Source organism: Chenopodium album, chromosome 25, assembly GCF_948465745.1.
Source record: "Chenopodium album chromosome 25, dcCheAlbu1.1, whole genome shotgun sequence".
Lineage (NCBI taxonomy): Eukaryota > Viridiplantae > Streptophyta > Magnoliopsida > Caryophyllales > Amaranthaceae > Chenopodium > Chenopodium album.
The window spans coordinates 14,229,436-14,301,524 of NC_137858.1; the positions used below are offsets into that span (position 1 = coordinate 14,229,436).

The 72,089-nt window shown below is 35.9% G+C and overlaps 4 protein-coding genes and 4 pseudogenes across 4 annotated transcripts; 3 read left to right on the forward strand and 5 right to left on the reverse strand.

Annotated features, from left to right (window-relative positions):
- Positions 1-4,030: 4,030 nt before the first annotated feature.
- LOC145613743 (putative serine/threonine-protein kinase WNK5) lies at positions 4,031-5,464 on the reverse strand. Its single transcript, XM_081668810.1, has one exon. The coding sequence runs from the start codon at positions 5,462-5,464 to the stop codon at positions 4,031-4,033; it is 1,434 nt and encodes a 477-aa protein (XP_081524936.1).
- A 1,035-nt stretch (positions 5,465-6,499) lies between these two features.
- LOC145613745 (serine/threonine-protein kinase WNK8 pseudogene) lies at positions 6,500-7,430 on the forward strand (annotated as a pseudogene).
- Positions 7,431-13,039: 5,609 nt separating this feature from the next.
- On the forward strand, positions 13,040-14,371 carry LOC145613746 (putative serine/threonine-protein kinase WNK11). The gene has a single exon (XM_081668811.1). It carries the CDS (start codon positions 13,040-13,042, stop codon positions 14,369-14,371), a length of 1,332 nt encoding a protein of 443 aa, XP_081524937.1.
- Positions 14,372-16,176: 1,805 nt separating this feature from the next.
- LOC145613747 (serine/threonine-protein kinase WNK8 pseudogene) lies at positions 16,177-16,884 on the reverse strand (annotated as a pseudogene).
- Positions 16,885-28,092: 11,208 nt separating this feature from the next.
- Positions 28,093-28,719, reverse strand: LOC145613748 (putative serine/threonine-protein kinase WNK4 pseudogene; annotated as a pseudogene).
- An 11,862-nt stretch (positions 28,720-40,581) lies between these two features.
- On the forward strand, positions 40,582-41,516 carry LOC145613749 (serine/threonine-protein kinase WNK8 pseudogene; annotated as a pseudogene).
- A 14,348-nt stretch (positions 41,517-55,864) lies between these two features.
- Positions 55,865-56,747, reverse strand: LOC145613137 (uncharacterized). The gene is made up of 4 exons (XM_081668200.1): positions 56,665-56,747; positions 56,481-56,582; positions 56,024-56,390; positions 55,865-55,932 (listed from the first exon to the last, which is right to left on the reverse strand). The coding sequence occupies exons 1-3, from the start codon at positions 56,716-56,718 to the stop codon at positions 56,031-56,033; spliced, it is 516 nt and encodes a 171-aa protein (XP_081524326.1). The 5' UTR covers positions 56,719-56,747; the 3' UTR covers positions 55,865-55,932; positions 56,024-56,030.
- Positions 56,748-66,724: 9,977 nt separating this feature from the next.
- Positions 66,725-72,013, reverse strand: LOC145613750 (uncharacterized). Its single transcript, XM_081668814.1, has 5 exons — positions 71,705-72,013; positions 69,564-71,296; positions 68,558-68,852; positions 67,360-68,281; positions 66,725-67,302 (listed from the first exon to the last, which is right to left on the reverse strand). The coding sequence occupies exons 1-5, from the start codon at positions 72,011-72,013 to the stop codon at positions 66,725-66,727; spliced, it is 3,837 nt and encodes a 1,278-aa protein (XP_081524940.1).
- Between the last annotated feature and the right edge of the window lie 76 nt (positions 72,014-72,089).

Below are 72,089 nucleotides of genomic sequence, written 5' to 3' on the forward strand. Positions count from 1 at the left end.
AGAACTGTTATCTAACTCAACCGTTCTCTATTGTAATGCAATATAGAACGGTTAAGTGGCCTAAACCGTTCTATATTCCTTCCTTAATGTACGATTTTAAGAAGGGAAAAGAGAACGGTTGTGACTAACAACCGTTCTCTATTTGTTAATATATAAAACGCCTAAACGACCCGTTCTATATACTTTATACATCGCTTAGCAGAAGAACGCCCCTAAGGCGATCTATAAAGCATATTATAACAGTTCTCTAAGGCCTTTTTTGTAGTAGTGAATTCCACTATTTTTATTTACTCCCTAGTGAGTTTTATTTGTGAGAGTTATATATTGTAATATTTCTCACCCTAATAAACTAGGATCTTTGTACTCTCATTTTAATATTGTAGATTTATTTTCATTGAGCTCGTTGGGTGTTATTTTCAATAGCTTTTTCTTGCCGTTTATACTTTGTCAATTTATCGATTAATTACGTTTTAGCTAGCGCTCCTACCCTTACATTGAGCTCGTTGGGTGTTATTTTCAATAGCTTTTTCTTACCATTTATACTTTGTCAATTTATCGATTAATTACGTTTTAGCTAGCACTCCTACCCTTACGCTCCTAGCCTTACAAGTACTATTGAATGACCCGTACCGTTTGATCGTTTGTTGCACCGAGTTTTCCGAGCATCCTAACAGCAAGATTTCTGAGTTTTGTATAGAGGGTATGTTCTTGCATATTCTGAAAAGTGCTCATATGACCATATGTTAACCTTGTGATTTGCTACTCGATTACCTGATATTAGTCAGTTCCTATATTTTTTCTTTCTAGATATTTAGTGAGTCTATTTTAGAGATCAAAGTATAGATCGATGCATTTCATGCATATAGTAGATTTTTTTACTTTTGAGTCAGAAATTCAGTATTGACAAATTTGGCTCTTTTTCTAATTCAGTTCACTATTGCATTGTAATAGCTAGGATTATAGGATGTGTATCATCAAATGGACTTGGTTTGTAATCAAACTTGTTGCAGTTTTTTTAATAGATATAAATGTGAATAGTAGTATTATAATAATTCTGTTTTAGTTTTTTTGGATTTAATCACACCCCCTAAGAACTTAACTAATAAGCTAACAATAACGTAAAACTATTCTATGGCCGCAATTAAAGCAAAATTAACTTATTCTAATATTGTTGTAACTCGAGGCATATAAATATTGTTGTTCTTTTATTTTGTAATTATGTTTGTAAAGTCAAATATATATTCTCATAAATACAGAGCTATGGCCCTTACAGCTTGTGAGGTCACATGGATCAAATCTTTGCTGAAGGATCTCACTCTTAACCACCTAGCTCCTGTTGTTCTAAAATGTGACAATCAAGCAGCTTTGGCAATTGCAGTAAACCCTGTGCTACATGAAAGAACAAAACATATCGAAATTGATTGTCACTATGTTAGGGACATGCTCAAGAGTGGTGACATACAAACTGAACATGTTTCTTCCTCAAGTCAAGTAGCAGATGTCCTAAGACTCCTAACCAAGATTCTGTCTGTCAAGCAGCACTCTGATCTTCTTCTCAATCAAAAACACTTCAATTCACTCCTCCAAATCAAAATTGACGAACAATTATTGGTGGTTTGGGGGAAAAAAACTGAAAGGGGAGATGAGAATCCAAATAGGAATGAGAATTGTGAGGGAAATAGGGAGGAAATGGAAAGAATGAGCCCAAAATGACGTCATGTGGTAGTTGGGGGGCAAGAAGGTGGTAACTTTTGATGTTTTTGAAAATAGAAGGTGGTAATTTTTAAAAAAAAAATAGAAGGTGGTAATTGCTAAAATGGACATAATAGAAGGTGGTAATTGTCAAAATTTCCTATATTTAAATTTACAGTTTGAGATAACTCTTATAATAGTGTTTTGAAAATTATATACCCTCAAAAATATTTTGTACTTACTCAACTCTTAAGAATAATATGTTCTCCAAAAAAAAAAAAAAATCTTAAGAATAATATGCGGATATTTATACTTCTAGAAAAATAATTGCTTACATTTCACACCAAAAAAAAAATAAAAAAAAATAAAAACTCCAAATGTGACATAAGGCCAAATCGAAAAACTTTCTAGATTTGACAAGCTATACACGTGCATCGTATGTGTTAACCGCCCTACTTAAACAATAAGTGGGAATGGTGAAACCCTGAAACTCAATTTTTCTTAAGAAAGGGCCATACCGAATATTAGAGTTTGGTTGGTTAATTATGTTAATATTGTATGTTTGGAATGTTTATATTGTTTAGGAGTTTTAGGCAAGTTAGGTACTCCCTCCGTGTTTTTTAAAGTGTTACACTTTGGCACTTCCCATTTCGGCCGGCCGTGTTTTTTTTAAGTGTTACACTTCCTTTTTTGGCAAAAAGTTACATTAAAATATTATATCTTGCTCCTCTCATGGTCCCTACCCAAATCCACTACTACTTTTTTTATTATATCTTTCTCTCACATTCAATTTTTTAATTCTCCAACTACCCCACTTGCCTATTATTTTATTTAAGTCAATTAAATTGCCTAAAAATATGTGTCGGTCAAACTGTAACACTTAAAAAAAAACACAGAGGGAGTATTATATTGTATTGAGTATATATATGTGTCAAATATCAATACAAAGGCTAAGACGTTTTCTTCAATATTTCTTGAGTTTAACATGGTATCACATCCTTTCTAATTTCTAGAGATTTTTCGATCCTTGGTTTGTTTTCTAATTAATTCCGCAAATTAGATTGTTTGTGAGATTAGGCTTCAATTTTTTTTTCCAATTGAAATTAATTTCAAAGTTTTGATTTTTTTAATTTAATTGGACGAAATTAGGGTTTCAATAATCCCTAATTTTGTTTAATTATTTCATTGATTGTGGTTTGGGTGCTACGTTTTTTTTGTGGTGCTCGGTATGGGTGTGGTGCGCTGTTTGCGTGCTGTGCATGTGTTTGGTTTGGGTGCTACGTTATTGTGCGTAAGTTTAACACCGAAAAACGAAAATTTAATAAACAATCACTTTAAAAAGGCAAAATATGGACTTATTTCATTAACCAATGACAAAAACAAAGATTGAATCATTTTGTTTTTGTGAAAGTAAGGATTCAAGTCAAGGTGGAGATATAATGATTAATTGTGGAGTTATGTTTTGTTCGTGGTCGTCTAAAGGCCAAAGTTTTCCCTGCTAACAAGGCGAACAAAGGGAGCTTAGTAATATAAGATTTCAAACTACTTGTTTGCGCTCCTGCAAGGCGGGTTCGCCTGGCCAGATGGGATATCTTATAAAGTCATTAAGATTAAAGACTCATACTCCGTATGATTTTGTCTTTCTTTTTCCATTAGTATAGTGAAAAAGCTCTCGATTCCCTCCTCCATCCACGAATGTAATTCTAATTTGACCGAACCACATAAATCCTTGTTTTTTTTTAAGTGAATAAATCCTTGTGTTGTTTATTCATATTTAATATTGCTTTCTCATATTTTTCATTGACTTGTACCACATTAATCAAACACAATTACAATATCAATTGCTACTATTAAGTTAGCATTAACTCAAGATCATATGATCACATTGTGTTTCTAAATTTCTGTATTTAGTAGTTTGCTTATTGAAGTTTGACTTGTCCTGCTCTCTTTTTTAACTTGGATATTTAGGGTAAATCTAATGATTTGGATTTAGTCATGTAGTTATATATACTACAATAATTAAATAGAGATAAGAAAATCGTAGAGGATAGCTTTTGTTACATTAAAGATGCTTCTAAGGAATTAAAAGCGAATTTTATAGTACTTAACAACAATCTTACTAATATAATGTTCCTTTTTTCAAATCAAACACTTACAACTCACAATTAATCGACATAACGCAAGTAAAATCTAGGTAGACTACTTAAACTCAAGCAAACATATATACTTAACTAAGACTCAAAGTGTCTCTAAGTCACATTTAGTACACTAACATAAAAGAGTATCATCGAATAGTCTATTTTTATACTAAACTACTAAAGATAGATTTAAATTGATCTTAAAATTTGGCGCACCAAGAGCATGATGGCAGCTTCCAGTTGCCTCTTCTTCGATTATCCTCAGACCTTCCACGCCGCGCCTGCTGTTGCTCTGCATCTTGGTTGTGTCGGCTTCTGTTTGAGGGAGTCCTTGCCTGATCTTGACCATCATTCGGTCTCTCATGTGAACTTGGAGGAGCATTTGATATCTCATTACTAGACGTTTCCTCGGAAAATAAATCCTGCAGACACCAATCTTCCACAGCAATTGAGGATGTGCTACTGTCATGAGGTTCATGCTCGAATTCTGTTATGAGTTGTTCCATATTCTCAGAAACCAACGCGATTACTTTAGCAGACGAGTCAATTTCTCCTTGAATATTCTCCATGATATCAGGAATTGTATCAACTCCGAGTAAGAAATCAAAATTAATCGTTCTAATCATATCAAGGCCATCAATAATAATCCTCAAAGTAATAGATATCGATACTTCCTCTGACATTATCCCCTGTAACCTGAATTTCTTATATCCACTGTCAAATTCCCTCAGTACTTCTGTAGGCTGCAGTAGTAATCCAGCCACCTGATCTTGCACACTTTCCCTCAGATTCAGATTACTAGGAGCACTACTAGTACTAGCAGTCGATGTTTCAGTAACATCGACTGCAAGTAATGGGTCATTCAGAAGTTTTATTGCTGTCGGTTTATCAGGTGCAAAGTCTATACACTTTTCAATCAACTGCTTCATCTGAGGGTCAGTCACTCTGAGTAGCCCAACAGGCTTGAAACCGAAATCAACCAGATCAAAGTCGCTGCTGAGTTCGGTGATTTGTTCTTCCTTATTCACCATCTGTGTTAAGCTATACCCAAACGAAGATATATCTGTCCGATACGGTGGTGTACTACCTGATTCAAAAATCTTTGCCATTCCCAAGTCTCCTAGTTTAATCGTGCTCGTGTTACCCTTAACAAATATGTTACAACACTTAACATCACGGTGAGTAATAGGCGGATTGTGAGTATGAAGATAATGTAACGCGCTTAAGATCTGTCTACACCAATTCTTGATTGCAGTATTACCCTCAAGATCAGGTACATGTTCCCTGCAGTAATCTGTCAAATTTCCTGAAGAACAGTACTCAGTAATCATGTTGACGACTTTCTTGTCATCATCAATCCAATAATGGTAACATTTCGTAATGTTTTCATGGTCTAACGACTTGAGTAGTCTAGCTTCTGCACATAATTCCACAAGATTTTCATAAGACTTTTCTTTTCTTGGTAGTAATTCTATCTTACTCCAAGCAATTTCAGTACCATAACGCCTATCAAGCCCCCTGTAAACTTTTTTTGACGAGCCTTGTCCGATAAATATTTCGTACCTTGCGAATCGCCGTGTTGGGTCTGTCTCCATAACCGTGTAATCGTTGGCTTGTGAACTTGAAGCCGCCATTACTAATGGAGTAGCCAAGTAGTAATTAGAAACGAACAACAGAGCAGTACACAGAACAAAGGAAAGATTATTTTTGATAATTTTATGGATAAAAATGAAGGAATAATTTTGTTTTGACACAAATGAAGGGATAATTTTGAAGAAGAAACAAAGTAATAAAAAATGGGTTGATGAAATATTTATAACCAAAGAGTTGTGGGAGTTAGTTACATGTAAGCCGGGAATATAGGGAAGTTAGTTAAGTCGGCCGTTAAGATCAAGAAACATAAAATGGGTTTTCTTGAATTTTTTTTTATTTTTATTTTTGTTAAATACTTAGAAAATTAATATAGATGTAGTAAAATGTAACCAGATAGCTCTGAACTTTATAACAATATAAAGAATCTACATAAATTTAGTAGCAATAAGCCAATAATAACGTGGTACATTCCCAATTTCCCATGATGTAATAATATAAGTATTTTATGATTAAAAACAATATAGTAATATGGATTACTACGGCTAGCGTTTTAAGACATCAACTGTACACCAAACTTTAGTAATATATAGATGAGTGACTAATTAATCAATTTTATACTTTAGTCCATAATTAAGTATTATTACTAAGTATATATTCGAACTTTGCAAATTAGTCCAAAATTATTTATCATCAAGTATAAATTTTTACACTTATACTAAGTACATGAAGAACTATGCAAGTTAGTCCAAATCAACACTTTAGCCCAAAATTACGTATTACTCCTTTTTGTAAAAACTAAACACTTAATTTCTTTTTCAAAGAATAATTTTAATGTGAAAATCAAGAAATGCTATTTTTGTTTCTTGATTACCGACTTCATCCCAATTGTTATAAATAGATATAAAACCATAATTCTCATTTATATTGTCACATTCCACCATAATTTCTTCAATAAACTTAAACTCTTACGTTACTCACTTAGATTTCTTCAATAAAATTAAACTCTTACGTTAATCATCCTTGTTCACTTTCAATTTCTTTTTCTTCTAGCTCTATCTCAACAGATTTCGTCACACATGGCTTCAACTTCACAGGGAGGTAACAACAATGATGACATCGAGACATCTTCGAGTGGGCGATACGAAAGGTACAATGAGATCATTGGAACAGGCAAAACGAAAACAGTTTACAAGGGCTACGATAAAGAATCTGGTAAAGAAATCGCTTGGTCTAAAACACATATAACAAAGGATCTAGAAAAGAATGAGGACTTTCTCAAGCTTTTATTGGTAGAAGGTGATCTAATGAAGTCTTTAGATCATGAAAACATAGTTAAATGCTATGAATCTTGGGTTGAAGTCGATGACAACGAAGAGAGAACCATTCACATGATTACTGAGTATTTTCCTTCAGGAAATTTAGAGCAGTATCTCAAAAAACACGTCTGAAGATAATATTGCAGAAACCAAGAACTGGTGTCGACAGATTCTGAATGCGATTGCTTATCTACACAGTCAATCTCCGCCGATTGTTCACCGTGACATTAAGCCCGAAAACATCTTTATCGATGAGGAGACAGGAAGTGTTAAACTCGCAGACTTTGGTTTCGCGCTGAGTCTTGAACAGGGGACCTGTGACAGGAAATATGGTACGCCGCGTTACGTGGCAACAGAGATTCATAAAGGAAAGGATTATAATCAGTTGGTTGATATATACTCTTTCGGAATGTGCGTACTAGAGATGGTCACTGGCGAACAGCCTTACAGCGAATGCAGTTCAAAAGCTGACTTTTTTTTCATGGTTGAGGCCGGTATTAAGCCTCCAGAACTGGGAAAAGTGAAAGATGATGATGCTTGGGGATTCATTTATAACTGTCTGGCTCCTGCATCTGAAAGACCCTCTGCAATTGCACTCTTGAATGATCCGTTTCTTGCATCGAGTTTTTCGAGCATCCTATCAGCAAGATTTCTGAGTCTGATGCAGAGGATATGTTCTTGCACTTTCTGAAAACTGCTCCATATGATCAATTCACCTGGTGATTTGCTACTCGATTACCTATTATTAGTCAGTTCTTTTATTTTTCTTTCTAGATATTCAGTCTATTATAGAGTATAGATACATTTCAAGTCAAAATTTGACTTTCGAGTCAAATTTCTGTATTGACAGTAAACTTTGGTTCCTCTTCTAATTCTGTTCACTATTGCATTGTAATAGGGTGTCAGTTGTGTTAGTAAATAAACTTTTAGTTTGTAATCAAAATTGCAATTTGTCAATAAATATTATAAATGCCATTAGTAGTACTCCGTGTTATAATAATTCTGTTTTTGTTTTTATTGGATTTAATCCCACCTCCCTAATAAATAATTAACCAAATGATGATAAGCAAGCCATAAGGCCCATAGTGTAAAACATGCTTTAGTGTTTAGTCCGTAATTAAAGCAATAATAACTCGAGGCAATTAGATTTTGCAAGGAAGCAAGAAAATGTGCAAAGCAAGAACATAATTAAAAACATTTTATCGAAACCAATTGTTGCTTAATCAAGTTTATTACTCTCATCTCATTTTATAGTGAATAAGTCAATATTCTCAAACTAATTTTTAATTGAGGTTATTTAATGTGTAAAATTATGTATGGAAAAGTCAAATAGATGTTCTCTCTTTTTTTTTTTTTTTTTTTTGACCGAGAAATAGATGTTCTCATAAGTGCACACATAGAATTATCTAGGTTTATATTATGTACGTATATTTTTTGAATGAGAATGCTCTTATTGTGTAGAGTAGAACTACACAATAAAAATTAGGCCTGGTATCAAATGTAGAATATAACAATAAACTGTAGTTTTAAAAAGTGTGTCGATCTTGGCATGTTACACAATAAAATTCTCTTAGACAATTATAATTAATGGACGTATGTGACCCTCTTAATTTAATGCATTGCTTACTAGTTTAGGAAAAAAAGATGATAATGAAGTACTACGTATAAAAGAGGGATAGTTAAACAATGAAATATACACCATTGCTTGTAATAATATAAATCAGTACCGTTAATTCAATTGACCAATATGAATTTTTATCTTATATTTTTAAATAAAGGGTTGAGTTTCAATATTGTTATAATGACCATAATTTTTTTAATGCCATTGAATACAAAGTAGTTAGATTTTGTTATATACACCCGGGTGTATCGTAAACATGGGTAATTTGCTTATTAATTTTTATGTTCGTTTATTAATTGAGCGAAAATTAATGAGCAAATTACCCAAGTGTAAGGTACACCCAGCCACCCGAGTTTACGCTACAGATTCTCTTAAACAGTCTTTCGATAATAAAAAGATGATTTTGTAGACTAAGCGCATGTTCTCTTACGTTGAAATTCAGTTCAGCTCAGTTCAGTTTAGTTCAGTTCAGTTCAGTTCAGCTCCTAATTTCCTTCTCTTATAAAATATTCATTTCAGTTCAGTTCAGCTCAGTTCAGCTCAGTTTAGCTGAGCTCAGTTAATAAGAACAGGCCCTAAAACAAAGGATTCATGGATTTAAATGACTTGGGGCAGAGATTTTTGTTACTTCCATAAGTTCCATTACTTAAGTTTTTTTTTTTTTTTTTTTTTTTTTTTTTTTTTTTTTTTTTTTTTTTTTTGAATAGCAATTACTTTTTTTTTTTTTTTTTTGAAAGCAATTACTTAAGTTAGCTTATCAAGATCAAAAAATATAAAATGCCATTTCTTGGCTATAAAAAGTAAAGGACTTTTTTTGAAAAACTACCTTATATACCTAAAATTTTGTGCAAAATTACCTTATAAAAAATTTGTTGTAAGAAATTATCTTTTAAAATTAAATGTTGTAATTTACTACCATGTGCTTAATTTAACAATGAAAGTGAAAGGGAGATTAGGGGTTATATGGGGGCTATGTAGAAATTGGGTGCAAAGAAGAGAAAAAATGATTGAAAATGGGTTATTAAGCATCTCTTATTCAATGCAATAATTCGGCAAAAGGTAGCTTTTACAATATTAATTAATTTAAAATGTAGTTTCTTACAACATTTTTTTTATAGGGTAGTCTTTCTTTTTTTTTTTTCTTTTCAAAGTGACTAGTTAATACTTCCTCCGTGTAGTTTTAGGAGATGATTAGTGAGGGTAATCGAACGATTTTATCAATATAATTTTTACACGAAGATTAGAATAGGGTTAAGTATCATTTGTAAAAATTATAATGAATAATTTATCCGTTTATATTACATAAACCCGACCTCAAAACACGTGCCACAAGGCTGTGTTGCAAGTAAAAAGAAACGGAGAAAGTACAAAATATGTAATTGAGTTGCCCATGACCTAATGTAACAAATATTTCTAATGTTTAGTCTTAATTATACTTGAACATATGAAGATCTTAAGCCGACCTTATGAATATTGTAAATGGGCAAGATTATCCTTCTAAAGCGTATATGCATGGATTCTATTTTAGATTTTTCGTATTGAATCGAAAAACCCCTCTAATCTATAATCTATAATTATTATTTAAAAACTATAACTAATAAACTAAGAAAGACACATGTCCCCATCTATTCTATTACACTTCTCTAATCATAGTGTCACATGTCATCTTACACTATTAATTTTTATTATACCATGTTTTTTTAATTCTTTCATTAAACTTATACTTCATCTTTCATGTACACTTCATCTCTTGATCTTCATCTCTCCCCGTTAATTCAACCTTTTTCTAATCTCTCTTTAAGTTTAGCCCTTCCACCTTCTATTTAAGCCTCTTTTTCGATTAAAGTTCTAAAATTTTAATTTTTTTAATCATGTTTCCGATTACATATTATACCCTATAATGAGTTACTGATATTTCCTCACTTATCTCTCAATACAATTTTATATAAATAATACACGGGTCAGAGGGGTAGTTAATTGATAATTAACCTTAATGTAAAAAGCAAAGTCACAATTATAAGTCATACACTTTATTGAAAAATACCTGGCTCCTATTTCTGACAGGCCTGCAACAATTGATCTCCTTAATGACCCCTTTCTACAACATAAACCGCGTTAGTGATTAACTTTCTGAACACATGGTCTCTGGTCAGATTGAACATATGGGTTAGTGATTAACTTTGAAGGACTGATAATTAACGATTAAGGTTGTATAGTTGGCTTTTTTTTTTTTTTTTTTTTTTTTTTTTTTTTTTTGACACAATAGTTGCTATTATTAAGTTAGCAGTAATTACTTAAGATATATCAATTGCCTCATTGTGTTTCTAGATTGCCTTATTAAGCAGTTTGTTTATTTAAATTTGACTTGCCTTGCCATCTAATGATTTGGATTTAATCATGTGCTTATAAAATCAGGGGTTACCTGGTGGCATTATAGGGATTGTCCGACTAGTGTTATAGGAGTTAATTTGTTTCTTAACAAACGGTCACATGATGTGCCTAGCCGTACACAACACTTATTCTACGTAGTATATTAATTGTACATACCAAGATATGTCATTATATATTACCTCCGTTTTATATTATTTGCAACAATTTGACCTAAGTAGAAAGGAAAAATGTCTAATCATTACAAATAATATGAAACGGAGGTAGTAATAGATTTTTCAATTGAATTTAAAGAGAAAGAGGGTGAAAAAGTATATATAGTGTAATCGTGTAACGGCAAAAGGGGTGAAATAGTTAGTGTACTGGTCTTAACGGGGTTAAAACAAAGGTAAGCTGTATGTTTTTAATTTACCTCTAATTTCTTTACTAAATATACTTGTACAATACTCGCTCCCTTATTGATAGCCTTTTTTGACCTATTTTAAGTTCCAAAATGATAGTCTCATTTGCATTTTTCAAGTACCATTAATATTAATTTACCCGTATTACTTTTCAATTTGGACATTTTGTGAAAAACTACCTTATAAAGCACTTTTTTTGCGAGAAACTACCTAATAAAAAAAATGTTGTAAGAAACTACCTTATAAAAGAGTAAATGTTGTAAGAGACTACCATTGGTCGGAAAGTCACTGACTTTCATTTTCCGGCGTTGACCACATCACGTGCCGATCACGTGACTTTTAATTCACCCTTTCCCTCCTTTTTTCTTAATTGGCACGTCACGTGATCAAAGCCGGAAAATAAAAGTCAACGATGACTTTTTGACCATGGGTAGTCTATTACAACATTTACCCTTTTATAAGGTAGTTTCTTACAACATTTTTTTATTAGGTAGTTTCTCACAAAAAAAAATGTTTTATAAAGTAGTTTTTCACAAAATGTCCTTCCAATTTTTTTTGTTCATAAAAATCACTTGGTTGAATATACCTAATTGAGTCTATGAACTTTTATCAAGCTAAGATTAGTTTAACTCCTATGGTCTATGATAACTCTCATTTAGCTCATTTGGATCTGTCACTGTGACTCCATCAGGGGAAAGTGTTATAGTGGGATGAGCCAAAACTATGTAACTCACTCGTTATTTTATGGTATAATCTTATTTAGTGAGAGCCTCATTAAAATAGTAAATCTCAATATCACATTTAATTACTAGATAATTAGGATTTATAGTGAGAGAGTTTTCAATTAGGAGCATTCCTGAATTGTTTGGTTCCTTCAATTCCCTAAATGTTTCATTTAATAATGGAAATTTTGACAATAACCACCTTCTGTTATGTCCATTTTAGCAATTACCACCTTTTATTTTTTTATTTATTTTTTTTTTTTTGAAAATTACCACGTGCTACTTTCAAAAACATCAAAAGTTACCACCTTCTTGCCCCCAACTACCACGTGACGTCATTTTGGGCTAATTATATTATATATTGTTAAAAATAAAAAACAAATCTTGATAACCGACTTAACTAATTTTCCTACAAAATTAATAACTTAATAACTAAGTACAACTATAAATATCTCATCAATCCATTTCTATTATTTTGTTTCTACTTCAAAATTATCCCTTCAAAAATATTCTTTATTTCAGTTGTTCTGTATTTTATTTCAGTTGTTCTGTGTACTGTTCTGTTGCTTCTAATTAATTACAACTCGATTACTTTTGGACTAGCTAAAGTATTAATTTGATTAATTTGTCACTCATCTATTACTAAAGTTTGGTGTACAGTTCATGTCTTATAGTGATAGCCGTAGAAATCCATGGGAATGTACCATGTTATTATTGGCTTATTGCTACTAAATTTGTGTAGATATTTCACACTGTATAAACTTATAAAGTTGAGAAATGGTTACTTTTTACAGTACTATATTAATTTTCTTAAGTACTTAATAAAAAAGGCAAATTAAAGAAATCTATATTATTTTTTAAAAATAAAAAAAATAAAAAAAAAATCAAGAAAACCCATTTTATGTTTCTTGATCTTAACTGCCGACTTAACTAATTTCCCTATATTCCCGGGTTACATGTTACTAACTCCCACAACTCTTTAGTTATAAATATTTCATCAATCCATTTTTTATCACTTTGTTTCTTCTTCAAAATTATCCCTTCATTTGTGTCCAAATATAATTATTCCTTCATTTTTATCCATAAAATTATCAAAAATAATCTCTCCTTTGTTCTGTGTACTGCTCTGTTGTTCGTTTCTAATTATTACTCGGTTACTCCATTAATAATGGCGGCTTCGAGTTCACAAGCCAACGATTACACGATTATGGAGACAGACCCGACAAGGCGATTCGCAAGGTACGGAATTTTCATCGGAGCAGGCTCGTCGAAAAAAGTTTACAGGGGGTTTGATAGGCGTTATGGTACTGAAATTGCTTGGAGTAAGATAGAAGTACTACTAGGAAAAGAAGAGTCTAGGGAAAATATTGAGGAATTATGTGCAGAAGCTAGATTACTGAAGTCGTTAGACCATGAAAACATTACGAAATGCTACCATTATTGGATTGATGATAAACAGAAAGTCGTCAACATGATTACTGAGTATTGTTCTTCTGGAAATCTGACAGACTACAGCAGAGAACATTTGAATAATCTTGTAGGAAATACGGCGTTCAAGAATTGGTGTAGACAGATTTTAAGCGCGTTACATTATCTTCATACTCATAATCCGCCTATTACACACCGTGATGTTAAGGGTACTAATGTATTTGTAAAAGGCAACACGAGCATGGTTAAACTAGGAGACTTGGGAATGGCAAAGATTTTTGAATCAGGGAGTACACCACCGTATAGCACTGATATATTTTCATTTGGGAGTAGTTTATTGAAGATGGTGAATAAAGAAGTACAGATCACCGAGCTCGGCAGCTACAACGATCTGCTTAATATCGGTTTCAAGCCTGCTGGGTTACTCGGTGTGACTGACCCTCAGCTGAAGCAGTTGATTGATATGTGTGTTGTCGGTGTTGACTTTGCACCTGGTGGACCGACAGCATTGGACCTTCTGAATGACCCATTACTTGTAGTCGATGTTGCTGACACATCGACTGCAAGTACTAGTGCTGGTAATCTGTCTCTGAAAGAATCTGTGCAAGATCAGGTGGCTGGACTACTACTGCAGCCTACAGAAGTACTGAGGGAATTTGACAGTGGATATAAGAAATTCAGGTTACAGGGGAAAATGTCAGAGGAAGTATCGATATCTATTACTTTGAGGATTATTATTGATGGCCTTGATATGATTAGAACGATTAATTTTGATTTCTTACTCGGAGTTGATACAATTCCTGATATCATGGAGAACATTCAAGGAGAAATTGACTCGTCTGCTGAAGTAATCGCGCTGGTTTCTGAGAATATGGAACAACTCATCACAGAATCCGAGCATGAATTTCATGAGAAATCAAATGATGCTCCTCCTAATGATGGTCAAGGTCAGGCTAGCACTTCCTCGAACAGAAGCCAACACAACCAAGATGCAGAGTGTGGAAGGTCTGAGACTAATCGAAGAGGAGGCAACTGGAAATTCCCATTATGGTCTTGGTGCCGCAAATTCTAAGATCAATTTAACTCTATCTTTATTAGTTTAGTATAAAAATAGACTATTCGATGATACTCTTTTATGTTAGTGTACTTAATGTGACTTAGAGACACTTTGATTCTTAGTTAAGTATGTATGTTTTCTTGAGTTTAGGTAGTCTGCCTAGATTTTATTTTCGTTATGTCAATTAACTGTTAGTTGTAATTGTTTGATTTGGAAAAAGAAACATTATATTAGTAAGATTGTTGTTGAGTACTACAAAATTCGATTTTAATTCTTCATAAGCATCTTATATGTATGTAACACAAAAGCTTTCCTCTACGGTTTTCTTATGTTATATAATAATTGTAGTTTAAGCACATGATTAAATCCAAATCATTAGAGTTACCCTAAATAACGACTTAATGTAAATAGCAGGATATGAATAAGCAAATTATTTAATGAATTGATCAAGAAACAAGATGTGATCATATATCATATAATCTTTATTTATCTACAATTTGTAATTTTGTGGATAAATGACAATTGTATTAGCACTCTGTTAAGTACTTTTTTTTTGGATTTTTTTTTTTTTTTTTTTTTTTTTTTTTTTTTTTTTTTTTTTTTGTGAAAAGCTATCTTATTAAGTATAAGATGCTGTAATTGAATACCTTCTACCGGAATGACACATTTGACTTTCCTTATGTTGATATATTGTTCCGTTGAACTGTTGAAGGTGTTTAGTTTGGAAAAAGGAACATTACATTAGTAAGATTGTTGTTGATAACTACATAAATGGATTTTAATTCTTCATATGACACAAAGCTTTCCTCTACAGTTTTCGTATGTTATATAACAATTGGAGTATAAGCACATGATTAGAGTTACCCTGAATAACGACTTAACACAAAGTGCAGGACAAGTCAAATTTAAATAAGCAAACTATTTAAAGAAGCGATAAAGAACAAGATGTGACCAGAGATATGCTAATTTATGCTAATCAAGTAATAACTAAGACTAGTATAACATTGAGTCAGTCATACAATTGACATTTCTAAGTTGTAAATATGTAAACTTGCTTATAGCTTACAACAGATTTCGGCTTTGAACAAGACTCTCACCCAAAACCGCATCCTACCATCACTGATGCAGCTGTTGCTATCAAGATATATAAGGTCTTGTTCGGCACCTTTTCTCGTCAATCATTGTACTGCTTGTCTCTCGTGCTTCCACGACCAAGGAAGCACGGGATATTTTAGCCCATGCCTTTGCTCGTCAATCTTGTTATTATGAGTTGGTTAATTTATTAGGGGGGTGGGATTGAATCCAAAAAGAAATATAACAGAATTAGTATAATACTAATATTGGCATTTATTTTATTGAAAAATTGCAAGTTTGATTACACATCCTAGTACAATGCAATAGTGAACAGAATTAGACGAATAGTGACATTATACTGTCAATTAAGAATTTGACTCGAAACTATAAACGCCTCATATGCATTTATCTATACTCTAATTGACTAAAACTGAATAAAAAATTATAAGAATTGACTAATAAAAAGTAATAGAGTAGCAAATCACACGGTAGTAACGTGGTATGGAGCACTTTCAGAATAAGCAAGAACAAACCCTGTGTACAAAGCGTACAAGACTCAGAAATCTTGCTGTTAGAATGCTTCGAAAAGTCGGTGCAAGAAACGGGTCATTCAAGAGCTCAATTGCTGAGGGTCTTTCAGATGCAGGAGCCAGACACTTACTAATGAACTGGAAAGCATCATCACCTTTCACTTTGCATAGTTCTGGGGGCTCAACACCGGCCTCAACCAACGCTAAAAACCCGCTTCATGTACTGCAGTCGCTGTAAGGAGGTTCGCCAGTGAACATCTCTAGTACGCTCATTCCGAAAGAGTATATGTCAGCCAACTGATTATAACCATTTCCTTCATGAATTTCTGGTGCCATGTAACGCGGTGTGCCATATTTCTGACAACATGTCCCCTGTTCAAGACTCAGCGCGAAACCAAAATCTGCAAGTTTAACACAGCCTGTCTTTCCATTGATAAAAATGTTTTCGGCCTTAATGTCACGGTAAACAATCGGTGGAGTTTGACTGTGTAGATAAGCTATCGCATTCAGAATCTGTTTACACCAATTCTTGATTGCAGTATTACCTTCAAGATTATGATGATGATTTCTGAGATACTGCATCAAATTTCCTGAAGGAAAATACTCAGTAATCATGTGAATGGTTTTCGCTTCTTCATCAACCCAAGAATCATAGCATTTAACTATATTTTCATGATCTAATAACTTCATTAGACCACCTTCTGCCAATAAAAGCTCAAGAATTTCCAGGTTATTGAACATATCCTCTGTTAATTCTGTTTTACACCAAGCAATTTCCATACCAAGTACCCTATCGAAGCCCTTGTAAGCTGTTTTTGTAATACCTTTTCCTATGATTTCGGTGTACCTTACGTATCGCCCACTCGAAGATGTCTCGAAATCGATGTGATCATTGTTGTTACCTCCCTGTGAACTTGAAGCCATGACTGATGAACTAAACAAGGATGATTGTTATTCAAGTGAGTAAAGTTAGAGTTAGTTTTTTATTGAAGAAAGTATGATGGAATGTGACAATAAAAATGAGAAGTATGGTTTTATATCTATTTATAACAATTGGGATGAAGTCGGTAATCAAGAAACGAAAATACCATTTCACCTGGACTATAATTCTTTCATTTATTAATTGAAGAACATTAGTTAGCTATAAGATTGTCATAAAAGTTAGTATTGTAAATTGTTCTGTCTTCTTTTTAAGCATTTTACTCGTAATAAAATAATGCGATTTCTTCTATTCACTTTTCTTAAACAAATTCATAATCTCATTAATAAAATTAAATCTTTCTTTGGCATATTAAAAGATTTTTATTTTTATTTTTATTTTTATTTTTATTTTTTTTTATTTTTTATTTTTAAGATAGAGATCAAGAAAGGCCATTCTATGTTTCTTGATCTTGATAACCAACTTAACTACCTACCATAACGACCAATGAAGTTATAAGTAACGACCAAACAGAAATCATTATCCCAATAATCCTAGACCTATAAATAGCAATATACCAATACCTTTATAAACCATTTCCAAATATTCTGATTTTTTACATCAAAAATCATCATCCCCTCATCACAGAAATCAACCAGAGTAATCCCAATTTTTTCCTTAGTTTCTTTCTATTGTGACAGACCCACTGCTTAAGGATTTCATTAACAGGTGTCTGGATTCTTCTCCAAGAAGTAGATCCGACCGTGACCCGTTTCTTGCACCGACTGTTGCTAGAACATTAGCAGCAGGAAGTTGCAGTAATCCGACTGTGCCTATTACATTGACAGCAGCAAGTTTGAGCAGTCCGAATCAGAAAGTTTCCGATGGATTCGCGAAGTCAGGTGCCAAGATTACTACAGCCGGTTGCTGACGTGACTGCAGAGGACAGGAAATCGAAGTTACTGGTGAAGGAATTGAGCAATGGTAATAAGAAATTTACGTTCCAGGGGAAAATGCAGGACAATGATTCGATATCCATGACCTTGTCGATTAATGTTACAGATGATCCTAAAATTCAGAACAAGGATTTTCAGTTGTCAATCAAAACTGATGCAGTTTCTTCAATAGTAGGGGATCTTGCTACAGAATTTGGATTGTCAGACGAAGATACAACACAGGTTGCTAAGATTTTGGAAGAGATGATAGCTGAATTTAATACTGATGAAAAGAACAAATCATTCTCTGAGGATTGTGGTTTAGCTCCTTGGTTTAAATTTGTCGAGAAAAGTTCTGCTGATACTCAAAGTACACATAAGACATCGCGTGAGGAAGGTGAAGAAGGTCCGTCACAGCCCAAGGTCAGAAGACGTTACAATGAAGACGCGAAGAACAGCAGCAGTAATAGTGAGGAAGAGGAGATGACGAAAAAAGATTCAAGCTCTGAGGAAGAACAGTTTCGTATGAGTATGAGTGATGATAATAAATGACCTTCCAATGCCATTCCATTTATCGAGTCAGAAAGATCAGGCAAGTATGTTGAGACGCGAAAGAGCAACAATTAGTGTTCTGCCATTCCATTGTTGTTACAAACTCTATCTATGTTTTTGTTTCTTTAGCACAAAATTAGATTTTTCCTTAGCATTTTTGTGTGTCAGAGTACAAATTTAGTAATTAATTTTAGCGTGTGTATTAGTATGGTTATTCAATTGTAGTGGGTAATTTACCTGGACTATTATAATTCTTTCTTTTGTTAATTGATGAACATTAGTGAGCTATAAAATTGTCATAAAAGTTAGTACTATTTAGATTTAATTTGTTCGAACTGTCTTCTTTAAAAGATCATGTTAGTGTGACAATTAAAATTAGTCGTGTCATGTCATCTTGAAATGTAGACAATTCAAGTAGACTGCCTTTTTTTTTTTTTTTTTGGAAACCAATTTCACTGCTCTTTTGAACTTAATTCTATGTATCTTTTTATTAAAATACTTGCAGATAGAGTTGCAGTGGCATAAAAAGACTTCTTTAAAAAAAGCTTTTTAACTCGATTTTCCCCATTGTTAATTAAACGAGTAAGTACGAGTAATTAATAAAGACGAGTAACACAGTTTAATTATAAATTCTAATTTTGATATCATGGGAATGTACCACGTTACTATTGCTACTAAATTTGTGTAGTTTCATTAAACATTCGAATATTACTCCACCATCCCTAAAAGAATGACCCTTTTGGGTATTTTTCATAGGTATTAACAAACTTAAGTGGGAGTGCAAAGTGTATGGAAAAGCTAATAAAACTACATTATCAAGACAAATTTACATTGGATTTGTAAAAAAGTAGAGATAGATTTACCCGTAATAAATGTATATGGAAAAGACAAAATTTACATGGAAAAACTTATTTTGCACAAATATTAATGGAGGGTTTTTTTTTTTTTTTTTTTTTTTTGATGCAAAGATGAACATTTTTGGGACTAAAATTAGATCAAAAGGATCGTTTTTTTAGGACAGAGGGAGTTTATATTGTTATAAAGTTGAGAGCTAGTTTTCCTTCAAAAAAAAAAAAAAAAAGAAAAAAAAAAGTTCAGAGCTAGTTTTACTGTATTAAATTTTCAAAGAATTTATCAATAAAAGTTAAATTATCCTTTAATATAACGGAAAATTAAAGAAACCTATTTTATTCCTGTAAAAAAAAAAAAAAAAAAAAAAAAAAAAAAAAAAAAAAAAAATCTATTTTATTAAAATTAAAAAATTAAAAAACCTTTTTTTTTTTTTTAGGACAATAAACCCATTTTATGTTTCTTGATCTTGATAACCGACTTAACTGATTTCCCCTACAAAACTGACTACCCCTATAAATGTTTCATCAATCTTTTTCTATTACTTTGTTTCTTTTTCAAAATAATCCCTTCATTTTGAGGATAATGCCTCCATGAGAAACAGGCACTTTCCTCAACATTTTTCATCCATAAAATTTATCAAAAATATTCTTTCGCTTGTCTTGTGTACTGTTCTGTTTTTCTCATTACTACTTGATTATTGATGGTGGCTTCGAATTCACAAGCCAACAATGGTACAATTATAGAGACAGATCAGACAAGGCAAGGTACGAGTTATTCATGGGAGAAGGCCATTATGGTATTGAAAAGAAGCTGATCTATTGAAGTCGTTAGACCACGAAAACGTAACAATTATGTTTTCGTGGTCTAACGACTTCAATTGTTCAGCTTCTGCACATAATTCCTCAAGATCAGGCAAGGACTCTCTCAAACAGAAGCCAACACAACCAAGATGCAGAGCAACAGCAGACGCGGCATGGAATATCTGAGGATAATCGAAGAAGAGGCAACAGGAAGCTGTCATTATGCTCTTGGTGCGCCAAATTCTAAGATCAATTTAAATCTATCTTTAGTAGTTTAGTATAATAATAGACTGTTCCATGATACTCTTTTATGTTAGTGTAGAAAATGTGACTTAGAGACACTTTAAATCAAGGTTAAGTATATATGTTTGTTTGAGTTTAGGTAGTCTACCCAGATTTTACTTTCCTTATGTCGACTAATTGTTAGTTGAAAGTGTTTGATTTGGAAAAAGAAACATTATATTATAATAGTAAGATTCTTGTTGAGTAATACATAATTTAATTTTTAATTCTTTAAGCATCTTTTATGTAACAAAAGCTTTCTTCGTTTACGACTTTCTTATCTCTGTATAATAATTGTAATATAAGCACATGATTAAATCCAAATAATTAGAACAAAATGTGATCGTAGATCATATAATCTTTATGTTAGAATTTGTTGCGAGTGACAATTTGAAGCAAGCAAATCCCAGGCCCCAGGGCTTTAGGGAGGTCCTAGTCAATTTTTCGGTGTATTTGAGAGTTAGTTCATCAATGAGAAAGATTAGAGAGTGAGCAAAGGTTAAGGTTCTTGTTAATGTGGTATTACTGGTATCCCAAACCCCCTGTGTTTTTAGGGCTGCATAAGTTGTCCCAAGAAATCCAAGAGATTTTCATTTTTTTTCTCCCAAAAATAGTTAGAGCAAATCGAGTCTAATTTTGAGGTAATGGTATTAGGGAAGTGTATAGCTTGCATGAAATATCTCGGAATAGCTTGAAGCGTGGTTGCGTGGGTTGTATAAGAATATGTTTTCTAGCCTTAGTGAGGAACCTTGCTTTCCAGGAGCTCAGCCTATTATTCATTTTATCCATAATGAAATTTAATTTAGATTTAGTAGGTTGTATTCAGGATGTTTCGAAAAAGATAGGCGTTTCAGCCTAGGGTATTCTAAAAAATTAGGCGTTTCAACCTAGGGTATTCTAAAAAACTAGGCGTTTCCTGGGTTTCGAATTTTTTTTAAAAAAATTATCGCGACGTACCGATTTCATACTGTTCGACGAGCCTTCTATGAGCGTCTAAGGTGGTGTTTCTTGTACTTCATCATTGTCCATAAGATCTAACAAAATTGATTTTGCAAAATTTAAAAAATTCGTTTGATTTTGAAACTCACGATGGTTGGGGTGGTTGTTCGATGGGCGTTGGTGGCCGTTGATCACTAGAGAGAACGGTTTAAAATTTTGTGTACAGTAAAAGTGTGAATTGAGGTAAAATTATTGTTTTTATAATCGTTATTATGAGGATAAATACATAATTTTATTTTATTTTGTGGGCGTTAGTTAGATATTTGAGGGCGATATTTAACAACCCCTATTCTGGGTACAAGGTTTTTTTTATTTGTTTAGTATTATTTTTTTATTAAAACTTAAATTCATAATAAAATATATCATTAAAATCATACGTGGCATACTTTACACAAGAGACCTAATACAATTACGATTGGGATTCTACATAACATACGGATTGCCTTCAATTTAACATAAAACTGCTCATTAAAAAAATCTATAGCTTGCCACAATTCCACAAAGCAGCAATTTAGCGTACAATACTACAATGGCAGAACGAAGCAGCTGCACGACGATAACCTCCGACGACAAATTGCCGGATTTACCACCGGAATTATGGTTGGAGATCATAGCCGGGTTGCCGGCGAAAACTCTAATGAAATTCAGGTGTGTTTGTAAAACATGGTGTTCTTTAATCGACTCCTCTGATTTCATTCATATGCATCGCAAAATATACAACAATCGTAATAAATATTTGTTAGTCTCGGATTGGGAAGAATCCACCATTCATAGTATTGACACATTCAGTAAAATTGATGTATTGTTCAAAGAACCTTAGAATTGCAGGATAATAGGTAGATGTTATGGATTGGTTTTGATTCGTTGTTATGTTCCTAGGATAAAGGATTATATTATTTTGCATAATCCTTGTATTCGAAAATCCTTGGTGATTTCCCCTAGTCTTTTTACTACCATGGGATATAGTTCCCCATCTTATTGCTTTGGTTTCGCTCCGTCTAGTAATGATTATAAGTTGTTTGCCTTCAAATACGTTGAAAAACCCGAGTTTTTGATTATGGTTTATTCATTAAATGATCATATTTGGAGGGTTAAAGATGGCTCGGATGCTCTCTTTCGAAAGTTTTTGAGTTACGCTTGGAGGACAGATAAGGAGATATACTTTAAGGGTGCTATTTATTGGATAGGATTTGACGAGGACAAAATTGGATCAACTCCTCTTACGTCTGACTTACAGACTCGTCTTATATCATTTGATTTTGATTCCGAGGAATTCGATTTTGTAGATTTGCCTGAAGCTGCACTACAAAATAGCTATAAAAACAAATTTGTCTTAGGTGAGTCAATTGCAGTTTTCGGTATGTCATCTGAGCGTGTCTACATATGGGTTTTGGTGAATGACGGTGTAGAGAAATCGTGGCGGATATGGTACACTGGAGATTCAAATTTTCAAGCTTTTTATTTTCTTGAATATAAATTTTCGTATACAATGATTTTCAATGTTGAGAAAAATACATTTTTCGTCCAGTCTGGTGATGGATTGTATTCTTAGGATTATATTAGTCATAAGATGCAACGTTTGTATCGTTACAACGAAGGGTATAAATGTTTTTTTGAGACATATGTGGAGAGCTTAGTATTTCACAAACGAAACCAAGGAAAGATTTTGACATCCTTCCCGCATTGGTGATTAATTTATACTTCGTATGAGATACGTTTATTTCAGTCGATTTATAGGCATATAGATTTCACTTATTTCAGACATTTTAATTCTTCAGATAGTTTACAGTTTTACACATAATTTTTGCTAGATACTCTGTCTCAGTTTTCCACCTTTTTCTGTTTTATCATGTGTAAATTGTTTTGTTTAGTACGAAATACAATAATGCTGTTACTTTGTTACTTTGCACCAGGTAGAGATAATAATAATTCATGGATTCTGTTATTTAAAAGCTTTTACATTTAGTTGTTTTTGTATCTTTGTTTTGATTAGCCACGGCTTACAGTGTTATCTTAGCGCAATCAAGTTATAAAATACAGTCCTTGATGTTCTCTTTATAGTTTATATTAGATGTTCTTCATGTTAGACGATCCTAACAAGATCACACGTGAATATTTTATCAATTATACATTAACAATGCTAAATTAAAGTTAACTTTCTTCAACATATTTCTCGTGTGCGACACTTGTTAATAATAAAGGAATTTATAAGATATTTATCAAAAGTATTTATACAAAATATTGGAAACTTATTAAAAATAAAATTATAAACCAACAATTTTATCCAAATTTATTGAAAATATTTCTCTAAGTTAAATATTTATATCCTTATAAATTATTCAATTATATCAACTTTTTTTAAGTTTTAAAAATCTACCCAAATAAATCATACATGTTAGACTAAATAATTAGTACGAGTTGTTACCTTGTAACATTTGATGAAAAGTTTGAATGGCAATTGTTGATGTCTCATGCCCTAGCAAACCATACGGCTTGAGTTTTGATGTATAGACTAAGGGTCTGTTCTCATTGACTGAACTCAGCTGAACTGATCTGAACTGAACTTATTAATTAGTGATTTTTAACTACAGATTAGTGATTATTTATTATTTATTGGTTATCTATTATTATTATTATTATTATTTATTATTATTATTTATTGAACTTATTATTTATAAATTATTATTATTGTTATTATTATTATTATTATTATTATTATTATTATAATTATTATTATTTATTGATTATTATTATTTATTGATTATTATTATTATTATTATTATTATTATTATTATTTATTGATTATTATTATTATTATTTATTGATTATTATTACTATTTATTGATTATTATTATTATTATTGATTGATTATTATTATTATTATTTATTGATTATTATTATTATTTATTGATTATTATTATTATTATTATTATTATTATTATTATTATTATTATTATTATTGTCGTTGTAATAAGAGCTTAAAAGAATGAAATTTGGCTTTATATCATTAGCAATATCATTAGACATAAACTAAACTAAACTGAATTTCAACGTATGAGAACAAGCCCTAAGGCTTTGTTCTTTTCATCTTAAAAAAATAATATTATGTAAAAATAATTTCAATTCAGTAAAAGCAAGTTCAGTTCTGTAAAAATAAGTTCAGTTCAATAAAATTCAGTTTATTATAGAAGAATTATAATATAAAATCAGTAAAAATAATTTCAGTTCAGCAAAAATAATTTATGTTCAGTAAAATTAATTTAAGTTCAGTAAAAAATAGTTTAAGTTCAGCAAAAATAATTTCATTCAGCAAAATTAATGTGAAGAGAATGGGGCTTTATTGTACACCTTCATATATTTAACAATAAATGAAATATTTTTTAAGTAACTCGTTAAATTATATCATGAATACATTTATTTTGAAGTAATCTTTAACATGTATATTTTGATATAAAATAATAAATTATAATTCAAAGTTATAATTTTTGAAATAAAGTCAAAATTTAATTTATAAGATATATATTTGTATTTTATCAAAAATAAATAAAACTATCCCTAAAAAAGGATATCAAAAAAAAACTTTGAACCAATAATTATCTTATAAATCTATCGGTTTCGAAAAAGTAATGTTAAAATCTATCCAAATTGAAAATAAATTTCTTAACTAACCTATTCAATCCTAATAAAAATCATTCAACTTTTTATTTTACAAAAAAAAAAGTCAAATAAATAATACGCGTCATAATCCTATATATAAAGTGAAAGGGGGCTTTGGGTGGTAAATTTCGCTTTCTCAAAATACCCCTCTCAACTTTTGTCTTTTTTTTAAAAAAAAAGCTACAATTCTTTAAAAAATAATAATAATAATAAAAATAAAACAAAAAACATCTAAACAAACAAAATTACCACCTAAAAAAAATTACCATCCGAAAAAGAAAAAAAAAATTAAAAAATCGAGCCTGATATATTCACACGCACGAAATTTCGTGTGTTGCTTAGCTTGAGATAGTTAATTGAAATCTTTTTGGTGCGACACTTGACAGAAATATAGAATTCTAATAAGTGTTGCTATTTGTTTTTATAGATTTTTTTTTTCTGGTGTTTCACTCGCTTCACTCTTTGGGCCTCAATTGTTGTTGCGAGGGAATTGAACACAAATCCTTCCTACTAACTGTAGTCCCAATCACCACTACACCAACATATTGGTAAAATTTTGAAATTAGATAGGTTTTTAGGCTGGATGTCAAAAGAGATAAGGTTTTGATATGATATGATTTTTCTATCTCTAAAACTTAACTTACTCCGTAGCATGTAAATTCATCATACCTTAACATATTTGCAATATATAACATTAACGGGAGTCATAAAGAACACTAATTACTACGAAAATTAATACAACTTTTATCTACTTTAATTTGTGTGGCTGAACGAGCTGAATAGTCATAGCCCTCATGGGTTCGATCGAGCTTGACGATATCAACCGTTTCGAAAGAGATCGAGCAGAGCAATACACAATCCACGACCAGATCATAAACAGCCTTAACAAGAGTTTTGATACATCATGGTCGGGGAGTTCCGAAGAGTGTTTTGATGATCTCGACAAGGAGGCAATCAAGGCTGAGGCTCTAAAGATTTGTAAAGAATTAGAAGATCAAAAAGATCAACGACAACATTCCCCGATAACATTACGAAATCGAATGTGTAACATTACAAAGACCCTGTACAAATTTTTCTTAAAATGTTTTATTAGCTAGCTTTTTATTTCATTCTTCTTGTTTACAAGATGATATGAACAATAAAAGAAAATCTAGTCACTTGCTTATTAATCAATAATTTTTATTAATTTTTTTTTTTTGGTGTTTAGAGAGCCACAAGGGGTGGGGGTGAGAATCGATCCCAAGATCTCCTGGAAGCGGGAGGGAAGCTCTAACCACTTGAGCTATCTCTCACTCTCAATAATTTTTATTAATGAAATACAACATCAAGAACTCCAGCTTTAATTTTGGTGTCCGTGTCAATTTTTTTTTTTTTTTTATTTTAGCACTAGCCCTATTTTTTTTTGTTCATTATGGAGTATTTTAATGGTGATTTTTGGAATGACAATTTTTTTATTAGGTATCTATTTACAGGGTTTTTTTTTGTTTGTCAGATAATACCCAATGGCCAGATTTCAACCATTGACCTAATTTGTTCAACATTGATTGACCCACCACCACCTCTTTAATTACCCGAAAACCACCCACTCATAGCCCAAACCAATTCTTAAAAAATTTGGGATTATATATATATATTTGCCCAAAGCTTATCCTTATTTTCCAACAAAGTAAGTTACGGCTAAATGGAAATAGAAATTGTTTCCAAAAAAAAAAAAATGGAAATAGAATCAGGGGTGGATCTATTCACGTGCATGGTGAGTCACGTGACTCACCAGCAAAAAAAATATTTTTTTTTATAAAAAAATATTTTTTTTTATAAAAAAATATCAAAGAGATCGCCTATTATATAGAGGCGGTCTCTTTTCTGTACCACCTGACAGGGGCGGATCTATTCATGTGCATGGTTAGTCAAGCAAAAAAATTATTTTTTTTTATAAAAAAAATATCAAAGAGACCGCCTATTATATAGAGGCGGTCTCTTTTCTTTACCACCTGAGTTAGCATTGTGTCAGAGTTTTATTTAGATATCAAAGAGACTTGTTATTTAGATAGCTGGTCTCTTTTCTGCTTACACTGAAATCTTTGCTGCGTTGGCTCTCGTTTTTTCATTAAAGAGACCTATTATATTAAATAACAGGTCTCTTCAGTTATTCATTATTATTTTTTTTGGGTACTCGTATAATTTTTTAATAATTCTTGTTTCTATTTATACTATAATTATGCAACCAATTTTAATATTTTCCCACAAAGCTTATCAATTAAGTAAAAAATCATAAACAAATTTTGCATTATTATAGAATAGTCAAATTCGATCAAGAATATGAGAATTTCCATTATTATCTAATATGAACTGAGAGGCCAATTTATCGGTTACATTAGCAAAGACAAAATAAGTTGAAAAATAAAACTAGTCCACTATGATTAACAAATAACAAGTAAAATGCACCTTATTTCGAGCAATTATACTAATTGAGACTCAAAATATATAAAATCCCTAGAATTATACTCAAAATTATCACTCTAAAACATACATGAATGACGAACATTGTAGAAAAGTCTTTTAATACCAAAGAATTGTATTGACCTTATACTTCCATCTGTTGTAACATAATGATGAATTGATGATGACAGCATCCCAATATTCTCAAACCATTAAAGAATCAACTAGTCATCAGTCGATGTCTCGTGTGTCCTAAATGGCGAAACAGTCTCAGACGTTCCCCTATGTGACCCAAAGGCCTCACCCCTATGCTCAATTTCACTTTCTCCTTCCAGAGGTGGTGTAGAAGGCGGAACATTGTGTGTCGTGTTGTCAAACTCTTCCTTGTCCGGTTCTGTACGTAGTAATCTAGCCACCTGATCACGCACGGACTCTCTCAGACTCTGAATACTTGCAATACTACCTGCTTTTGATGTTTCAGGAACATCGTCTGCAAGAAAAGGGTCATTCAGAAGGTCAATTGCTGCAGGCCTCTCTGATTTTGGGCGCAGACACTTATCAATGAACTGCCTGATCTCGAAGTCTTCCACATTGTTTAACGCGGCAGGCATTTTACCCTTCTTAATCATTCGATAAATCTGATTCTTGTTGTAGCATTCGCTATACAACTTTTTCTTAGTCACTATCTGTACTAGAGTCATCCCAAACGAGAATATATATCAATCTTCTCATTATAATCTGCTTCAAAAACATCCGGTGCCATAGTTTCTGGTGTACCAACAGGAGCTAGCCTTCTGTCTGGCACAAATTTACACGCGATACCAAAATCTCCTAGCTTAACCGAGCCCATGTTACCATCAATAAAGATGTTCGAAATCTTCACATCACGATGAATTATCGGTACACTACGACTGTGAAGATAATGCAACGCACTTAGAATCTGTCTAGACCAATTCTTGATCGCGGTGTTGCCTACAAGATTATGTTTGTTGGTGTACTTTCTCAAATCCTCGGAAGTAAAAAGCTCTGTAATCATGTGAAGAATTCCAGCGAAAGGATCAATCCAATAATCATAGCATTTTAGTATATTCTCATGGTCTAACGACTGCAACAGAGAAGCTTCATTGAACTTATTCAGAACTATTTTACGGTATAATTCATATGTCAGCTCTGTCCTAGACCAAGCAATTTCCTTACCATCAACCTTATCAAACCCCTTAAAAACTTTTTTCGTGGCACCTTCTCCTATCATTTCGTCGTACCTTACATACCGCCTTCTCGGACACTCCTCTGCAACTATGTCTTGTGAACTCGAAGCAGCCATTACTAATTATTTAAACAAACAAATGATTTGGGATTGAAGAGATGAATTAGGCTGTTTTTTATTTTGATGATTTAATAATCAAGGGATGATTTTGTAGAAAAAAACAGAGGATTCTTGGCTTAAGCTATTGATGCTTGCGGCAGATGATTAGTTACTTCAATTACTTAAGTTGGTTAATGCTTATCAAGATCAAGAAACACAAAATGCCATTTCTTGATTATTTCAAATGCTTTTTTTTTTTTTTGGTTGTAAAAAAAGTGACTAGTTCATACGTAATTGACCAGTTGCCCGTGATCTGATAATGTACAAAAATTTCTCATGTTTGGCCTTAATTATATACAACATATGAATGATATCTTAAACCGACCTTATAAATGTTGTAATAAATGGGCTAGATTATTTTCTAGAGCATGTATAAGAATTCTATTTTAGGTTTATTGGATTCAATTGAACCCCCTAAATAATTAGGAAAAATTGCCCGGAATAGTCTCTCCTTTGGGGCGTCGGCCCAAAATAATCCGACCTTTGGATTATTTTTTAATAATCCAACCTTTATATCCAATCCGCTTAAAATGGTCCCAGGTGACCAGTAACCGGTTGAAGAGGTAATTTTTTTTATTAAATTTAATATACACGTATCATAACTTGATTCGTCCAAAATAATAATAAAAAAAGTAAAAGCAAATACAAAAATAAAAAATTAAAAATTAAAAAAAAAAAAAAAACCAACCACCTAAGCCACACCACAACCACCACCATCTCCACCACCACCCAAACCCAAACCTAGAATTACCACCCCACCCAGACCGGGAACTTTCGCTCCACCCAGACCCGAATCCACCGCTGCCTAGAAACCGACTGATATACCAACCCAACCCCAAAACCTTTTCGAAAATCGAAACCCACCACACCAGATAAATTGAGGTCGCGGCCTGAATTGATGTCGGTGAGGATGGCGCGGCGTAAAAGGGGCAGGGAACGGAGGCGAGGCCGTAAGACGGGGAACGGGGAGGAGGCTGGATCGTGATAGGATCAGGGGACGGAAAAGGGATAGGGTAAGTGGAGGGGCCGGGAAAGGGACAGGGGAAGTGGTGGTTGGGGTTGGGATTGGGATTGGGACGTGGAAGGGATTCAGAGGGAAGGGGTTGGGCACGGCGTCGTTGCCGGCGTTGGCACCGTCACTGCGATTGGGGACTTGGGTGGTCAGATCTGCGGGTCTGGGGAGTCAGGCAGCGAAGGTGGCTTGGGCAGCCGCCAGCTGGTGGGGGTGGTTTTTATATAATTAATTTTAAAAAAAAATTTTAAAAAATTTTGTTTTTATTTTATTTTTGTTTTTGGGACCAATCTCAGGCCGCCACGTGTCAAATAACTTGTTATTACAAGTTACATGACCAGTTGGGACCATTATGAGCGGATTGGGTATAAAGGTTGGATTATTTAAAAATAATCAATATGTGGGTTATTTTGAGAGGATGAGCTAAAGGTCGGATAATTAACCAACTGATAAGCTAACCATAATGTAAAACATATCTTTGGCCGCAATTATTGCGATAATAATCAAGTTAACTCATTCTAATATTTTAGTAAGGGTCTATTCACATTAACTGACTGAGCTCAACTGAACTAAACTGAACTGAACTGAATTGATTGGAGTTGAAATGAATATTGTTTGAGAGAAGGAAATTAGAAGCTAAACTAAACTAAATTGAATGGAGCTGAACTAAACTGAAATTAAGTTGAAGTGAATAGGCCCTAACTCATAAAGGCATATAGATTTGGCAAATGAAAAAAAGTGCAAAGCAATGTTAATTAAAACATATTAGGGAAACCAGTAGTTGTTCAATAATTTAGATAGCCAAAATGAAGTCTATTTATCATTTAAATTCATGGATAATAGTGAATAGGTCAATATTCTAAAACTACTACGAAGTATTATGTAAGGATAATTTGTGTAGTTCTGTATGTAAAGTCAAAAAGATATATTCTCATAAGTGTACACAGAATAATCTACTTTTATATCATTAATTATGTACTACATACAAGTATATTTATTGAATGAGAATGCTCTAGTTGAGCAGAATTCACACAATAAAAGTATAAAACATGTTGTAGTGATCGTATTTTTCAAAAAATTTGTGTGAATTTTGGCATGCTATTCCATTATTATTTCTTCCACAAGCACTTCTTTTAAATGAAGGAAATGTATGCAACCCTCTTAATGTGTTGCCTACTAGAATTTTTGGGAATAAAAAGGAAGAAATCAAAAGAGTGCTGACTTCATTACCCACAAATTAGCAATTACTTAATGACACAATTAAGGAATTAGACAAACTAAAGAAAATTTAGTACACCTGGGTGTAACATATTCTTAGAATAATTTTTGGTCACTTAAAGATTAATAACAATATTCATTTAATCATTAAAAGTAGAGCTGTCAAAAACCGACCCGAATTGGTGAATCCGAACCGTTTCGAACTGTTTCGAAAAGGAACCGAACCGATAAGAACCTGTTATTTTAAAACCGTAAACCGACCCGACTCGATTTTTCAAAACCTGAAACTGAACCGATCCAAATATTTGAGAACCGTTAATGAACCGTACCCGCTATCAACCCGAACTGATACAACCCGAAACCGAGAACAACTCGAACCGAGTACTTCCGAACCCGATAGCAACCCAACCCATTGTAAACCGAAACCGTTTAAACCCGACAAAAACCCGATAAACCCAAATCGCTTACAACCTACAATCGATTAGGACCAAACCGTTTATAATCTGTAATAAGTTATGACCGAATGTAACTGGTTATAACCAACCCGTTTATAACCCGTTTGACCGTAGAGTTTTTTTATTTTTTTTATTTTTTTCTTTTATCGATAGTAAAACAGAAGGGTTTAATTTGAATTACGAAGTATTTGTATTGAATTGGTTTGGATTTGATGTCATTGAAACTCTTATGCTAAAATATTATCGTCTTTTTACGAGTAATGACTTATGGAACACTATATTGTATTAAAAAAAATCTGAATCAAAAGCTAAATGTAGATTTGTTATTATCATTTGAACCTGAAAACCATTATACAAAAAAGAAAGCTAAACAACAAATTAATCCTCCGTATGATCTACTGGAATAACTAATTAAAGAATGTTGAGGATATACCAGAAGATATACGTTAACGAAACCCGTTTAAAACTGGCTAATCAGTTGTCTAACCGACTGAGTTCAACTCGAACAGATTATGACCTGAACCGATTACAACCCGACCCGATTAGGACCCGATATGTTTTGACCCAAAATCCGTTTTAAACTAACAAACCCCATTTTTAAACCGGCTGAATTAAACTCGAATCGATTATGACCCGAACCAATTATAACCCGACCCGATTAGAACCCGACTTGAAAAGAAATTGTGATAAAAATAAACCAAACCGAACCGACCCGAAAGTATTTAAAGCCGACCCGAACTGACCCGATAATAATTCCAACCCGTTAAAAACCGACCCGTTATAAATCGAAAACCGAAAAACCGAACCCAAAACCAAACCGAAAACCCGATTGACACCCCTAATTAAAAGCAAAAAAATAACTTAATTAGGTGCACCGTGCACCTGATGAGTTACATAACAACCTTTGAAGAATCAAATAAATACAAAGCAGACAAGGAAAACTTAATCTTGGGAAATTTGAGAACGAACTGAGATAATAAGCCACCAATAAATACGATTACACGTTTTCAATTCAACATGTGCGCCATGAAATTAAAAGCTCCCACTTTAAAATTCTCTCCATATACATCATAAGTGATTGAGATATATTGGAATTAGGCTCTCACTACATGATAACATCATACTCTATTATTACAAGCTAATAAGGTCTAACATGAGTATACTCGAACTCCAAGTTTATATATGAATTTATTTATCATGGGAGCATAAGTGTAAGTAATGCAATAAAAATGGATAAATTCGTTATTTGAAGTACAAATTCTTAAATAGACCTGGTTCACACTAATTTATTATGGACCAATAACATTAGAGAAACTATGGTTCTTTATTAATAATAATAAAAAAAAGTCACTATAATTAAATATAGGTCCCAAGTTTAAAATAAAAGTCATTTTGGTAATATATAGGCTATAAGAGGTTAATTTTTTTAATGAAAAATTTTATAAGGTCGATATAAATAATAAAAGTCACTATGTTAAAATTAGGGTCATAACGCCATATTTCAAGTTTACAATAATATTAAACGTTATACAAGTTTTAATAAAGGTTACTATGTTAAAAAAAAAAAAAAAAAGGTTACTATGTTAAAAATAAGGGTCACTATATTCAATATAATGTCAGTTGCGCGTGTATAAACTTCGGGTCCACAATAATCTACAAGTGTTTCTGTATTTGAAGTACCAGTTAAAGGCCCTATAATAAATAAAATTTGTATATCATGGATATTGACTTGGGCAGCCATCTGATTATACCTCCTTTGGGATCTTAACAATGAATGGGTTTTTCCTCCTTTAGAGTCCGGGTGCTTGCTTGGATTTAAAGGATGTTACTTGTAAATTTGACATAACATCTGCCACTCCACAGGCCCACAGTGGTTTTATGTGAGCAGATATGTTAAAGACTTTTGTAAGTGGCAACTCAATTTTTTGTTCATTACTTAATTATTTAAAAAGTCTTGTTTATAATGTTAATTACTTGACCTTAAGGGTTAACTGTTAGCAATAGGTTACTCATTGTTAATTAGTACTTCCTACATTACATAAGGTAAATTATAGTTATGTTCACTCTTATGTATTAGTCACATTGTTCAAAAAAAAAAAAAAAAAAAAAAAAAAGTCTTGTTAGTCGAATCGGATCCTCTCAATGGTGTATTAGATTTAACTCTATAATTTTAAATTAAAAATTGGTACAGAGGTATAATTAAATATAATGTGAATAATAAATCCAAGTGCATTGATAAGCGTCTCTATATGAAACTAGTTATCTAACTTAGAACTCATCATGTCTGTCCATCTATAATATTATTATCACCTTTATAATTTTCTTTTTTATTATTGTCGTAAAAAGTTCTAGACTTCATAATGACCTAAAAGAAATATAAAGTAGAAAATTTTATGTTCATTTCACTTTTCACACTGCATGCGAGACCTACATAACATAATGTCTTCTCAAGTAATTATTCCATTAAACATGCTTTCGTCAATTATTACCACTTTTGCATGATATAATTATAACAACATACTTAGATTAAACTATAGTTTTGCTTCATTTTCTTCATATTCTACAAACCAAACACAAACACCAAAAGAAGAACAAAGTTTTAATACATGGAGAAGTGCAGATCATATCCTAACTATGGAAAATTTGAGGTGCAATTAGAAGGTAATAATGAAATAAAGAGGTCTTCATCTAAAGCTTATAATTTCAATGGTCCAAGCAATAAGCTTGGATCGTGTTCGGGTTTTTCGATTAACAATGATCCGGAGAGTAAGAGGAAGAAAAGGGTTGCTTCTTACAACATGTTTTCTGTTGAAGGTAAGCTGAAATCCTCAGTTAAAAGCAGCTTCAAGTGGATTAAGCATAAGTTCACCGATCCAAGTTACGACGGTTATGAAGATTAATGTAATTTTATTGGTGAATGGTGATATTTACTTGTATTTATGCTTTTTTTCCCATATAAAATTAGGTACATGTTTAATTTAGTACATGTTTTAGTTTATCAAAATTAATGAAGGAAGAGATGACACTTTTGTTTTTCAATACACGTATGATATACTAAATGTATAATATTTCCTTTTTTGATAGCTATTTGATGTTGAGATCACCTACTAGTAACAATTTCATTAAATTATTGAATATTTAGCATACGCTTATGTATATACAAATTAACTGATTAATAGACTTGTTCAATGGGCCGGACGTAGCCCGGGCTGGGCTTTAATTGAATGGGATGGTCCTGGTCAGGATCAAGGCCGCCATAAAACGGGTCAGGTCGGGTTATGGGTCACTGAACCCGTACCATACGCTTAAGTACATACAAATTAAGTGATTAATAGACTTATTCAACGGGCCAGACTTGGCCCGAGTTGGGCTTTAATTTAATGGGCTGGTTCGGGTCAGGGTCAGGGTCAAGGCCAATATAAAATGGGTCAAGACAGGTTATGGGTCAGTGAGCCTGGTCCAGTGCGGCTTATATAAACTTTGAAAACAGATAACAACCAGTTAAAAGATGATATGAACCTATTAATGGGCCTTATAAAGGGCCTTCATTGGCAAATGTATTAACATGAATAACATCTGTTTGATTTTTTTTTTTTCAAATTTAAGGTTAAAAAAAAAAAAAAAAGAAAAAAGAAAAAAAAGAAAGCAATTACGAGTACTAGTTTACTACTTGTATTCAAAGAAAAACTACTCGTATTTAAAGAGGAAAATAATAATAATAATGATAAAAACGTACAAAATTTAGTGTATATAATTTATAGGTTGGAAGGTAAACTTAAGTGATAATTTAAACGAATCGAGCCTTAGATCTACTCTTAAATATTTGATTATTATATAATTAAAGGAAAATATATTACCACGGCTTTACTTAAGATGACACAATCACACACTAATAACATTGAAATTGATGTGAAGGTGCCAGTTATACTAATATCATTTGCTTATTCGGGTTTTTTTTTATTTTATTTTTTTTTTTTTAAGGAATGGTAATCTATCTGATTTGTATTTATTTTTATTGTTTTTGAAGACTAGCAGTTACACTTAAAGATTTTTTGGCGTTTACTATTTAGATTTTAGGTCCTTATGATATATTTGCACATCAGTTGTACAAGTTTGAGTGGCGATTATAACACGAGGGAAAAAAACTCCTTATGTTTTCCATCAATTTGTTTCAATTGTATTAATCGAGGTAAAAAAAATCTTGTTTAAAATGCGATTATAACACGAGAAAAAAACATTGTGAAACAAGTGATAAAAATCAATTACTCCATATTTAAAAATCAATTAAAATTCAGCAATGTTCTTTCATTCAACCACGTATAACAATCTAACTAAGCAATAAATGCACAAAACAACCATCACTAACACACAATTATAACAAGCTAAGTAATGAAAATTAATACACAAGCTGACGCACACCATGCACTTAACACTAAAGTATCTTCACAAACATATACCTTGAATTAAAGACAATTTGTAATCTTGACATAAACAAAAGAAAATCAAGAAAAGGACCTTAACCATGTTGGTTTCGTCATCTCTGCAAGAAAAGGGTGCTTCAAGAGAGCACTCGCCGTTGGTCTCTTAGACGCCTTAGCCAGACACTTTTGAATGAACTTCCTAGCCATTCTGTCTTGCACAAGGTACAGAGCAACCGGCTTAACAATAACACCCGACTTAATCTTTGCCAAAAGTTTAATTTCCGAGTAAGAACTCAAAACTTATTGTTCTAACCATATCAATGCCATCAATAATAATCCTCAAAGTAATAGATATCGATACATCCTCATGTAACCTGACTTCTGTAGGCGGCATAACACGGCATTAGTAACCTGAATACGAAGATTATCTTGTAGGAAATACGGCGATAAAAAATTGGTGTGGACAGATTTTAAGTGCGCTACATAAGCTATCACATTCAAAATCTGTCGACACCAATTCTTGACCGCAGCATTATTATCTTCAGACTTGTCAACCCAAGATTCATAGCAATTAACTATATTTGTTTTCATGATTTCAAAACCAAATCTAAATAGAGATAGAACAAGGATGATTGGTATGCAAGTGAATAACGTAATATAAGAGTTTATTAATTTTGAAGAAAAGTAACATAGGATGTCATGTGACGATGAAAACGAAAATTATGATTTCAAGAGTAATTCTAAATTTCTAATGGTTATATATATTTATAACAATTTGGGTGAAGTCGGTAATCAAGAAACTGAAAATACCATTTTATTAAGATATATTTTAGGAATATATTGATTTGGTGAATATTTTATTTTTATTCACTACGAGTAGGATATATTTTCCCGTAATTATCTCTAGTTTCTTTTGCTAACGGTACACTTTGGTTAGGCTTAGGAAACCAGACTACTTGTGTTAAATTTCGAAACAATATGAAATGCGCCTGGGCAACCCGAACAAGGAGGAGGAGAGTTGGGTCCACAAACAAGGCTTTGAAGCTTCCATACTAAAACCAATTGGCAATAGTAGGAGGTACTCCTCTACCTTATAAAGTGAAACTATCTCTCCTCTTTCTCCAATGTGGGACACTCATAAGTGGGCTACAATGGGATTCAACACTCGCACTCACTTATGAGTGTCCTTAGAACTTCAGAGCTAACTGGATAAGGCCAGATCAATAATCCTCTTAGGGGCTGGACATCCCGTCGAGGTAAATCCTTATCCAGTAGCGATTAAATACCCAGTTTAGAAGAGACCCGCAACCCGGGCTCTGATACCATGTTAAATTTCGAAACAATATGAAATGGGCCTGGGCAACTCGAACAAGGAGGAGGAGAGTTGGGTCCACAAACAAGGCTTTGAAGCTTCCATACTAAAACCAATTGGCAATAGTAGGAGGTACTCCTCTACCTTATAAAGTGAAACTATCTCTCCTCTTTCTCCAATGTGGGACACTCATAAGTGGGCTACAATGGGATTCAACAACTTGTAATCTTGTATCATAAATATTCTGCTCCGTGGATCAGTATCTTATTTTACATATTTCTTGATTTCCACATTAATAAATTTCTTTGTAAAATGAAATCAAATATTGTATTTTGTTTTTGAAATATTAGAAACTCAATCTACGATGTACTGTTTCATTAAGTAAGAAAGGATAATTCAATTCTATGTCTTAACACTATTAGTTTTGATGCTAGTCATTTTAATTACTTGTTGTTACTTTATGGGAAATTCCCTGTTTCTCATGGTGAGAAACGAAATTTGTTTCTCATGGGGGCATTTTCGTGAATAAATCAACAGCTTTTTAAATATTATTGGCTCCACAGTTGAATAAAGTTGAAAATGTTGTTGATTTATTCACAAAAATGCCACCATGAGAAACGAATTCGTTTCTCATCATGAGAAACGAATTCGTTTCTCATCATGAGAAACTGGGGCATCCTCTTACTTTATGACTCTGTAGTTTCCAATATATGTATCATGTTTGAAAGGTGGAAAGTATGTATCTTTGTCTGAGTAATTTAGCAAAGCTCTTCTATACAAGAAAATGAATCAGGTTTCTCAAAAAAAAAAAAAAAAAAAAAGAAAAAAATGAAGCAGGAGAACGACACCCAAAAATGCATGTTCATTCAATCTAAAAAGATATAGTATTTTGTTTTGACAAAAATTGTGTTTTACCAATTAATCATATGTAATTTTGGATTAAGGTATTAATTTTCTAAGTTTAAGTTTTACGCTACTAATTTTGTCTAGTTTAGTATACACTAGATGTAAGCCCGTACGATGCACGGTTTTTAAATATTTCATTTTTGAATAGTTTTTTTTTTTTTTTTTTTTGTTTGTAATTTCTTAATATTTTTTTTTTTTATTTTCTATTCTATTATTTTAACATTATTTTAAGATAAAATATTTTGTTAAGTTTTAAATTATTCTTATTCAAATTTCACGTATATAGAACTTGAATTTATAAATTGAAATAAATATTATCTCATTCATCGGATAGTTAGATAAAATCATTAAATCAAAATATATTTTTTAATTTCTAATTATTTGTTAAAATAATATAAATCCTAATGTAAAAGATAACATAATAGATAATCTTTGTTTTTTTTCATTATTTAAATTTTAAATTACTATTTTTTGTTTTCAATTCTCAAATTTCATTTGTTAACTTTTTTCTTAAATGGCGACTAAAAATATAAATTCTAAATTAATATATAAATCTTATTTTTCATTGGTCGAAATATTACTTTTGCTTATGTGGCGTGCGATGCACGAATTTTCATATACATTTTGTATATAAATATTTATTTGGTGATATCTTAATTGTTTTCTTGCATTACAAGTTTTAAAATTTTTGTATGAAAATATCATATCATCAGATATTTACATAAAACCATTAACATCAAATGATAATTTCTATTTTTTAAATATCAAAATATAATTTTTAGTTTTTTAAATAATATAAATCCTAATATCTAAAGATAATTTTTAGTTTTGTAACAAATAAAAATGATAAAATTTAGTGTTTTTAAATAATTAAAATCCTAATAAATTACTATTCGTCGTTTTTACCTACGTGGCAAAAATTTAAAATTTCATTCGTCACTTTTGTTTAGGTGGCGAGTGAATTTTTTAATTCTAAAATAAAATAGAAATCTAATTTTTAATTGGTCGAAAATATACCTTTTCTTATGTGGCGCTCCCAATGCTCTCCAAAAATGCCTACTTTATTTATATATATATTAGATTTGATATTATATTTGTTGGGGTGTTCATCCCAAGTCCCACATGGAAGGAGTAAGGAGGTGAAGAGCTCCTTATAAGTGAGTGCACACTCCAAATAGTATGAGACCTTTTGGGAAGGTGCCCAAAAACAAATCTGTGCGGGCTAGGCCCAAAGCGGACAATATCATACTAACGTGGAGTGGAGTGTGCGTGTGACCCGTCAAGGTGGGTAACCCGGGCCCAAGTTAAAAAGTTTAGAGCTACTTACATATTATTGTTTTAATTTTACAAAGTATTTATATCAAATAAAAGTTAAATTTTATCAAATGGCAAATTAAGGAAATCTATTTTTTAATTTTTGCTTTAAAAAATCAAGAAAACCCATTTTATATTTCTTGATCTTGACTACCGACCTAACTAACTTCCCTATATTCCTGGCTTACGTGTAACTAACTACCACAACCCTTTGGTTATAAATATTTCAAAATTATCATCAAAGATATTTATTTCATTTTAGTTAACCATATCTTACATGCCTTTGTCAATGAGCAATTCTTAATGTCCGGCCTCCTGGGTTCTCAAAGTTAAATATTTTCGTACCTCAAATTCTTTTGACACAAAAGTTGTCTTGGGAATGAGTTTTACATGGAGGTCAATCTTGAGTGTAAGAAATGTGATTGAAAAAGGGCAAGGAATTGAAGGAAAATAATTGGAAAACTATTGTCCATTGTAATGACTACTCGTTATAAAAACATAGACTTATAGAAATGATGTTAGAGATTAGAAGCCAAATCTGTGCAAGAAATTGAAGCAGGAGAACAAGAACCAAAAATGCATGTTCATTCAATCTAAAAAGATCGAAAACATACTTTCAGAAAAATAATTTGTAACTACTGATTCATTTATCTATGCATTGTGCACGGCCATAGACAGAAGCTAAGATTATACATGCATGTCAAGTGTATTCGCTCGCTTGCCGTCACCAACTAATAGTATATTAAAGCTAATAATATAGAAACCTAACGAGTAATGACATAACATCAGTCTAGAACTTAAACATGGAATTAACCACTTTGCAAATTAGTCCAAATTGAAATTTTAGTCCATAATTACGTATTGTAGACGGTAAATCAGTCATTTTTTTTTAAAAAAAATATTCAATTTCTTGTAAAAAAAAAAAATAATAATAATAAATTGGGCAAAGAAATTTATTAATGTGAAAATCAAGAAATGGTATTTTTGTTTCTTGATTACCGACTTCATCCCAATTGTTATAAATAGATATAAAACCATAATTCTCATTTTTATTGTCACATTCCACCATACTTTCTTCAATAAAAAACAAACTCTAACGTTACTCACTTGAATAACAATTATCCTGGTTTAGTTTCAATTTCTTTTTTCATTAAATTCTATCTCTATTTGAGTTCATCAGTCATGGCTTCAACTTCACAGGGAGGTAACATCGATTTCGAGACATCTTCGAGTGGGCGGTACATAAGGTACGTACAACAAGATCATTGGAAAAGGTACTACGAAAATAGCTTACAAAAGCTTCGATAGGGCACTTGGTATGGAAATTGCTTGGTGTAAAACAGAACTAACAGAGGATTTGTTACAAAACAAGGAATTTCTTGAGCTTTTTATTGGCAGAAGGTGGTCTAATGAAGTTATTGGATCATGAAAATATAATAAAATGCTATGATTCTTGGGTTGATGAAGAAGCGAAAACCATTCACATGATTACTGAGTACTTTCCTTCAGGAAATTTGCTGCAGTATCTCAGAAATTATCATCATAAACTTGAAGGTAATGCTGCAATCAAGAATTGGTGTAAACAGATTCTGAATGCGATTGCTTATCTACACAGTCAAACTCCGTCGATTGTACACCGTGACATTAAGGCCGAAAACATCTTTATCAATGGGAAGACAGGCTGTATTAAACTTGCAGATTTTGGTTTCGCGCTGAGTCTTGAACAGGGGACCTGTAGCCAGAAATATGGCACACCGCGTTACATGGCACCAGAGATTCATGAAGGAAAAGGTTATAATCAGTTGGCTGACATATACTCTTTCGGAATGTGCGTACTAGAGATGTTCACTGGCGAACCTCCTTACAGCAACTGCAGTACACGAAGCGGGTTTTTAGCGTTGGTTGAGGCCGGTATTGAGCCCCCAGAACTATGCAAAGTGAAAGGTGATGATGCTTTCCAGTTCATTAGTAAGTGTCTGGCTCCTGCATCTGAAAGACCCTCAGCAATTGAGCTCTTGAATGACCCGTTTCTTGCACCGACTTTTCGAAGCATTCTAACAGCAAGATTTCTGAGTCTTGTACGCTTTGTACACAGGGTTTGTTCTTGCTTATTCTGAAAGTGCTCCATACCACGATACTACCGTGTGATTTGCTACTCTATTACTTGTTATTAGTCAATTCTTATAATTTTTTTTATTCATTTTTAGTCAATTAGAGTATAGATAAATGCATATGAGGCGTTTATAGGTTCGAGTCAAATTTTTAATTGACATTTGACAGTATATGAGTATAATGTCACTATTGCATTGTACTAGGATGTGTAATCAAACAGTCAAACTTGCAATTTTTCAAATAATATAAAGGAAATGCCAATATTAGTATTATACTAATTCTGTTTTATTTCTTTTTGCAATCCCACCCCCCTAATAAATTAACCAACTTATAATAACGAGAATGACGAGCAAAGGCGTGGGCTAAAATATCCCGTGCCTCCTTACAATTAAAATTAAAAACTTGAACCCTTTTATTTTATTTTTCTCACGATTTGTCTAGTCGGCCACATTACAATATACGTAGTATATAAACAATAGGAATAATTAACCCTAATATTCCTAAATATCCTAAGGGCTTGTTCATATGTACTGAGCTGAACTGAACTGAACTGATTGGAGCTGAATTGAGCTGAAATGAATATTTTATGTGAGAGGGAAATTAAGAGCTGAACTGAACTAAACTGATTGGAGCTAAACTGAACTAAACTGAACTAAACTGAGTTGAACTGAAATTAAGTTAATGTGAACAGGCCCTAACTTCCTAAATATATCATAATATATGACATATATCTTTTCACAATAATATTTCATATGATATTATTCTCATAATATCATATCACAATACATTCCTGTCTGAATACGATTTTTCTTGTCCATAAACTTGACTTAGGATGCCGCCCCTTTTTTTTCTTTTTCTCCCTTCTCTCTTTTCTCTTCTAGGGTAGTTTTCTTGGCCGTTTAGGCCGGAATAGACTATTTTCGACCCTTTTTCCTTAATTCAATTTAGTTTTTTGCTTTGTTTTACGTTTTGGTTTGTTTGTTTTGTTTTGTTCTCTCCATCTGTGAGGGTTTATCCCAATTTTCTGGGTTTTTTCCAATTTTCTGGGATTTCGATTCTCATCCATGGATGAGAATTTTATTTTTAGGGTTCTTATAATAATTGGGAAGGTGATTTGGATTCCTATGGGTCTGGGATTTGTCATCAACCGATCGATCAAAACATCAGCACAGATTGCGGAGGTCTCAACTTGGAAAGATGCAAAGACATCGAAAATCATTGCTCGCGTCAAGCTTGAAGCGGTGGAGTATGAGATATGCCAAATATGCAAATTAGGTGTGATTTTGATAGTAAAAGTTATGATATTTTCTCCAAATTTGTGGTTTACAGATCTTTATTATTGTAGATGCCGTATGGCTATTATTTAATGATATTATTACTTCCCGTTCAAAAAAAAAAAAAAAAAAAAAAAGAATTCGATTTTTTATTTCTTGTTTATATCCTTCCATGCACTTTCTTACTGCCTACCTCCTTCGCTTATTTTCATAATCACAATTAAAAGTTTGAAGCAAATTATAATTTGTGAACAATATTATTCAACAGATTTGAAGAATCAATTGAGATAATTTATTATTTGTTTTCCACTCTCCTTTCATTAATCTAAAATGCAACCCTAATCTATAAGTCTAATAATTAAGTAGTTCCCCCGTTTTCTTTTACTTGCAACACACCTTTTAGGCACTCAGTTTTAGGAGATGATTAGTGAGGGTAAACGAGCGATTTTATCAATATAATTTTTACACGAATATTAGAATAGTATTAAGTATCATTTGTAAAAATTATATTGAATAATTTATCCGTTTACATTACATAAACCCGACCTCAAAACACGTGCCACAAGGCTGTGTTGCAAGTAAAAAAAAAACGTTCCCCTCATTAATTTAAAATCCTAATATGTATGTTTTCAATGGCTACAAAAATTTGATAGCCATTGGAACAGATTTAGGGCCTGTTCACATTTACTTAATTTCAGTTCAGTTCAGCTTGAATCAGTTCAGTTCAGTTCAGTTCAGTTCAGTTCAGCTACTAATTTCTTTCTCTCATAAAATATTCATTTTAGCTCAATTCAGATCATTTTAGCTCAGTTCAGCTCCAATTACTTCAGTTCAGTTCAGCTCCAATCAGTTCAGTTCAGTTCAGCTCAGTTCAGTAAATGCGAACAGGCCCTAAATCTAAAACCTTGATTTTTAAAGTGTATTCTTAATCTTTAATTTGTTTTGACAGTTTATCTTTCTAACCTTTAAATTTTTCAAAAATGAATACAGTAAATGTTATCAAACAAAGACAAAAGAAATGATTAGCGCTTTTCACCTTTGATCTGGCATGATACTCTTAGAAAATAATATATATTCTTCAAATCTTCAATGAATTGCTTTGGCTGGTTGAGCCGCTGAGGAGCCAAAACAATTGATTGAAATTCCTAAACTGCCAAATACGAATTACGGAGAAAGAAAGATTTAAAAAGAAGATTTCTAATATTAATGACTTTCCTAACAATTCAAGTCGGGTCACTTTCGGGTCAGCAAATATTCGACTCTCGGCTCGGTTCGGGTCCATTCGGGTTTCGGTTCATATTCAGGTCAACACTTCGGGTTAAATTCGGGTCGGGTCTGTTCGGGTCGGGTCATTTCAGGTCGGGTTAGTTCAGGTCGGGTCAATTTTTAAGACCAATTTTTGGTTCAATTTCGGGTCAGGATAGTTTGGGTCAGGTCAAGTTTGTGTTGGGTCACCAAAATTTCACTTTAAAAAAGTTGAAAAAATAAATTAAAAACGTTAATAAAAATATTATAATGAGTACCTATTTTTGAGAAACGAAAGAAAGAAGCCCTACACTAAGTAATTCACCATTTCACCCTATTCACTACAAGAATGGGTCGGGTCAATTTGGGTCAATTAATCCGGGTTAAAATTGAATGGGTCTTTCGGGTTTCGGGTTAAGTTCTGGTTTCGGGTCAATTTCGGTTCGGGTCGGTTCGGGTCATCGAGTCACATTCGGGTCAACTACATTTCGGGTCAGGTTGGGTTAATTCGGGTTTTGGTCATTTTCAAGTCAATGATTTCGGGTCGCGAGTCGAATTGTTTGAGTCGGATCAGATCGAGATTGCTTGTTCCAAATCTCTCAATTGGTTAAGTATATACAACGATGGTAGAAAATTGATTATAAAGTCATTGATTTCATTCTACAATCTAATGTTTTCGGAACAATTTTCATCAGCAGATACAATCGAGGAATTAAATGCTCATTTATTTAAATTATTTACCTTTATCCTTCGGGAAATTCTCAATGGTAGCCCCATACTTTTGTTTATTCTCAATGGTAATCAATTTTTTTTCGGATTATCAATGATAGCCAATTTTTTTTTCCGGATTATTAATGGTAGAAACACAATGTGATCATATGATCTTAAATTAATGTTAACTTAATAGTACCAATTGATATTGTAATTGTATTTGATTAATGCGGTACAAGTCATTGAAAAATATGAGAAAACAATAATAAAGATGAATAAACAACATAAGGATTTATTCCCTCAAAAAATTAAAAAAAAATTTTAAAAAAAATTATGTGGTTCGGTCAAATTAGAACTACATTTGCATACAAATGAGGGAATCGAGAGTTTTTACAATATACTAATGGAAAAAGAAAGATAAAATCATATTAGTCTTTAATCTTAATGACCTTATAAGGTGTGAACTAATTGATCAATTATTTGGTCCTTTTATAACACAAGAAAACCCTTAGAAAACCTTAAATAATTGTTCCCTAATTATACAAAGTTTCGTATACGGCTGGCAATACCGTGCGGCCAGCCATAATTTTTAAATTTTTTTTATCATTTTCTCTCACCTCTCCTCTCCTCCAAGCTCTAGATCGTCGTCGTCGCCGTCTTCGCTGTCGTCGAAGCTCCTCGAAGCTCCAAACCATCCAGACCTCCATCATCGTCTTCATCTTTGCCGGAGAAAGCTCCAAACGAACCAGACCTCCATCGCCGTCATCTTCGTCTCCATCTTTGATAGCGAAATCAACGAAATCGACCTTCACCTCTGCCGTCATCTTCATCTTTATGGTGAATTGCAGATTTGAAGGTAAGATTATGAGGATGGAATTGCTCGAAGCTCCAAACCCTAACATTTCCCCCAAATTTCGAAGCTCCAAAATTTGCTTGTTTGCGCGGGTTGTGAGGAAGGTAAGGTGGTCGATTTGGTGCGGTGGTCAGGTTCGGTGGGTTGGGTGGGTCTAGTTGGGTAGGGATCTAATGGTTGGTAAGGTTTGGGTGTGGTTTGGTTGTGGGTTCGGTGAATTGTGGTGGCGGCGTGGTGTTGGTGCGTGGGTCAGTTGGTACGAGAGTTGGTTGCCAGATGGTGGCGTGGTTGTTGGCGGCGTGGGGCAGTGGGTAAGGAAGTGAATGTGCAACAGGTGATGTAGGTCGGGGAGTACTAAGTCGGGGGTTACTTGGTCGGTCAGGGGTTATTAGGTCAGGGGTTACTTGGTCGGTTAGGGGTTACTTAGGGTTACTCGGTCGGGGGACACTTGGTCGGTCAGGGGTTACTAGGTCAAGGGTTACTTAGTCGGTTAGGGGTTACTAGGTCGGTTAGGGGTTACTTGGGGTTACTAGGGGTTACTAGGTTGGGGGTTACTAGGTCGATTAGGGGTTACTTGTGGTTACTAGGTCGATTAGGGGTTACTTGGGGTTACTAGGTTGGGGGTTACTAGGTCATCAGTCCGGGGTTACTTGGTCAAGGATTACTAAGTCAGTCAGGGGTGACTGTGTCTGGGGGGGTTATTTTGTCATTTGCTGATTTGGCACCCTATCGAATGGTGCGACCAGTCGCACCAGAAACGCACTGTACTCAAATATAGCCGTCAAATGAAAAAACTAATTTTAGGCGAACCCGCCCTGTCAGGAGCGCAAACAAGTAGTTTGAAATCTTATACTACTAAGCTTCCTTAATTTATTCGCCTTGGCTGCAGAGAAAACTCTGGCCTTTAGTCGACCACGAACAAAAAATAACTCCACAATTAGAGGTGGTTATTGGGTAGGATAGCCCAATGGTAATAGAGTCAGGGCCAAGCTTAAAGCCGCTTTTAATGGACAGGGCCCTTATTGGACTAGGTCAATATAGGGCCAAAATGTTTTTCTAATTTAATTGATATAAAAAATAGACAAATAATGTAAAAATAATTACATAGATAAATTTATATTCATATATACTTAATAATGCTTTGTCCAATATTTTTTTCTAAAGATATTTTATAGGCCCGCCCATTATCGACCCGCTATTGACCCACGACCCACATTGGCCCGACCCAATATGAACCCTATAAAATATGACCCGCACCAACCCTGACCCAACCCGCCTAATAACCAGGTCTATCCACAATTAATACTCGATTAAAGGCATATTTAACAAATCTCTACCTTGACTTGAATCCTTACTTTCACACAAACAAAACGATTCAATCTTTGTTTTTGTCATTGATTAATGAAATAAGTCCATAATTTTGCCTTTTTGAAGTGATTGTTTATTAAATTTTCATCTTTCAGTATGGCCCTTTCTTAAGAAAAATTGAGTTTCAGGGTTTCACCTTTTCCACTTATTGTTTAAGTAGGGCGGTTAACACATATGATGCACGTGTATAGCTTGTCAAATCTAGAAAGTTTTTCGATTTGGCCTTATGTATGTATAAACCTTAGGTCCACAATAATATTATTGTGGACCAGGTCCACGCAAGATTTTCCGCTCCAAATGCTGGCCTCAACTTACTGTTCGAAACTTGCTATGCTCTAATATTAGTCTGTTATTAGTTAGTTTGTTCTTTCATGTTTTGTCTTCGACATTTGTAGTCAATATCAATAATACTTAGTGTTCAATAATACAATGTGTGATTGCTCAGTTTTTAGATTAATGCTGAGGTTGTAATCATGCATCTTTTGTTTGTTAATTGATTTTCATCACTTGTATTAAGTGTTTGATATGAATAAATGAATGTTCTTGAGTTAGTTGATTGCTTATAATATTTGGTGTACACAATTTGTTTTTCTTCCTTTAATTTGGTTTTCAATTCTGTTATATATGTGACTACTATAATTTGATCGAAGCGTGTAAACTATACATCCAATTAAGTCTCAAAAGATGTCAAATAAGATGTTTTTTTTTTTTTTTTTTTTTTTTTTTTTTTTTTTTTTTTTGAGACACAATCAAATAAGATGTTTGAGTGGGATAATGATTACGAAATTAAGACTATTTGATTTAAATTTTTGTCAGACTACAATTTATGTTTTGGATTCGAGTTAAGGGCTACATTCTAGCTTTTGTACATTATTTCACATAACTTCCCTTAGAGCTTAATGATTTATTTGTAATCGTAGTCTTATTACTCCAAGTAATTTCTATACCTTGATGTTTATCAAACAACGTAACCCCCTGTAGACACTTCCTATGCGAGTATTGTACATTATGTATTGCCCTGTCGGGTCAGTCTCCATGTATAGCACCACGTTTGGATCATGAACTCAAACCCACCATGACTAATTACCAACAATAGAAAGAAACTAAAGAAATAAGTGGTATCACAGTATAACTCTAGTTGATTTTTTTTTTGGAGCTAAGTCTGGTTGATATTTATAATTGCTATCAAAAGTTGTTACATGGCATATCCAAACTAACGGAAAGGTAATTCACTTACTTTTACTTAGTTGATACCCGCGTAATCAACCCAAATGGGTCGTTCTTTTTGGGACGGAGGGAGTAATAATCAAGAAATTACATTTATTGTTTCTTGATCTTGATAACCGACTTAACTAATTTAAGTAACAAGTCAACTAATGCAACTATATATAACTACTCATTCCAAGAATTCTTTTTTTTTTGGTTAAAAGGCGTTAGCTATTCATTCATTCAGATTCACATCACCAAGCTTACAAGAGTTTTCAAAGACTAAGTCTTTGACAAAATAAAGCTTACAAGTTAGTCTAGGTAGTGTTAAGATCATATACACAGACTAAGTAGAGTTACTGTTTATAGCAAAATAGAAGTTCCCCAACTGAGAAAGAAGCTCTTCCCTACTATTATTCGGGACAATCCTACAAAAGACAGTTGATATATCCAGCTTCTGTCTAGCACTCCTTGCTACAGCATCAGCCTCTGGAACTTGGTCCCGCCCCCCTTGCTTTAATGATAGCCTCTGAGACTGCTGGAGGAGTTCCCTGCATTCAGTGTATACATTAGTGAGCTCATCCCAGACGTGGTCATGCGAATTCACCCCTTAAACCACCCTTTCACAATCAAACAAAATTAGACCCTCATCAAACCCTAGAGATCTAGCCCACTTCAGAGAAAAGAGGACAGCCAGAGCCTCTCCCCACACAGCTGAGACACAAGGAATATGCATAGCCATTCCCTCACACCAGACACCCTTATGATCTCTACAAACACACCCAATACCAGCTGATAATGAAGCAGAAGAGAAGGAAGCATCAGCCTGAATTATCACTTGAGGAGACACAACAGAGATAAAGGAAGGAATCCTAACTTTAGCAGGAACAGATTGAGGCTGGGACATAAGTCAATTTTCATCAATCATCCAAGTGGTAGACTTCCACCAAGATTCAATGGAGTTATTCTCTTTATCAAACACCCATATATTTCTTCTCAACCAAATCCTCCAACATATGACAACAAAGCTCACATTCCAAGGTTTTCCCATAGGGTTACTAGTTGAACAGGTACTCAAATTATCCCCAACCCACTCAGAGACAGATGTAGAAGAAGGGGCTAAAAGAGGTTGATGATTCCAGATTTCTGTTGCCCTAGGGAAATCTCTAAGCACATGCAGGATAGACTCTTCCACCCCTGGACAGAAGGAACAATAGGGTGAGGGAATGATATTCCTAGCAGCAAGATGTTGGGAGGTGGGAAGTCTCTCCCATAAAATAAGCCATAGGAACATTTTTACTTTAGGGGAGGAGTTAAGGTCCCAGATAGTGCCCCATTTCTCATTCTTCTGGGAGTTAGGGTGTTGTGTTTTCCACAGGGAGTTGTAGGCAGACTTTGAATCAAAGAATCTACCATGAACAAAGGAACTTACAGGGAAATCAATCCCTCTGTTAGGAAAGAAGGTAGCATTGATCTGCTGAGATATGTTGGGAGGTAAGGAGAGAGAGAGGTGTTGCAAGGACCAAGAATCACCATCCCTTGCCATCAGAAGGGTCATCTCAGACTCATGTTGAGAGAGAGGGCCCTGGATCAAGTCTCTGAGTGGACCAGGCCCAAGCCAATTGTCCTGCCAAAACTTGATCCTAGTTCCATCTCCTATGGCCCATTTAGAGTGACTCTAAAAGTAGTCCCAAGCCTTCCCAATGTCCTGCCATACATGGGAACCTAGCTGGAACTTAGTAGGGAATTCCTTCCCCTCAATATATTTCTCCTGGAGAAGACTGGTGGCAAGATTAGAGATGGAGTGGGTTTTCCAACAAAGTTTCATCATGTGAACAAGATTTGCAAGATATGCAGACCTGATTCCAAGACCCCCCCATAGATGAAGGAGCACAAATTTTATCCCATTCCAGGAGATGGGTCTTTGGGGAATCAGAGGATGAGTTCCAGAAAAAATGAGAGCAGGCTTGGTCAATTTTTGACAGGGCTTTCTTGGGGAGGAACAGAACTTGCATTGCATGATTAGCTATTGGGGAGAGACAGGCTCTGATGAGAGTTGCTCTACCATCCTTAGAGAGGCATTTACTCTTCCAAGTGGAGAGTTTGGCCTTTATCTTCCTTATGATAAAGTCCACCTGGTTCAAGGAAGGCCTTTTGGAAGTGAGAGGGAAGCCAAGGTAAGTGTCAAGATCTGCACTACTCTGGACATTCAGGGAGGAAGAGAATAGATCTTTAAAGAAGGGAGGAGTGTTAGGAGAAAAATAGAGTTTACTCTTTGCAACATTCATCTTCTGACCAGAGAGATTCCAGAAATTATCCAAGGTTTGCTGCATAGACAGGAGAGTAAAAGGGCTGGCTTCCCCAAATATAATCAGGTCATCAGCAAAAAGGAGATGGGAAATAGGAGTTCCACCTCTTCTCAAGTGGAAGGGTTTCCAGCTACCACTCTCAGTGGCTTGAAGGATAAGATAGGACAGATACTCCATGCAGAGAATGAAGAGATAGGGGGAAAGGGGGTCTCCCTGCCTTAGGCCCCTTGAGGAGTTGAAAAACTGAGATGCTTGACCATTAATAAGAACTTGAGAAGAAGCAGAAGTGACACAACTCATGATTAATTTGATTGAGTCTTGGTCAAGACCATGTCTATGAAGGCAAGATTGAATAAAGCTCCACTCCATTCTGTCATAGGCCTTTTCCAGGTCTATTTTCAAGGCAAACCAGCCTGTGTTTCCTTTTTTCTTTCTCATGGAATGAAGGACTTCTGAAGCAGCAATATAGTTTATGTTACAGCCTCTCCCAGGAAGGAAGCTATTCTGATTGGGAGAAATGATATCAGGAAGAAAAGGTCTTAGCCTGTTCACTAAGAGTTTCAATTCAACTTTATAAGCAGAGGTGCAGAGACTGATTGGCCTGAATCGTTTGATGGTTTTTGGGTGGTCAACTTTAGGAATGAGGCAAAAGGAGGTTATGTTGACTTCAGGGGGAATAGCCTTATTACAGAAGCAAGACTGAACAAATCTGAAGATATCTGTCCAAAGGGAATTCCAGTGAGTTTGGATAAAGAAAGGGTGGTACCCATCCACACCAGGAGCTTTGTAAGGACCAAGTTGGAAAAGAGCAGAATGCACTTCACTTAGAGAAGGGGGGTGATCAATTTTGATGGCAGGGTCCAGACTAGGAGGGAGATCCTCTATTTGGGGAAGTTCAGAGGTGAAGAGGGAAGAGAAGTATCCAACAATATGATTTTCCAAGTCACAGTCAGGGATGACAGTCCTTGAATCAGATTCAAGCTCAGTAATTCTATTTCTCCTCCTTCTCATCATTACAGACTTATGGAAGAAGCTAGTGTTTCTATCACCCTTCACTAGCCAATTGATTCTGGATCTTAGTTTCCAGAACTCCTCTTCTTGCAGAAGAGTATCATGCAACTCAGATTGGAGGTCTTCCTCCAGATTCATAAGATGGTTTATGTTTTGGGAGTGAGAATAGGCTAGCTGGATTCCATGAATCCTAGCCCTGATCTTCTTCAACTTCAATTAGACATCTCCCACATTATCTTTAACCCAATCAGAAATTTTTGGAGAGAGGGAAGCTAGCTTGCAATGGAAATGAGATGGACCCTGCTCCCAAGAAGAGGAGATAAACTGAGGGAACCCTAGATGGTGATACCAAAGGGTCTCCATTTTGAAAGGTTTTGGATGATGAACAAAGGCTGAAGGTGGTTTAACAATGGAGAGTTTTATGGGGCAGTGATCAGAAGATTCTCTTGTAAGGTGGGATAGGGTAGTATCAGGGAAGGCAAGCAGCCAAGAAGTGTTCACAAAGGCTCTATCCAACCTTTGGAGAATGGGATTAGACTTTCTTTTATTAGTCCAAGTAAACTTAGGACCACAGAACCCAACATCATGCAGATCACAAGCATTCATAGCATCTCTAAAGCTATTAATTCTATTCATCTTAACAGGAAGTCCTCCTAATTTTTCAGAGGGGGACATAACTTCATTAAAATCTCCTATTACTACCCAAGGTACAGACACATTAGGATACATTCTAATCAGATCCTGCCACAAATCTAATCTAGCTTTATATTTTGTACTAGCATTCTTTAAAAAACAACAGAACTATATATAACATCATTCCAAGAACAAACTAAAAGAACGAACTAACTAACAACAGAACTATATATAACATCATTCCAAGAACGAACTAAAAGAACGAACTAACTAACAACAGAACTATATAAGAACGAACTAACTAACAACAGAACTTATGCAAAGTAGTAATCTAAAAGAACAATTAACAACTGTTTTTTTTTTTGGTTGGAATGAGCAGATATATTAAAAAGTTAGGCTGTTAACACATCAATAGTACAAAGATACACCTCACTAAGGAGGTTCAAAAGACGGTGTCACAACACCCAAATAGTTTCCATCCGGACTAATAGTAGCTACATTAGACGAAGAGTAGTTTTGTTGCAAATTAGGGGGTGGGGATGAGAATAGTAGCATTACAAAGAAACACAGCTGGGTTAAAAACCCCCATGCACTGAGCTGCAAGACCCAATCTAGCTGCCCTGGCCATCTGATCTACCTCCTGGATACTCCTCCTTGACACGTACATCACCTTGCATTGGATCAAACTCTGTCTTAAGTCGCTGCAGATATTAATAAAAGGAGACAACTCATCAGGGGGGGCATAGCAATCATTGATGCTAACAGTACATCTCTGGCAGTCTGAAAGTATGGAGCTGTCCTCCCAGTTCTTTGATTGGCACCGCTTTAAAGCAAGCAGGATGGCTAAGCATTCAGCCATGGCAGGGCTAATGGTTCTCACATGAATGGCAATCCCCTGGATCCGGGCCCCTTCTTTCGTTCTACAAACACAAGCTATCCCTGCAGATTTTCTGACATGACAAAAGGAAGCATCCACAGCAATACATAGAGCAGAATCAATAGTGGGAGGGATATACACCATAGTCTTGTGAGACTTGGCAGGGGTCAGAAAGGTTGTCTCATGGATCATTCACTTTAAAGCATGCCACCACTGATCAATTGGGACATTAGTCTTACTAAAAACCCATTTGTTCCTCCTCAGCCATAATTTCCAACAGATTAGAGCAAAGAGGCAGTTCCAGTCCTGATCAAGAAACAAGGATTTGCTGGTGTCTTTAATGTTGTTAGGGAACCAAGTAGAGAAAGGGTCAGTGAAGAAGTATTGGGGGCAAGGGATGGAAGACCAAATTTCAGTAGCTCTAGGATAATCCCTAAGGGCATGGATGATAGTTTCATCAGTTTGGGGGCAGAAAGAGCACTTACTGGCAGGGGTAATGTTCCTAGAATGAATAACGGCAGAAGTAGGTAAACTTTGCCAGGCACAGGCCCACAAAAAGAATTTCACAGAAAGTTTTACATCCAAATTCCAGATGTCATCAGTCAAGAAAGAGTCCCTACTTCTAGGATAGGTCTGATTCCAAAGATACAAATAAGCTGAAGATGTCTCAAAGTGATTGCCTTTGCCTAGGGAACAGAAAGGGAAGTCCTCAGATTGGCTTAGAATAGGGGTGGAAGAGATAGAACAGCAGAATTAACAACAGTTTGATCGTAGCAAATCTCACAATTGTTAACAATTTAACACGACCTTTGGATCACGTAGGTACTTTCAATGTGATGTCTTCTTGTTGACGTCCTTGACGAAAGGCGGTTTGTAGGGTCGGATTCTGGCCGGGGGAAAGATAACGATAGGCTTGGCAAGGATGGTATCTGAAGAGTTTTCGATGAACAGTTCCGTGGTATTGGGGGTGTTAGTCGCATTAGTCGCATGGTAATACTTCACGGAAAAGGATGGTATAATATCCACCGACTCTAGGTCACGGCCCACGGTAAGAAGTGCTATGGGGGCGAGAAATGTACCAAAAACCAAGAGAAGGAGGACTATGATGAAAAGTAAAAAAATGAGGACCGAATATAATATCAATCCAACTGTCTCTTGTATGAACCTCACCATCGTTTGGAGCACCATTTTCATTGTTGTCATTGTTGTTCATTGTGAGAAAAGGTTTTTCAGAGAGATTTTGAGAGAGAAAAGGTAAGCTTTTAGAGAGATTTTGAGAGAAAAGATTTTAGACTTTTTTTAGAGAGATTCAGAGATTTAGAGAGAGAAATGAGGGTAAAGAATTCAAGGGGATAGAAAGATTTATAGGGGGTTCTATCAAGATCAAGAAACATATATATTTTTTTTTTTGACAGTGAGAACTAACAAAAGAAACTAAACTAAACTAAAAGGACCAAAATAAAATCTCCCGACGCCGCGCCTGCCCAGCTAACCAGTGCGCCGGAGAAACCCAAGACCGGGGAACCTTTTGAATTTGACAAGCATCAAAAGAGCGTAGTAAAATCCGGGTATCTTGTAAAATCCAATGAAGAGATATATCACCAGAGTGTCCGTCTGCAAGAGGAAAGCAAATAGAAGTACAGTCAGTATAAAGAAGAACCCGGTGAAACCCTCTTTGGATAGCATGACGAAGAGCCCAGAAACAGGCCAGCAATTCCGCATGAGTGGAAGACGAGGCAACCACAGCCCGAGCACCTCCCCCTAAAACCGCAGCAGACAAGGGAGCACGAAAGACCCAACCAACCCCAGCCGTAAAATCCGAAGCTAACCACGAACCATCCAGTAAAATGCAGACGTCCCACGGAGAAGAAGGGCTACCACAAAGCCAACTCGAGGAAGAACAAGGAGAACTATCCTGATGATGAATCGGGCGAGTGGCAAAGGTATGGAATTCATGAGCCAAAATACAGCGCCGTTCCCAGTCTGAGGCCAGCGAAATGATGGCAGTACACTACTAGAAAATAGTTCATCTACAACGCGTTTTCCAGTTGCAAATGAGCTTAATCTGGTCGTAAAAGGGCTTTTACGACGAGAAACGCGTATGGTCGTCAGTCGTCGCTATAGGCTTGGTCGCGAAAAGTTGACGACTGGTTTTGAAGACTCGTCGTAATTAAGTTTTTTGCGACGAGGTACAAAACTTGTCGTTATTGTACACATTCACGGCCAGATTACTTGTCGTAATTATTGTTTCCGATAATGTTATGTTAATTACTTACAACAACTAAATTTTATAATTATGACCAGATTTCTTGTCGTTACTGTACACATTCACGACCAAATTACTTGTCGTAATTAATGTTTATGATAATGTAATGTTAATTACTTACGACAAATAAATATTATAATTACGACCAAATTTCTTGTCGTCATTTTCCTCATAGACAACAATTGTACACATTCACGACCAGATTACTTGTCGCGATTATTTTTTCTTAAAATTTAATGTTAATTACTTACGACAAATAATTTTATAATTACGACTAGATTTCTTATCATCATTTTTTTATATATAAATTTTAAATATAATTTTTGCACAAATAATATACTAATCAAAATAGTTATAAAGTTGCAATTTAGCACACCCTTATAATAACTCCAAACTTGCTCATTGATATCATATATAGTTTAACACAATGTCAATTACATATATTCAAAAGTAAGGATACACATTCTTTAATCATCCAAAATAGCAAAAATCATCATATATACGATGTGCTTAGAATATTTCCAATAAACTAAAGTTAGAATATATCAAAAGTATTGATCTAACTAAAATTAGTGGATTCGATCAATCACAAAAATAGAAGCTTCCATGAGCATGTTGAGCTTTGTCAAGTCTTCAAAAGTTGTTCCAATAATATCTACTATATATCCCTGCAATCCATTGAAACATAGGTAATATTTAGGATAGACAATCAAACATATTAGAAGATAAGAAGAAAATATATATATAAAGTCATCTTACCTTAGTTTCAATTAGCATTAGGATTAGCTTGATCATCACCACTACTAGCTTGTTGCATATACATTGACATGAACATATTGAGTTTCTTTGCTAAATCGTCCATCTTTTTGTTGTTGGCCTCACGCTCCTCTTGATGAGTTTTTTCCATTTCATCCATTTTCTTTTGAAGATCATTATTCTCTTTCTGTTTCTCGTGGAGACTTGCTGTAAGATCTGCTCTAGTAGGTAAAGGGCCTCGTACATCCTTAGGTCTTACACCAAAGCCAAAACAAACTACACTACCACGATCTTGTGGCCCAAAGCATTTTTCAACAACGTCAAAGTGTGAGAGTGATGGATTTTCTGTTTCCACACTTACTATCTCATCCTACATAAATTTTTAGAAAAAAAATCATTATACTAGTTCCACACATATATAATGATGTTAGTTTCTTTTAAAACTACAAAGATGACATACATATTTTGCAATTTCAGGCTCTTTTAAGTTCCCAGACTTCCCCGATCTAGTCTTCTTGAAAATAGCAGAAATAGGAGGTGGATCCTTTCCTTCTTTTCCACCCTTCAAAGTTAATCAGATCGTCACAATATTATTATTATCCAGTAGTACGAAATTTAAGGCTATAAGTAGAAGTTAATCTTACCATTTCTTCCCAAATAATTTGTCTGAAAGGTGTACTACCAGTGTGATGAGGCATGGTAAGTTTTTCTCGGTTGCTGGAATTTCTTGAGCTAACTTTCTGTAATATATAACTGGCAGCCCCAAATAAGTACCCAAGTTGGAGGTGGATTGCAGACGAAGGCTACGAGCCAAAAACTCACGGTAATCTTGCGGAGTATTTGGGCTGAACTTAACGAAGGATTTTTGCAGATTAATCAGTTGGCCAGACTCCGCACAATAACGGTGAAGCAGACCCATGACATTCTCGCATACCTGCGGAGTAACTTTAAAGAACAACAGGGAATCATCAGCGAAAAACAAATGCGAAATCGAAGGACTACCACGCGCAATGCAAATGCCAGAGAGTAATTGTTGAGATTCCGCACGACGAAGCATGGCCGATAAAATCTCCATACAAAGTACGAACAGATAAGGCGAAAGGGGATCCCCCTGTCGCAGGCCACACTTTGGAACAAAGGCAGGGGTCAGCGAGCCATTAATCAGCACCTGATAGGACACCGTGGAAACACATTGGGACAAAATGTGAACCCAATAGGGCGGTAAGCCAAAGGCCTGCAGGGTACGAATAAGGAAATCCCATCTAACTCTGTCATACGCCTTACTCATATCAAGCTTCAAGGCAACAAAAAAAGACTTCTTGGCGCGTGACCTATTCATATACTCCAGTAGCTCATGAGCAATCAAAGCATTGTCAGTTAACAAACGACCAAGAACAAAAGCATTTTGAAACCCAGAGACTAAAGAGGGCATGATCAGACGAAGGCGCCTAGCAATGCACTTAGCAATACACTTATACATGACATTACATAAGCCAATCGGACGAAATTGACTTACATTTTCCGGTTGGTCCACCTTTGGTAGAAGAACTAAGAAAGTTCTATTCCAATCTTTCAACATAAATCCATGGGCAAAGAAATATTGAATAGCTGAAACTACCTGTTGCCCAATATGCTCCCAGTGGGTTTTGAAAAAAACAGAAGTAAAACCATCCGGACCAGGGGACTTATCATCCGCAATATCAAACATAGCGTCCCGAATTTCCCGAGGCGAAAAAGACTGCATCAGAGATTGTTGTTGACTGGAAGTTAATTTGGGAATATCCAATGTGTCCCACTGGAAATCTGGCAGGTGTTCTTGGAGAGGGATTGGAGTATACAAATCTGAGTAAAAAGATAAGATCATAGAGCGAATCCTGCTCTTGTCAGAAATCCAGGCCCCCTCCGAATCCTTAAGGCTGTGAATGAAGTTATGCCTGTGTCTGGCTTGGACCATCGAAAACAAAAGTTTGGAATTGGATTCCCCAAAGGCATCCCAACGAATCTTAGCTCGCTGACGCCAATATAAAAAAAGCAGCGTGAGCCTCCGCTACCCTCTCATTACGAACAGAGAGGAAAAGCCGACGTCCTTGAGAAGAATGAAAGTCAGCAAAGTTTGAATGAACAGTATGACAAAGAGCTCTCCAATTAATACCCCATGTTTTCCGATGAGAAAGACACCATTGCCGAAGTTTATCCCTGATAGCGGACAATTTACGTGAAAGAGAGAATTGCGGGGAACCAGAATACTGTGAAGAGCAGATCAAACTAACAAAGGCACACACTTCCTTAGCAGATAAACACCAGTTCTCAATCCGGTAAGGCCGACGGATATCGTCATGGTCCATTGAATCTGAAAAGACAATGGCAGCGTGGTCCGAAAAAAGGATTGGTTGATGAGACAGATGTGAGTCAGGGTACTGAGTAAACCAATCCGCCGTGGCATAAGCACGGTCCAAACGTTCGAAAGTCGGATCCATATCAACACGGCCATTAGTCCAAGTAAAAGGCGGCCCCGAGAAAGGAACCTCTACTAAGCCTAGATCAAGACGCCATTGAATAAAGTCAAGGCGCCCCTGAATAGTCATAGAACCCCCCACTTTGTTTTTTAAGTTAGTTAGTTAGGCGTTTTCTTTCATCTTCTATAAATGTTTCATACCACAATATGTACTAGTATGACCGTGTGATTTGCTACTCTATTATATGTTATTAGCTAGTTCTGTCAATTATAATGCTTTTTTAGTTTCGAGTCAAAATTCATAGGGATTGGAGTAATTATTGATAATATAATGTACGACACTCTATGTCTAATTCTTATCGGTATTCACTATTGCATTGTATTAGGATGTGTAAAAAATGGACTGTTTCTGTCTGATCCCGACTCCTCCAGGAACTCGGACCTGAGATTCTGATACCCCTATCGGCAAGCTGAGAACCTACACAATGAGAAGAAGTTAGCTAACCCCGGGGTGATCCGGGGATAACCACTCCGATGATAAAGTCAGAAAGTATTTGAGAAGAGAAGATAAGTAAGAGAGAGAAAGTAGAGAGAGATTAGAGAAAGAGAGAGTAATTAAATGCCCTCATTAATGAGGTCTTACCAACTATTTATAATAGTTTACCTTGACAGGTGGCTCTCATCCATGAAGAGCCTTTTGTGCCAAGTGTTGAGCTTCTGTTGCCACGTGTTGAGCTTCTCATCCATATAGGCCGACATGTCTTCATTCTGTAACATATCAGCATCTTCTCTATAATTATTAAAACCTGGTCGTGTTTTCACAAGATATCGGTCATGCCCAGATATCATCCCATACAATTAGCCCCCCAAGTGAGGACGTATGATCATTCATCATCGTGCTCAGTTTATATGAATAACAAGCTGAACCTAACGAAACAAACTTTGGGTTCCACATCTCATTCTTCAGACTTTTCCTTATGCTGTAAATTGTATTGTAGCAACGGTTCTTGTACTCTGTCAAGTACTGCTTACTGACAAAGTTTTATTACTGATCTTGTGGTCTTGGCTTTGTCACAATTCACTTTACTTGCTTGACTTGTATCCAGACAAATTGACTTGTGTATATGTATCCCTATATTTAAGCCCTATATTCTTTTGCTGAGAAGTTTTTCATTTGTATAAACTCCGTTTTCCACCCCAAGTGACCTTGTTTGCCGATAGCAGACAAGGTCTACTTGTTACAAAATACTCGGGAGCGAAAAACTCCGTTTTCCTCCCCAAGTGACCTTGTTTGCTGATAGCAGACAAGGTCTACTTGTTACAAAATACTCGGGAGCGAAAAACTCTGTTTTCCTCCCCAAGTGACCTTGTTTTCCGATAGCAGACAAGGTCTACTTGTTACAAAATATTCGGGAGCGAAAAACTCCGTTTTCCTCCCCAAGTGACCTTGTTTGCCGATAGCAGACAAGGTCTACTTGTTACAAAATACTCGGGAGCGAAAAACTCCGTTTTCCTCCCCAAGTGACCTTGTTTGCTGATAGCAGACAAGGTCTACTTGTTACGTTACAAAATACTCGGGAGCGAAAAACTCCGTTTTCCTCCCCAAGTGACCTTGTTTTCCGATAGCAGACAAGGTCTACTTGTTACAAAATATTCGGGAGCGAAAAACTCCGTTTTCCTCCCCAAGTGACCTTGTTTGCCGATAGCAGACAAGGTCTACTTGTTACAAAATACTCGGGAGCGAAAAACTCCGTTTTCCTCCCCAAGTGACCTTGTTTGCTGATAGCAGACAAGGTCTACTTGTTACAAAATACTCGGGAGCGAAAAACTCCGTTTTCCTCCCCAAGTGACCTTGTTTGCTGATAGCAGACAAGGTCTACTTGTTACAAAATTGAAGTGTAACCGTTTTTTTTTTTTTTTTTTTTTTGAAGCGGGAAAATTAATACACGTGTCATAAATCCTGCCGTTGCTTTTTGAAATTGATTATTGATTCAGGGCCGTTGGATTTCTGAACCGCCTTTCATTTCAACTGACTCTTCAGTTTTTCTTTTTAGATCAAAAATTCCGTCGTTCTTTGTTTATTTCACTTTCATTCTCTTCTAAACTCTTCTCAATCGCAATTGCTCTCCAACAAAAAAGTGCTTTTGACGGATTCTTCCTAATTTCGGTGTACTCCTCTTAGTGTATTCAGCGCACTTTTCTTCTTCGTCACTTCTCACTTTAAGTCCATCGTATCAGCGACTTTTGTCGAAGGTATTGCCGCTCCTTAACCTCTTGATTTTGCATGTTTGTTTTATTTTCTCATTTTTAAATTAAATGTCGGAAGATAGTGTTGAAGAGAATTTCCCTAACCTTAGTACTGCTAGGCGTCGCTTAATTAGGCAATCCTTAGGCAAAGAAACCGGTAGAAATCAGGGTAATTCGTCTTCCCTTTCTGATAATATTGACTACCCTTTTGAGACGTTAACTTCTGAAGAAGAAAAACGCGCTTTTATGATACATAGGACCATTGCCCACCGTGAAAGTGCCCTTCACCCTACTAACCCTGATATCCCTGCCGATACTGAAATTCTTGACGTTGAGCCTGTTAATTGGTAGAGGGAAATAATCGGTCGTTGGACAATCACCCTCAAGCCAAACACTATTTCTACCTAAACTAACCTAAGACAAGTCTAGGGCAAGTAAAGGATCGTATCCACAGGGAATGGGTATGAGTACACCGAGAATATGAAACGGTTGTAATCTAGTTCGGTCACAAATGGGAGGTTTGATTAAATAACTACTATATGGAGACAAACACTAGGGGGAAATGGGAATCGACACCAACCAAACCAATGAATCAAAACAATAGGCAAGCATGTACACAAATTGGGTGATAGAAAGGGCACTCAACATTGTCTTCTTTCGAAGCCACCACACTAAGCATTCTTAAACCAAACTCAACTAGCAAGATAGGCCAACCAAGTCTTAACAATAGGAAGTAGACTACTAACTCGGGTTCGTCTTTCGATCGATTCGAGATAGTACTAAGGCACAAATAATTGGGATTTCTCACCTAATTATCGCAACTAAGACTACTACATCATCCAAACAAGGAACCGTAATCAAGATAGAAATTCGGTTTAATCATACAAGAAAAGGTTCACTTCTCTCGAAACTACAACACTAAGCATTCCTAAACTAAACTCGACTAACAAGATAGGCCAACCAAGTTTTAACGATGGGAAGTAGACTACTAACTCGGGTTTGTCTTTCGATCGGTTCGAGATAGTACTAAGGCACAAATAATTGGGATTTCTCTCCTAATTACCGCAACTAAGACTACTACATCATCCAAACGAGGTACCGTAATCAAGAGGAATTTAGCATAATCATACAAGAAATGGCTCACATCTAGACCTCATCTTTCAATGCAAGCATAGAAGTGAATACATGAGCAATAAGTGGCCATCCAATTACACATGCAATTAACCAATTCTTTAACAATCAATCATCAACCCAAAATGAACATGCAAACACAAACATCAATTAACCCATGGCTTGGTTGGGTCTCCACCCAACCCCTAGTTAAGAAACTACTCACTAAACATGGTGAAGAACATTCTAACAACAATATCTAAATTCAAAATTAATCTAACAAATTGAAGAGAGTAGTAAGAACAAAGTAGATTGAACATGCAACAACAATTAACCAAGATTAAGAGAGAAATCTACAATTCAAGGAATTAAAAACAGAAAATAAAGAGTAAGGGATAGAGGAAAGAGATTACTAATGAAGCTTCAAGGTTGAGAAAATGTTGAAAGGAAGAATACAAACTTCAATTAATCTACTTCAATGATAGAGTTTGAGAGAAACTAAGCTAATTAATAAGAGTTTAGAGAGTTAAGGGCCTAAGAAGACTAAAGGGAAGAAGGTGATCTTCTCCAAGGAAGAAGATGCAGAAAACTGAAGCCAAGGGTCGTATTTATACACCCCGAAATAACATTGTAAAATCCGCCCAAAAAGTCGGGTCTGCATGTAGGAGCGCCCGCTCCTCAGGCTGGAGCGCCCTCTCCTGTCTCTTGCGCGCCCTCTCCTCCTGCAGCGATTTGAGGCAGTTTGTGGAAGATCAGGGAGGAGCGCCCGCTCCTACTATGGTGCACGCCCTCTCCTAGCTGGGAATAAAGAGAGGCAGATTGTGGCGCTTGGGGTAGGAGCGCCCCCTCCTAAGGGGTTGCACGCCCTCTCCTCTTGTGCTTTGCTTCCAATATAGTTCTTCATGTTCATGCTATATGACCAATTTCTCCTTGCATCTACAAACACGAACACACACATAAAAAGGAATGGGGAAGCCAAAAGTTGTAATCATACACAAAAAGGAGTCGGAAAGGGGGGGTAAAGAGGGGAAAATGACAACAAAATTGTGCTAAAAATACCATGATAAGTGGACAAATAAAACACTTATCATTAATGTCCGTTATCACTTACGCAGCTTTACTGGGAGACGATATTTTAATCAATACGGCACTAACGTTGGCAATATAGGTATAAACACTATGCCAAGGGTAAAGAGTACAAGTTATCAACCCCGAGCCGTCGCCCGTGAAGCCGCTGAGGCCGCCAAAGTAGCTAAAGCAGCTGAGGCCGCCAAGGCAGCGGAATCTAGCAAAAGACCTGGACAAGGTCAGGTTGTAAGTTCTTCTGAAGAAGAACTTGAGGATGACATCCCTTTGACACCTGAAGAAGGTCCGTCATCTCCTGTTCATGATTCTGCCGTCAACTCAGTTTTAAGAGATGACGACGCTCAGGAAGACAGTGTAAATAATGAGAGTAGGAATAACATTGTTGATTTAACAGCTGAGGTTATCCAGGAAGAGAATCTGGACGAGGGGTATAGTTCTGAGACTGATAGGGCTGAGTTCCGACAACCTATGGTTCTTGCCAACGACGGAAAAGTAGCAAAGGAAAAGATAAGTGAAGCTTTTAGGAAAACGGCAATTACAAAGGACTATTGTCGTCGTGCGAAAAAGTTCTTTAACTTACCTGATGGGTATGGGTTGTCTCTCCCTCCATCTGGAGCTTCAGTGTTAGATTGTCCAGCTGGTTCCGTTGCTGTTTACATGAAGCACTTGGATTTCGGCCTCCGCTTTCCTCTACATCCCTTTGTTGCTAAAATCTTGAAGGCTTGGAACGTTTGCCTGGTCCAGTTAACCCCTCAAACCATTCGTGCCGTTATCGCTACAGTTTGGGTTATGCTATATCGGAACTTCCCTCTAACCCTTAATGTATTCAGGCGGCTTATTACCCTAAAGAGAGATGGTCAATCAGATGGGTGGTGGTCTTTATATACCCTACCTCATAAATATACCGTCCATCCTAAATTATCTAGCTGCAAAGGTTGGAAGGATAAGTTTTTCTTTATGTCAGTCCCAGAGGATTTTCCTTTGAGGAGAACTTTTTTCAAGCCTCATCCCCACTTTGATTCAATCCCCGAGAGAGATCTCGGGAAACATGAAGAGAGGGCTGTCAATTACTTTGACATCTCTGAACATGATGAAGGTGACGGCAAGGTCCGTCTAATTCCTGCGGTGTGGGTGCCGAATGTGAGTTACATTCTGGGCAACGCGCCGCTTTCTCGTGTCGGTCTTTGTTGGACTGACCAGCATGGTATAGCTTATCCTTCTTAGCTTTATTATTCTTATTCACTAATTATTCATTTTCTTTTTTCATAATGAAAACGGCGTAGTTTACTTGTTTAGTGTTACCTTCCTTACCCTTTTATTATTATTTTTTTTATATATATTCGCATTTAACTGATTGAATTTACATTCCTTTTTACCAGGTATTGATAAGTTGGATAACAGACAACTCGGCCTATCTTCTGACGGGACAAGGGTTATCAGGCGCTGCCCCAAAGCTTCCGACCCCTACGATACTCTTGCTTCCGTTTGCGGGCGTGCTCCAGCCATTAGTGCCAAGAGAAGAGCTGAGATCATGGCCGATGAAAATACCAAGAAAAGAAAACTAACACCTCTAGCCAACCGGCGAGGCGGCATTGTGATCTCCAGCCCCAGGCAACCTGAAGGGCGAGCTGAAAAGAAAAGGGAGCAATCGGCGCCCGAGAAGAAGAAAGACCAGTCGGTGTCTGAAAAGACCCCGACTGCTAACAAAGCTAAAAGCCCTGAGGCCGTTGTGAAGAAGGTTATTCAGGGTATTGAGGTCGAAGATCTCACTTCTGCTGAATCTCCCCGTCTACCTCAGGCAACCACCGTAATTGCTCCTACAACGGTTGGGTCGGATTCCAGCATCCCAGCCTTGACTTATCGGTCCAATCAATGGATTGAACGTGTTTCTGGAAGGTTTCCAGATGAAGTTCTGAAGGGGTTTGCTGTCCCTCCCGGCCATTCCGGCGACCGTTGGCAACCTGCTATGGATGTCGGCCGGAACGAATCTATGATAACCGATGACCCAATGCAAGGTGGGAATCTCGGTTATCGATTGTTGAGCAATTTGACACTGCCAATGGACAGACCTGCTGGTCCAATCGGCCCCCTTGCTGCTATCCACATGCACAACATGATGAAGGTACGTATATATGTTATTACTTTATTTCTTTATATATATATTTTTATGTAGTGTTCTCGGCTTCCCTATTTTTACTTATATATACATTTCTGTAGGCCGTCATGTCTGGCACAGAGCTGGTTGAGATGTATCGTTACTATCAGGAGAAGCATCATCAAGCCTCCGCCAGCGAAAGTGCTATGCAGGAAGTCATCAAAAATGCTGAAAAAGCTTTGGATGACTTAAGGAAAATAAAAGAGAAAGACGACAAAGAGATGTCGGAGCTGAAGGTCAAGGCTGAGAGGGTTGCCAATCTCGAGCTAGAGGTGCAAAGTTTGAAAACTCAGATCACTGAGAAAAACAAGGCCGTTGAGCGGCTTCCCTCAGTTGAGAAAGATCTCCGGGATGCCAGGATTAAAATTAAGAGCCTTGAAGAAAAGGTTCAAAAAATGGAAGCCGACAAACCTGGTATCCGTCGGAGAGCGGTTGGCCGTTATCTAGCCTCCGACGAGTTCTGCTCCAAACTCCAAGATCGTTTTGATGGAGGTTGGACCGCTGCTCAGAGATGTATTGCCCACGTCGCCGGTTGGAAGAAGGATGATTGGGCAAAAGTTGAAAAGGCTTTCGGCGAGGAAGCCTACAAGATCCCTTCCGGCTTCGAGGCGCAGCAATTCTCTGAAGAGGACTTGTATAACCTGGCGCCAACTGCTGATGACGGCCCCAAAAATCCCAGCATTTTGGATTCCCCAGTGCCTGAGAATGCACAATCTTGAAGGGGCGGGCAGTCATCACCGACATCCTCTTGTGGGTCTTGTATCATTGGGCCTTACCAGCTTTAACTCTGTAATTGTCTTTTGTATGTATGAACACTTATTTTGACAATGCTGTCCTATCGGCATATACCCCTTTTTTGTGGTGATGCCTGTCGATTGTCAATTTCATCTGCTATCTGTCAACTATATTTTTTTTTTTTTTGTTGTCTGTCAACTATCTTACGAATTTCTACACTTTTTATCATAACTATGTTGTTTTCTGCTTATCATTTTATAATCTGTTTGTACTCACAACGTTATGATAGCTATATTGTCTTGCTACTTCAGCATATATAAAAGAACTTGCAAGAAATAAAAGTTTACCTGATAGTTTATCTGAAGTTCGACAACTTCCCATCAGAAACTTCAAGACCTCGGCTTTGGAAGACATAAGGTCTTTACCAAAAATTGCATTAAAATTTACCAAGGTATGACAGATAAATACCATATCACTCATTTACCAAGGTATGACAGATAAATACCATATCACTCCCTGCTCCCCTCAGTATATATAGTTCGTTGTAGATCTATGTATACTGAGTCATAACCGGTTGTCGGTGGTTCAGATTATAACATCGGTCACCTACTGCTTTGTTGTTTCAGCCAGTTAGGTACCCTCTCGGCGATCACATTCTGAGTTACGCCTCATATCGGCGTATACTCGAATTGATTTGGCCGGTATTTATATTTTGAACCAGCAACCTCATGAGTTAACGTATACAACTGATTAGGTTGTATAACTGTTATCTTCATGGAAGCGGTTTTGAGCTGTCCGTCCCACTTAACGATGTTCTGTTAAATGGAGGATGCCTATTTCAATGCGCATTGCCTGAATACTTCTTAATTCATCACTGACATCTTTCTTGATATCAGCTTCACATTAAAAACGTTTATTACACATAATACTTCTTCAGTACAGCCGAATTCCATACATTTTTTAGAGGTGTTCCATCCAAAGTTTCCAGGTAGAATGACCCTTGGACGACGACATCTCTAATCCGATAAGGCCCCTCCCAGTTTGCAGTCAGCTTCCCGTCTTCATTTCCCTTACCGGTTGCTGCGGTTCTTCGTAGTACCAGATCTCCCGCCTTTAATGGCCGATGAGATACCCTTCTGTTATATGCTCTAGACATTCTTTCTTTAAACGCAGCTGACTTAACTGCTGCTTTCTCTCTTAGCTCTGGCAGAAAATCTAATTGTTGTCGCAGGAGTAGATCATTTTGGTCTTCACAATAATGCTGAACCCTAAATGTCGGCAGTCCGACTTCTGCTGGTATGACCGCCTCTGTCCCAAAAACCAAGTTATAAGGTGATTCACCTGTGGCTTCCCTTACTGTTGTCCGGTTTGCCCACAATATCTCTGGTATCAAATCCGCCCACAAACCCTTTGCATCTTCTATCTTCTTCTTAATGGCTGCTATGATCTGTTTATTTGCTGCTTCCGCTTGGCCGTTAGACTGTGGATGGCATACTGCTGCATAAGCAAATTTTACCTTATACATCATTAAGAGATCTTTGACTGGTTTACAGTCAAACTGGGTTCCATGATCAAAAACCATCGCCATCGGCAACCCAAACCTCGTGAAGATATTTTTCCATATAAACTTTTTCACCTCCGATGCCGTTATCTTCGTTACTGGTTCTGCTTCTATCCATTTGGTGAAGTAATCAATTCCCACTATCAGATACTTTCTGCCACCTGTGGCCGATGGGAACGGGCCTACTATATCCATCCCCCATTGGGCAAAAGGGATCGGGTTCAATATCGGAGTCAGATCATTTGGAGGCAAATTGATAATTGGGGCAAACTTTTGACACTTTTCACATTTTTTAACATAAGCCACTGCATCGGCGTTCATTGTCGGCCAGTAGTATCCCCTTCTCATTGCCTCTCTGGACAAGGCTCTTGTTCCAAGGTGGTTTCCACAGCTTCCCTCGTGTAATTCTTCTATTAACCTTGCTGATTCCACATCCGTTATACACCTTTGCAATGGTAATGAAAACCCCCTTTTGTACAACTGGCCCTGGTACATAACGAACCACACACTATCCTTCTGTAACCTTTTCAGCTCTCCTTTGTCTGTTGGCCCTACACCATGAACAATGTATGCCAGTATTTTATCATACCATTGATCCCCCACTTCAACACAACAGACATCCGCCGACATCTCATCTATGCTTCTCTGCCTTAAAACCTCAACCATTACTGTTCTTTCCAAGTCATTGAAGCTTGAACTTGCCAATCTTGCCAATGCATCTGCTTGAGCATTTCTTAATCTCGGAACCAATTTAATCTCAAAGTATTGCAACTGAGCTGCTAACTGTTTCATTTTCTCCAAATACTTCACCATTGCTGGCTCTCGAGTTTCGTATTCCCCACTAAACTGGCTTGACACCAGCTGAGAATCAGTTGTCAAAACTAGCCGTTTTGCTTCTGCCGCTATTGACAGCTGCATTCCGGCTACCGCAGCTTCATACTCGGCCTCATTATTTGTTGCCTTGAACTTAAATTTCATGGCGTATTCAAATATTTTTCCATCTGGAGCCGTTATCACAACTCCGGCCCCTGCCCCCGTTGCTGTGGCTGATCCATCAACTGATACCTGCCATGTTCCCAACTCCTCTTCTTCATCTGTGTATGTGGTTTCAACAATAAAATCTGATAATGCTTGAGCCTTAATTGACGTCCTAGGCTTGTAACTTATTTCATACTCCGATAACTCTACTGCCCATGTCAGTAGTCTACCAGACGTATCCATTTTGCGCAGTGACTTCTCCAGGGGATGATTGGTGAGTACTTCTATCGGATGTGCATCAAAGTAAGGTCTTAACTTCCTGGCTGCTACTAGTACAGCTAAAGCCATCTTTTCTATAACTGGATATCTGCGTTCTGCCGCATTCAAGACATGGCTGACAAAGTAAATCGGTTGTTGTTGTCTCTTCCTTTCTACCAACAAAACGGCCGCTATTGTTTTTGGTGATGCCGAGATGTATAATTGTAACACTTCTCCCTTCTCAGGCCTGGCAATTGTGGGAAGAGATTTAAGATGATTCCTCACTACTTCTAAGGCATCACTTTGTTCTTTTCCCCACTCAAATGCCTTATTCTTTCTCAGCACCATAAAAAACGGGAGTGCTTTATCAGCTGATTTGCTGATAAATCTTGTTAGCCCTGCCATCCTGCCCGTTAACCTCTGTATATCACGGATGGTTTTTGGTTGTTTCATTTGAAGCACCGCATTCACCTTATCGGGATTCACATCTATCCCCCGTTCACTAACCATGAAACCTAAAAACTTCCCTGATCTAACCCCAAAAACACACTTCTCTGGATTCAACTTCATTTGATATTTTCTCAAGGTTTCGAATGTCTCCCTCAGATCGGCTATATGGTCTTCTTTGTTCTTACTCTTTACTATCGTATCATCCACATACACCTCAACATTCCGCCCTTTCTGTTTCTCAAAAATCTTATCCACCAACTTCTGATAGGTTGCCCCTGCATTTTTCAACCCAAACGGCATTGCCTTATAACAATACACACCTACATCTGTTATAAAGGCCGTTTTATTTCTGTCGGCCTTATGCATGCTGACCTGATGATATCCTGAGAATGCATCCAAAAAACTAAGCATGGCATGACCAGAGGTCGAATCTACCAGCCTATCTATCCGAGGTAATGGGTAGCAATCCTTAGGGCAAGCTTTATTCAAATCTGTAAAATCCACACACATTCGCCATTTCCCTGTCGGCTTCCTCACCATTACTACGTTTGCCAACCATTCGGGATATGTACAGGGTTCTATAAACCCTGCTGCCAAGAGCTTATTCACCTCGGCCTGGATCGCTTCTATCTTCTCAGTCGAGAAATTACGCTTCTTCTGCCTTATCGGCCTAAACTTTCTATCAACATTCAGCTTATGTTCCATTACCTCAGGATGTATGCCTGGCATCTCACTGGCCGAGAACGCAAAGACGTCGGCGTTCTCGCGCAATAAACTTATCAGGTTACACCTGGTCTCCACATCCATATCTGCCCCAAATTTCACTGTTCTACTGGGGTTGCCTGGCTGCAATTCAACTTGGACGGTCTCTCCGCCCGGCAACGGCCTTGGTGTTTCTTCAGGTCTTGCATCAAAGTTTTTCATTGTCAAATCTTGCACTGTCGGCTCACCTTCCCTTGTTGGGTTGCATGGAACTGCGGCACTACCAACTGGGTTCTTCAAAGCTGTTACATAACATGCTTTCGACATAACCTGACCTCCATACACCTTTTCCACAGCTCCCAAGTTTGACACATAGGCTATTGCCAAGTGGTAGGTTGATACAACAGCCTGCATGTCATGAATTATCGGTCTGCCGATAATTGCGTTATACGCCGACTTGACATCCACCACCAGAAACTCTGCCATCACATCTCTTGCTTGTGGTCCATCACCCATCCTTACAGGCAACACAATGCTCCCCTCCGGCCTCACAGTTGATCCATTAAACCCGATTACTGGATACGACACCGGTTTCAAGTATTGCCTCCCGATATTCATCTCATTAAAAGCTTGAACAAACAAAACATTTGCTGAGCTGCCCCCATCTACCAGCACCCTTTTGATGTCGGCACCATTTATCTTGATTATCAAGACTAACGGATCGTCATGTGGGAACACTACACCTCGTGCATCTTCTTCCGTAAACACAACTTGTGGTATTGATGCCGGCCGAGGACGATTATCTACATCTAAAGCAAAAACCAGATGCCGGTGCTCCGCTAAATGCTTCTTTTCCCCACTAATCGTTCCTCCGTGTATCGGTCCTCCCGTTATCACATCTACTCTTCCAGTAGATAACGGTGGTATTCCTGCGTCCCCTTGTCGGACTATTCTTCCTTGAGCTCTTTCAGGCCTTGCTTCTATCTGTTGCCTCTCAACGGCCTGTGCCGGTTGTTGATTTCTACCGGTATTCAACCGGTATTGTGTTAGGTGCCCTCTCCTAATCAACTCCTCAATGTTGTCCTTCAATTGGGTACACTCTTCTGTATAATGCCCCACATCCCTATGGAACATACAGTACTTCTTCATGTCCCTCGACCTTGCTTTCATGGGAATCGGCCTTGACCAATCTTCTCTGTTCTGATTCACTGAGTAGATTGCAGCCCTTGGTGTATTCAGGGGGGTGTAGGTGCTGTATCTCATTGGCAGCCTTGTCGATCTGGTATCTTGCCGACTTCCTCCTCCCCTTCCCGGGGCAGGAGTTCTCGGCCTGCTCCCTCCAGACGAGGTCCCCTCATTTTGACTTTGCCCCTTTCCTACCACCATATGCCTGCTACTCGTCTTCAACAGCTCCTCACTCTTTATGTAATCGTGAGCTTTGCTGAACGCTGCCGCCAATGTCGGCAGACTCTTCCTTGTAAGATACCTTTTGAAATCCGAATCAACTAATCCATTCATCAAAGCCATCACAGCTATCTCCTGTTGTAATTTCGGAATAGTGTTTGCTTCATTATTAAATCTCCTGATGTAATCCCTCAAAGATTCATCTGATTTCTGCTCCACAGCCATCAATTCTCCAGAAGTTTTCTGCCTCACGCTGTTACTGACATATTGCCCTACAAACATCTCAGTCAGTCTTTCAAAGCTATCTACTGATCCAACTTCAAGGTTGTTAAACCAATCGGCTGCAGCCCCAATCAAAGTTGTCGGAAAGACCTTACACCAAACTGCATCTGAGTTTGTGTACAGCATCATGTGTCCCTCATAAGACGTTATAAATCTTGCCGGATCCCCTCTTCCATCATATCTACAAGTCGGCATTTTCACTTTCTCCATTGGTTGTTCTAAGATGTGCTGGGCAAATGGGGATGCCCTTAACTGCACTACCGTGCGTACTGCTTGACCTGCCACTTGTGAGCTTCTTTGCTGCTGAGTTCTGGTACTCGCAACACGACTCGAGGATTGCTCATCCTGCCGTGATGTTGTATGCGTCCTTATTGACGACTCATGTCGGGGTCTCCTTGACGAGTTCTCCAGCTGATTGTGTTGTTCCTCCTGATGATGGTGCGATGCTCCTCTATCGGCCTGGGTAGCTTCTCTTTCAGCCCGTGCTGCCTCAGCCTCCTTTCTCTTCTTGCTCATTGCACTCATTACCCTTGCGGCTGTTTCCAATTCATCTGGAGTAAATGCTGCCATAGGATCCTCTGCCTCCCTTCCTCCTGCAGGGGGGGTTATCGGCATATGGAACTGATTACCCTCTAGGGTATGGGTT

Excerpts from the sequence above, each read along its gene's own strand:
- LOC145613743 (XM_081668810.1), bottom strand. The coding sequence starts at position 5,464 with ATGGCGGCTTCAAGTTCACAAGCCAACGATTACACGGTTATGGAGACA.
- LOC145613746 (XM_081668811.1), top strand. The coding sequence starts at position 13,040 with ATGGCGGCTTCGAGTTCACAAGCCAACGATTACACGATTATGGAGACA.
- LOC145613137 (XM_081668200.1), bottom strand. The coding sequence starts at position 56,718 with ATGCCTCATCACACTGGTAGTACACCTTTCAGACAAATTATTTGGGAA. Across the intron at positions 56,583-56,664 it reads AAATTATTTGGGAAGAAATG|GGTGGAAAAGAAGGAAAGGA; the intron begins GTAAGATTAACT and ends TTAACTTTGAAG. Across the intron at positions 56,391-56,480 it reads AGCCTGAAATTGCAAAATAT|GATGAGATAGTAAGTGTGGA; the intron begins GTATGTCATCTT and ends AAATTTATGTAG.
- LOC145613750 (XM_081668814.1), bottom strand. The coding sequence starts at position 72,013 with ATGGCAGCATTTACTCCAGATGAATTGGAAACAGCCGCAAGGGTAATG. Across the intron at positions 71,297-71,704 it reads CAGGTCAAGCAGTACGCACG|GAGATAGCTGTGATGGCTTT; the intron begins GTAGTGCAGTTA and ends AAATTACAACAG. Across the intron at positions 68,282-68,557 it reads GTAGACTACTGACATGGGCA|CTGTCAATAGCGGCAGAAGC; the intron begins GTAGAGTTATCG and ends GCCGGAATGCAG.